Source organism: Natrix helvetica, assembly GCF_964273705.1.
Source record: "Natrix helvetica genome assembly, chromosome: 1".
Classification (NCBI taxonomy): domain Eukaryota; kingdom Metazoa; phylum Chordata; class Lepidosauria; order Squamata; family Natricidae; genus Natrix; species Natrix helvetica.
This window is the reverse complement of record NC_138548.1, coordinates 30169445-30241533: the sequence shown is the minus strand read 5'-3', so window position 1 is coordinate 30241533 and position 72089 is coordinate 30169445. Positions and strand designations below refer to the sequence as shown.

The following is a 72089-nucleotide window of genomic DNA, read 5'->3' as shown; positions in this document are numbered from 1 at the left end:
TTAACCTGAATATGCTATAAGTGATAAAGAGGGACATTGCAAACTCTCTTCCCCAATGCTTCTCAATTTTTTTCTGAAGCATTGTTCATATGATGATGATTTAGAATTATTTAATTATAATTAAAGAGATAAAATTAATGTATCTCTTTCCTCCAGCATTGTAAAGTTCCAAAAAAGGTAGATCGTTGTATAATGTGTTCAAACCATGATAATCTGAATTACTTGTGCCTTAAAAGAGAACTCTGTGTTATTTTGTATAATGATCCATTTGTTTGTTTTCTTGGCTATCCATCATACTGCCAGGAGTCTTCTCCTACAATAAAGTTCAAAAGAATCAATATTCTTTCCATTCTACTTCAGATTAGAAAGTTATTAGATTTTTTTAAAAGTGAACTTAGATTTCATGGCTGGTTTCTGAGATGGATGGATGAGATAGATGGATGGATGGATGAATGGATGGATATATATAGCCATCCAGGGGTTGTAACACAAATACATATATATATGTATATAATGTATATGTATATGTATTTGTGTTACAACCCCTGGTATAAATACAAGATATATATTATATATATATATATAAGATAATCAAAGATGAGTATGGGCCTGGAGGCTAAATATATGAAGAACAGATACAGGAACTGGGCATGGCTACTCTAGTGAGGGACCAGCGGTGACATGATAGCAGTGTTCCAATATTTGAGGTGCTATCATACAGAGGAGGGGGTTAACCTATTTTCCAAAACACCCAAAGGCCACACAAGGAACAATGGATGGAAACTGATCAAGGAGAGATTCAACCTCAAAATAAGGAGAAATTTTCTGACAGTGAGAACAATCAATCAATGGAACTGCTTGCCTTCAGATGTTGTGGGTGCTTCCTCCTAGAAGCTTTAAAGAAGAGGCTGGTCAGCCATGTCTGAAATGGTATAGGGTCTCCTGCTTAAGCAGGGGATTGAGCTAGATGACCTACAAGGTCCCTTTCAACTCTATTATTCTGTACCTCTGTACTTGCGAGATATATGATAGATAGGTGTGGGTGGGTGAGAGAGAGAGGGAGATAGGGAGGTAGGGGGAGAGAGATGGTTGGATGGATGGATGGATGGATGGATGGATGGATGGATGGATGGATGGTAGGTAGATAGATGATAGATAGATGATAGATAGATAGATAGATAGATAGATAGATAGATAGATAGATAGATAGATAGATGATAGACAGACAGACAGACAGAAAGATGGACAGATACCAGCCTGTCCTCAATTTTGCAATTACTTCTTTCGTTCTCCAAATATTCTCCAACAGAATTTAAGTGGATTACACTAAAGCTAGAGTAACAACTGTATTTCATACTCTTACTTTTTGAATAAAAAAACACTAATTTGTAAGCATATAATTGATATCAGTAAGTATGCATGTACATACTCACAGACTAGTAACCATTATCATTTGGGGACGGGCTTGGCATTTTTTTTTACAACCCAAACTTTGAAACCTTAAAACAATCTGTGAAATAAAGACAGCAACCAGTTGGTGATCAGTTTTTTCCAAAGCTTCATTCCCCAGCAGCTCCCTCTCTCCAGCCAGGATTTAGGGCTAGTTCTGCTCAATTCCAAGGAAAACTTTCGAACAAATCTTTGGTTCATGTTGGCAGGCTGAACTTAACTAGCGGAAATATAGCATGAAATAATCCACAGAACAAAGTTTCCTTTTAATATCTATTTCAACAAAAACAGCAAAAAAAAGTTGTCTGGATGTAGGAAAGATTCCATTTGGTTATATAATTATTATATACTTTATTCATTAAACAAGAATCTTAGCCAACTGAACATTCAAAAATGCATTACAAATACCAGTGACTGGCGCTAATGGTTGATACGGTTTGCTGCCAGTGTCCTAGGTATCAACCAAGTACCTTCTTAAAATATAAGATGTTCCGAGTAGCGCAGGTTTTTGAAGTTCCACTGGTGTTATTGCAGGAAGCTGCAATTTGTTGATGTATCTTGTAAAATTCTTGGACATGGTGCCAAGTGCCCCGATGACAATGGGTATCACTATTACATGCTTCATCCATAGCCGTGTAGTTTCAATGGCCAGGTTGCGATATTTCATGATTTTTTCTAGTTCTTTTTCTTCGACCCTGGCATCTCCAGGAACAGCGATATCAATAAACTGTACACTTCGGCCCTCTACAACCATGATATCTGGTGTGTTGTGCTCCAAATGATGATCTGTTTGTATTCTAAAGTCCCACAAGATCATCACCTTCTCATTTTCCACTTTTTCCACTTTATGTTCCCATGACATTCTGGATACAGGTAAATCATATTTTTACATAATGAGCAGTGGATTAATTTAGCAACTCGGTCATGTCTAGCTTTGTAATCAGTTTGTGCGATTTTGCTGCATTCACATATTAAATGTGAAACAGTTTTGACTTTGTTATTGAAAATTTGGCAGTTTGGGTTGTCAGTAGATTTTTGTATCTTCGCTTTCATGGCATTAGTTTGTAGTGCTTGTTCTTGAGAGGCCAGTATTAAACCTTCTGTTTCTTTCTGGATAGTTCCCATCTTAAGCCCTGTCCATGTCAAGTTGTCATCACATTTTCCTTCAATGTTTTTCAAGTGCTGTCCATGCAAAGCTTTGGTTTTCCATCTATGTAATCTGTCATCCAGCTGTTTTTTCCTTATATTCTGCCTTTGTTTCTGTTGTTTTTATGCTGTTCTCCATTTTCACAGCCTGCAGCAATTTTTCTGCACTTTGGTTCACAAAATCATTCAAACTTCATTTTTCTTCTTATACAGTTTAATGGATTTGCCATAGCCCCCTGCCCCCTATTTCTCTTGGCAGGTACAACCTGTCGATGTCACTTTGTGGATGTAAAGCGTGGTACATATTCAAAAGTTTGCATGTTTTCTGGTCCAAGTTTTCCAGTTCAGCCAGAGTCCATTTGATGATTCCAGCTGAGTAGCGTATCACTGGAACTGCCCATGTATTAATGGCTTTAATTATGTTTCTAGCATTCAGCTTTGATTTTAATATTTTGCGGACCCTCCTGATGTATTCCTTTTGCGTTGACTCTTTGACTTTTCCATTCAAGATGTTATCTGCTTCCAATATGCCTAGGTACTTGTAACCATCATCCTTTGCTAATGCTTTCACTCTATTTCCATTTCCCAGTTCTATTCCTTCTGTTTTTTCCATTTTTCCTTGCCACATGGATAATATAGCACATTTTTCAAACCCAAAGTTCATTTTGATGTTGCTACTGAACAGTTGAACTGTGTTGAGTATTGATTTAAGTTTAACGGTTTTTGCATACATTTTAAAGTCATCCATATATATATAGTAGATGGTTTATCTTGCCATGTTGGCTTGAGATTTGGTATCCCAGTTTTGTGTTTTGTAGGATTATTGTCAGTGGAATTAATGCAATGTTGAACAGTAATTGTGAAGGTGAATCCCTTGGAAGATTCCACATCTGATGTTGACTTCACCAATGTTCTCCCCATTTGTTTTTAGAACTGTTTTCCATTTTTGCACATTTGCTTTAAAAAATGTACAGATATTTTTGCTGATTCCAACGTTTTCCAGACAGGTGTTAATCCAGCTATGGGATAATGAGTCAAATGCCTTTTTGTAATCAATCCATGCCATATTTAAATTTGTTTTTCTTCGTTTTGCATTTTTCAGTACCATTTGTGCTGCCCCAGCAGTATATAGCTAGTGTAGGAATTAAGAACTGTCTCCTTTAAGAAACTACCTCATGGGAAATGTAGTTCCATGACATGTGATCACATCTATGTTCCTGATTGGCCACTGGGACATGGTGCCCTCATGCAATGTTTATAGCCGGTTAGTTTGAATACCTTTGTGAACCGGAATAGTAGCGTTGGTATCTCCACTCAGCATGGGAGTGAAATCATCATCGTTTTACACCACATGATGGGACAGATTATGGAAAAGTCAGAAGTATCTTAGCACTGAACTGTAAATTTTGCTATTAAGAATGCCTGATGATAAACTTGATCTGAAAGTGATTCCTAAGCATGGATTTAACTGCATGCCCCGAGCAAGCCTACAACGCCCGAGGCAGAACACCATTTGTCTATGAGCAACTGATCTTTTGTTTTGATCTCCCTCTCTCCAGCCAGCATTTAGGGCTACTGCTGCTCAATTCCAAGGAAAACTTTCTAACAAATCTTTGGTTCATGTTGGCAGGCTGAACTTAACTAGAGGAAATATAGCATGAAATAATCCACAGAAGACAGTTTCCTTTTAATAGCTATTTAAACAAAAACAGCAAACAAAAGTTGTCTGGATGTAGGAAAGATTCCATTTGGTTATATTATTATTATTATTCAATTGTATCACAGCGGCCAGTTGTTTTGCTGGATTTGGCATTGATTACTAGTCAGGCCCCACCCAGGAGCCTAGGACGTCGTAACGTATTTTCGTAATATACATGCGGATCCAAGCAGTGCAGCTTTTTGCATTTGACTGATGGTGATTTTGTCAAGTTTTAACTGTTTTAAATGTAATTCCAATGCTTTTGGAATAGCACCCAGTGTGCCGATTACCACTGGAATTACCACTGCTGGTTTGTGCCATAATCGTTGAATTTCAATTTTTAGGTCCTGGTATTTCGCGATTTTTTCATGTTCCTTCTCGTCGATCCTGCTATCACCTAGTACTGCGATGTCTATGATTGTAACCTTATTTTTCTCAACCAGTGTGATGTCTGGTGTGTTATGCGCCAGTATTCTGTCCGTTTGTATACGAAAATCCTATAGGATCTTGACCATCTGATTTATTATTATTATTATTATTATTATTATTATTATTATTATTATTATTATTATTACTACTACTACTACTACTACTACTACTACTACTACTACTACTGCTACTACTACATTTCCAATGATGTATATCAGTGGTTCCCAAAGTGGGATGACTTAGGGGGGCACTAAGAGGCAAGGGAGGTGGCAGCGGAGTGCTGGAGATGGCCCCCTCGCAGGGCACAATTCTGCCTGGGGCTTTGTTGGCCACCAGTCAGCTGACCACTTTTGGCAGAGGTGAAATTCAGCCGGTTCTGACCGGTTCTCCTGAATGGTAGGACAAATTATGGACAGTTCGGAGAACCAGTAAAATGCACCACTGACTGGCTTCACCCTCACCTCCTGCCCCTCCCACTCATTCCTTTTCATACTTTGCCTGCCTAGAGGCACAGGTTCCAATCTCTGCTTGTTGAGTCTTCTTTTGCTTCTATTCTAGCTACCTCCCCCACACCCCAGCCAAGGTATCTATTCTTTTCCCAAGCTATTTTCCTCTGTCTGGGCTCTCCCTTGCAGAGCTGAACCTAGCATTCAGTTTAAAATCCAGGGCGGGGGAGGGGGCAACAGAGCAGCCAGGAGGAGGGAAAAGGGGTTTTCTCTTTTGCCAAGCTATTTCTTTTTTCACAAGGAGATGAGGAGAGAGGGAGGGAGGGAGGCAGAGAGGGAGAAAGAGAAGGAGAGAGGAAGGGAAGAAGTCAGAGAGAGAGAGGAAGAAAAGGAGGAAGTGAGAGGGAAAGAGGAAAGAAGGGAGAGAGGGGAGGAAGGAGAAAGATGGAGAGAGATACTAAAGGGGAGTCAATATTTCATGCTGTTGAGCAGTTTTTCAAAAACAAGGAAATTCCACTTACCAACATACTAGCTTGTGCAACTGATGGAGCACCATCAATGACTGGACGCTACCGTGGGTGCGTTGCTTACTTGAAAAAAGCAGTGACAAATGTCTTTACCGTTCACTGTGTCATTCATCGCCAACATCTGGTTGTAAAAACTCTCAGTGCTCGCTTGCACAAGTCATTTACACACTGTCATTACTGCAGTTAACAAAATTAAAGTGCATGCTCTCAATGATCGACTATTCAGAGAGCGCTGTGTTGAGAACGATGAAGATTTTGATTGTTTGCTGCTTCATACAGAAGTTCGTTGGCTTTCAAAAGGCAACTGTGTGAGACGCTTTTACTATCTTTTTGACACTGTTGTGCAGTTTTTTGAAGACAAGAATGCTTTGCTCAGTGGTGAACTCAAAGAGATCAGGCATGACATTGCTTATTTATCAGAACTATTTGCAAAGTTCAATGAACTGAATTTGCAGTTGCAAGGAAATGAGGTCAACCTTATTAAGGCCAAATCTGTCATCTCTACGTTTATTTCAAAGTTAACTTTATTCAAGCGCAATATAGGCCGTCGCGAGCTATACCAATTTCCGAGCTTGTCTGAGCTAGAAGAGAAAGGTGGGATACAAGATGATGTTTTTGGTGACCATTTGGACGTGCTCCATAAAGATACGTCTGAGCAATATCAGGATCTTCTTTTGATGGAAATTCCAGATTGGGTGATAAATCCATTTTCAGAAACTGGTATCACTTCATCAAGCCCAACCATCACATTAAGAATTTACTGAACAGTGAAATAGTTACTAAATTTTACTGAGTTTACTAAGTTACTAGTTACTAAAGTTCTTGATAAATGACTATCAGACTTTGAAAACCTGGTATCACTGGATCATGTTCAACAATTTTGTTGAATTAACATTAACTAAAAAGGTTTTTAAATTGGATTTTGAATAAATGTGCAATCAATTGTTACAGTTTTGGATGTTACTATCTTCCTTCCGTCATGCAAACCGCCCAGTCACATGACCCCCCAGCCACGCCTAGCAAGCCACGCCCATAGAACTGGTAGTAAAAAAAATTGAATTCCACCATTGGGTGGGGGGCACTGAGGATCAGTTTGTAGCACCAAGGGGACGGTGGACTGAAAAAGTTTGGGAACCAAACTTTTGTATATGAATATTTTTTGTCATTTATGCTGCAAATGATTTTTGCTTCCTTCTTGCAGAAAGTGGCTCCCAAGGTAACAAGTGGGTGTGCAATAAAATATTGCAGCAGGGGGCTGCCATTCAGAATTTCAGGCATCCAATCATTCCCTTTTCTAAAATGCACCATTCTGTTCCACTTGTCATCAAGTTTCCATTTCTCCCATCAGCCAGTCAGCATGATTGCTCAGTCTTCAAACCTTAGGATAGCCTTCCTTAATTTGCCACTCTCTGGATGCTTTGGATTACAACTTGAAGAAATTGGAGATGCCTAGCCTAAAGAGGAGACGGACAACTTAGATATGCTAGCAGAGTTCCAATATTTGGAGGGCTTCATAAGAGGGAGGGTATGGATTTATTTTCCATAGCTCTCAGTGGTAGAACCAAAACCAGTATCTTTTTGGACACTGGCCCCAGGCACATTGCAATACAGCCTCAACCAGCACCAAATTATGCCTATGTGTGAGAGAATAATGTTTAAATCACTGGACATCATAGAGAAAAGTGAAAGGAATATTTCTATCCAGTTCCACACTTGCCTTTGTAGTTGCACTTCAGGATAAGGAATCTGGCTTTAGGCAAATCTTCTTGAACCTGAAAGAAGCAAAAGCAATGGCATCAGAAGGTGACATTTTTTTTAAAAAGTGTTTTATTTATTTTTGTTACATAATAAAAATTCTTTTGTGAACAGAGTGTTGCCCGAATTCCCCCTTCAACCTTCCCACCAAAAGACATAATTCATTGTACATTATATTTCCATTATTGCCAACATTTGTGGTGACACTTGAGGTATCAGGAGGTGACAATTGAGGGAACAGTATTATGGTATGAAAGATACCAAAATATACATCAATATCTTTTTAATGTCTATGGAGATTCTCACTCACCCGGGTCGTGGTTATCCCATAGGTGCTTTCCAAAAGTCAAAAGTTCTTCAGTCGTACAGTACAGAAGAAGCTTTTTGGATGAGAATCAGAGGTGGTATTCAGCAGGTTCTGACCATTTCTGGAGAACCAGTAGTGGAAATTTTGAGTAGTTCAGAGCACCGGTAAATACTATATTTTGGGGAGTATAAGACGCACCAAGATTTTGAAGAGGCAGGTTTTTTTTTAAAGGTTTTGTACTCTGCAGACCTCCCAAAAACACCCCGTTTTTCATGAAAACTGGGCCATTTTTTTTTCAAAAAAGAGAGGCAGGAATAGCCTTTAGGAGGCTTATAGAGTGCTCTGGGGGGGGGATTCCCCCAAAACGAGCACAAAATGGCCCATTTTGTGTCAAAAAAGGGCATGCATAGCCTTTAGGAGGCTAGCCTCCTGGGGGTGGGGGGGCAGAATTGAGCAAAAAATGACCCGTTTTTCGCTTATTTCTGCCCTCTCCAGCCCCCAGGAGCACTCTGAAAGCCTCCTAAAGGCTATGCACGGCCATTTTGGTGAGGGGGTGGGGTTTCAGGAGGCAAAAAATGCTATATTCAGTGTATAAGACACACCCAGATTTTCACCCTCTTTTTTGAGGGAAAAAGGTGTGTTTTATACTCCGAAAAATACAGTACCACCTGTGACTGGGCCCTCCCCCATCTATTCTCTGCCTCCTGAGTCCCAGCTGATTGGGAGGGAATGGGGATTTTACAGTATCCTTCCCTTGCCACACCCATCAAGCCACGCCCACCAAGCCACATCCACAGAACCGGTAGTAAAAAATGTTTGAATCCCACCACTGATGAGAAGTAAAACGTTTTCAAGGGAAAAAATATATAAGATAGTCCAGTTGCCTTTTGAGAGGCATCTTTGGGAACAGTGTCTTTCAAGTGTGACGGTATTGATTTGAAGGGAGGCAGGCTATAAGAAAAAGTGATTAACATACACTTTATTGAAAGGTTGGTTTTCAATTTCTTTATTCGTTTAATATATATATATATATATATATATCCAGCAAGCCTACAGTCACTCTGAGCTCTTTCCAGGCTAGGATCTATTTTCCTAAGGAATTCTATCAATTGGACAATGCCGCCATTTCCAGAAGCCTTCGCTCTCCAAAGAATCTAGTGGTTTTGAACAAGCAGAGAAAGATTTAAAAAGATCCTTCATCAATTTCCTTGTTTCAAACAGTAAGTGAAAAACCCTGATCTACCCCCTCCCCACAGCAGATTTTCCAAGGAAGGAAAAGTATTAGCTGGACCTCATTCTAGCAAGTATTTATCCCGCTCTGGATCTGCTACAGATCCCCTGACAGAGAAACATTCATATTCTCTGCCAGCAGGGCCTGGGATGGCAACATTCTTCTTAATCCCTATTCCACAGGCAGTGGTCAAGCTTGTGCACACTCTATTAAATGTCAAAATTCATCCTTCATCATGCAACCTGCCAACAACTGCCAATGAGATTACTTAGGAACACCTTGTTAGAGCACTGCACCAACATGGCTGAGCGGCAAGTGTTAACCTCAGCCCCATATCTATCTACAAACAACAGCCTGCAGGGAGGTCAAAATAGGAAACAAAATAGCCAAAGTACAGTAAACAATGGAAACTTAGCTCTCCCTCTTTGGCTTAGTTTAACAGCCATAGACAATGATCTAAGACAGTGGGTCTCAACCTTCCTAATGCCACGACCCTTTAATACAGTTCCTCATGTTGTGGTGACTCCCAACCATAAAATTATTTTGTTTTCCGTATTTTTTTTTTAAATATGTTTTTTCCAATGGTCTTAGGTGACCCCTGTGAAAGGGTCGTTCGACGCCCAAAGGGGTCCCGATCCACAGGTTGAGAACCACTGCTCTAAGAAGTAACATAAGAACTTACGGAATTTACGGAGGTCAGCCTTGCTGAATCACACCAAAAGAACGCAGCATCCTTTTTAAAAGCAGTATTGAGACTGCTAATGCCCAGAAACAGCGGGGGGGGGGGGGGGGGAGAGAACACTGTACATACAACAGTATTCCAATAACTGCTCTTCTGAAAGCAATAAGCATCAACTGGGGTTTTTAATTGAGCTGTCAAGGCTAACTCACCATCAATAAAACTTTCCTCTATTAATGTTCTTTTCTTACTTCATTTTTGCTTCCTCTTGTGGCTGAGAGGTCCCTGTGAAATTCTTCATTATTCTCTATCCCGTGCCTATTTTCTATCATTTGCCCATTTTTGGGTGTTGCAATTATCTTTTATTCTTTTAGTGTATTTGTATGTGCATCTCTGTGTGTGTCCATTCTATGTCTATATGAAATATATTTGTCTATCTGTGTGTACACGCATGCCCGTGTGTACACACACCCAACACACTGCCGTACATAACACTGAAAGTAAATACAGTACATTCCTCTCTAACAACAAATAGTGAAGCAAGGTTTTTGATCTATAGAAGGCAATGTTTATGGTTGTCCTGGATAGGTTTCCCTCTTCTTCCACCTCAACTGAACTGCATTCAAAGCACCATTCTAGATGAGATCCAAGCAGAGCGCAGAGTCTCTCTTTGCAAATTCAAGGATTAGGCAATAAAATCTGGAATTGGGATGAATTTTATTTTCTATTTGATGGGACTAATGCATGATTAGAGTCACAGTAGTGATTATGAACAATCAAACAACCGGGAGAATTGTTGTAGATCTGATGAGAAGAAGCTTCACTCAGGTTAGCCAAAGTAATATCAGAGTGATTTTCTTAGTTGATTCCAGATTTCAGCATGTTACTTTGAGTTTTCCACCTACCAACCCAACTGCTTTCTTCTCAGTGCATCCTATGACAGTACAATAATTTTCTCCATTGTTTTTTCTTCATAGATTACAATGAACCAGTAAAAGGAAATCTACAGGGAAACTTAAAGATTGCAATAAGACTTGAGATTATATTTAACACAGTTTTACTTCCTTGAATGAAATGAATTTTGTATAAAGTCTCCGCCATGTGTATAGCCTAAACATTACCCTCTTTTACTTTCTTTAAAACTATAGGCTGTCTTGATTAAAGCATCTCCCAACTAAGATTTTTTTTTCTCAAAGATTCCCATTATAAGATTTAAAAAACTTCAGCTAGCCACACAACCACAAGTTTTTCAAAACCATATCAATATAATCAATCAATTATATCAATATAATCCCGTATCCCATCTTCTAGTCTAAAAAAATGGCATGAGATGAGAATTTCTGTCCCCAGTATGGTGACATTTCCATCCATGCACTATAAATGTGGAATATTTTTCCTTCATTCTTTATCACTTGTTTTACCATTCACATTAGATTAGTAAATCTTTGGGCACATCATATTCATCAATGTCCCTTGAGCATCTGTTCCATCAGCCAAGCTAATCACCATGCTTGACCATCCATTGATGCCAATGGTGGTTATTAGAAATAGATACATTCTCATTGATAAAGTAAGATAATATGTTTTTAATGTTTTTAATGTTTATTTGCCCCTTTTTTGAGTATCATGTTGTTTTCCCTGTTCGAGTGGTGCCGTGGCCTAGAGGTGGAGCTCTCGTCTCAAAATCAGGAGGCTGTGAGTTTGATCCTAAGTAGCGGCAGATATTTCTCTCCCAGGGCACACTGAGAATACATCTGCTGGGGGAAAAACTCCACATTGGCAACAGGAAGGGCATCCGGCCAGTAAACACTCAAGCTCCATTCAGTTGCCCAGACTTCATCCCACAAGGGATTATGGGGTTGTTAAAAGAGGATTATGATGTTTTCCCTGTTTCATGCTCCCTATATTCTTTTAATAAAACTCTTCTTATAATTGAGATTCAAGGTCAAATATCCATTTTTAATTTAGACCTCATTCTCCCAATTTGCCTAACTTGCTCAGAAACCTACCTGTACTTATGTAGCTATTGTTAGAGGACTGTGACTGAAAAACATGAGGTTAACCAGAGACTTGGAGAAACAAGAGCCATACTAAACTATCCCAAAACCATTTTAAAGAACGACTTTAGAAATCACTTTGAAGTCCTGAACCTAATTGAAAAGGAAGCAGAGGAACTGTGGAATGAAATCAAATAAATGTTAAGGATAAATGTGAAATGAGACCAAGCAGGCAGCAAACTGGATATTAGAACAAATGATGCAAATTGGCAAGAAGAGAAGAGAAATCAAAGCCAAGTTAGACAAAGATCTCTGGAAAAAAAGCAAAGAATTTCAGAGATGTCTCAGAAAAGACATGAAGCAGTATTATAATGACATCTATAAAGACATCAAAGATGGACAAAAGAAGAAGCAAAATCTTCCTCCCAAAAAATAGCTGAACTCGGTAGGATCCAGCTTCCAACTAGATGCTACTGGACCGATAATAACTGATATAAAGAAAATCAAGCAAAGATGGAAGAGTTATACAGTAAAATTTTGTACAGTAGAGATGTCAGCATCCAAATCATTTAAAGTAGACCAAGTTAGGAAACAGAGCAATAATTTCAGATGCTACATTCTGGTGTAGAATATAATAAAGGAATCTTGAAAGCCTTCCAGAGTATCTTTGTGTGTCTTCTTATACCAAATTATATCAAATCAGAGTTATTTTGAGCTTTTTTTTCTCATGCTTTCATTTTTCCCAGGACTGTCATTTACTTTTTCTTAACTGTTCTTGCATTCCTTTATCAAACAATGCTTTCGTGCCTTTAGCATTCCAGTCAGTATCAAGTTGGAAGGCTACAGTAATTCATGGAATGTCTACTGAAATATGGCAACATAAGAACACAAGCGATGGCCTACTAGATCAGATGCTCAATCCATCTAATCCACTGTAGCTAAACAACTGCACAAGGGAACCCACTACTCCAGGGGTGTCCAAACTTGGGAACTTTAAGACTTGTGGACTTCAACTCCCAGAATTCCCCAGCCAGCCATGCTGGCTGGGGAATTCTGGGAGTTGAAGTCCACAAGTCTTAAAGTTCCCAAGTTTGGACACCCCTGAACTACTCTCTTAACAGATGTTCTTCAGAAACCTTCAACCTACCATCGAGTCATTGTAGCCATTGATCCCCATGAAGCAACACATTCTAAGGAGTCATGATAAGCTCCACGGTCAGCACTTGGCCGTGTATTTTGAAGTTATAATTGAGCTCTTCCACCTTCTTTGAGCAATTATGTATGGAATTTGATTTCTATGAATTCCATCTGATGATGTCCATGTATGCAGCCATCCTTTTGGTTGATCAAAGACAATGTTAGCAATGAAGAAATAATTAGATTGGCAGAAACATAAACCCACTCTCTTGCTTCATTTCAGCTTCGTAAGCCATACGATTCAGCTACATTTTAATTCTTAATATTTTCAACTTTAATACTCTAATCACTAGCAGCACATCCTATTTTGCATCATCTATCACTTTCAAATTGATCATAGAAATTGTCCATCCCCCTCATCATATGAGGTCCTCATTCAACAATGGCAATTCTCTTAACACTAGGAACACCACCAACTAGATATCCCAAAGATTTAAGTCATCCTTACCATTGGAACTTCAAAAGGTCTTCAGCTCTTCCTCAGCAGTATGCTGAGTGCCATCTGACCTGAGGTGCCCATCATCCAGCACTATCTCATCAATCATTTTATAGTTTCTATCCATATGATTTTCTTGGGTAAAATACAGTAGTTTGCCATTGTCTTCTCCTGCACAGTATGAATTCCTCCCTTTGCCATTATCACTAAAACGATCATCTACCTCTGCATCCTCCTATGTCATTGTTGCACAATATAATTTCCTGCTTGCTTTAGCTGGGCAGCTGAGATGACATTCACACCTTGGGTGACATTGCTGGAATTATTCTTGGTTTATTCTCCTAGTGTTCTTTTTTCCTCCCTACCAGGAACACCCACCACCACAAGGATGAAGCAGCCCAGCAGGACCTGGGGTGGCCTCGGTACCAAACAGATCTTTAAAAGCTTCTGAACATGTTGGATAAGCAGGTTTATTTTAACCTGTAATATATGTGTGTGCAGGTTCGTATCTCCATCATTCAACCTCTCCCTCTTTTCCCAATTCAGTATTTTTTTTTTCTATTTCAGCTTCAGTATAGTTAGAAGATACTGCTCTATTTTTATAAACCCAGCAATCTGAAACCATATAGACAGATGGCAAAGGTGTGTGGAGTTTTTGTTGTTGATGATGTCCTCATAGCGAGATTAATTTAATCATTCTGCATCTTTCTCTTCTCGTGATTTAAATTTGCAAAAAGTGAGTTTTTCCTCCGTGGCCCAACTGGATTTCTTCCTAAGTGATCAAGGAATATTTTAATCCTCAATACATTTTTGGGTAGCCTTTAAATTACATTCCATCCGTTTGTTATGTTTTTTTTTTTCCTTAATGGCCCTGACAATGAATACTTTGTATATGTACTAATCTGTAAATAGACTCCCAGTCCGGAAAGCATCTCAGCAACATAACATCAATTGTACCGGCTTCCATTTAGCTGGAACTGAATAAAGCCGCACTAGAGATGCATATGACATCCAACTTGCAGGATTAGAGAGGGGGACCTCGTGCTATAAATCTTGATTGTCAATCATTGCCCAGGATTAAGGGATATAGGTTTTTTTTTAAAGAAAAAACCAAAAAGGGAGCACTTCCTTCTGCCTACTGAGCATCTGGATTATAGCCCAGAAATAGCCTTGTTTGAGTCAAGGCTGCCTCCCTTCTACCAAGGCAAGTAAATGCAAGACATTTCTCTCCACATACATCCTTCTCAGCCTAACTGAAGCCCAACAAGAGATGCAGGAGGTGATTTCCTTCTTTCGAAGTCTGAGTGAATGTTCTCTTTAAATCGCCTAATTTCCCACTGAGGCTGTGTCAGTTTTCTAGTCATAGCAAAACATATGCCCATTTCCAAAGCAACGTGACTGTTTTTCAGTAGCCTCATCAGAGTCGGGTGGGGGGCAGTGGTGGGTTGCAAATATTTTTACTGCCGGTTCAGGCATACTCCTGCGCACGTGCAACCCTTCTGCGCATGCGCAGAAGCATCCGGGGGAGTGGCTGTGGTCTCCCGCCACCACTACTACCGGTTCGGGCAAACCAGGCTGAACCAGGAGCAACCCACCACTGGGGGGGGGGGCAGGCCTCGAAGGAACTGACACACATGTCAAAGGTTTTGGGGGGCAGATTTTCATGCCTTGAATATTTCTTGGTTTTTTCAGAAGGGAGTCCCAGTTGAGAAGAGCTGACAATTGCAAAGGAAGCATCCGTGCACCGTATAAAAAGATTAGTATAAGTATTATGAACCGTTAATAAGCACGGCCTAGAAACTTACCAATAAATCAGAAAGGCTCCTGTTGGAGTCTCTCGCAACCATGAAATTCCTAAACATTTAAGGGCAAGCCACTCGTTGACTTCTGTATTCTCAAACACCTCCCATATGTTCCCTAAAGGAAAGTCACATTGACCTGTCTTATCGGATGATTATTTTGAGAACAAAATGGGGGAATTGCCATTAGCACACATTAAGAGTTTAGGGCCTTTACAGGATATTTCCCCATGATGAAATTCTATTAATTTTCTATTAGAATGATTGAAATTAACATATGTAAATTGCATTTGCCCCTGTGTCTTTTTTGGTCCTGCTTGATTGCGATTGACATCTTTTTTTGATCAGGCATAGGTGATCACCTATAAGGGCCCTGAGATGCCTTAATGAATATTAATGACTCGTATTGTCTGAGGAAAAGACAGGTAAGACTTCTAAGATAAAATCCATGGAAATATTACCTTACTTCTTTACCCTTTTCCCTCCATCAAAATGCTTCTCCAGCAGAATCTAAGGCAAGGATAACTTTCCGGTGAGAGCCTAGCTTTGAAGTAGTGGCATCATTCCCATCCTGTTTTTAATACAGCATCATATGGGTGGGGGGAGGAATCTTATTAGACCGCTGGAGTGGAAGAACAAGTCTTGTGCTCTTTGTACTAATTGGTTTCCACCTCTCATCTTGTCCAGCTTTAAACAAAAGCCCCCCAAAACCCAGAATAAGCCAATGATTAGAATGCAGTATTGCAGACTACTTCTGCCAACTGCCAACAGTTCAATTCTCACCAGCTCAAGTTTGACTCAGCCTTCTATCCTTTCGAGGTGAGTAAAATGAGGACCCAGATTGTTGGGGCCAATATGTTGACTCTGTAAATTGCTCAGAGAGTGCTTTAAAGCACTATGGAGCAGTATATAAGTCTAAGTGCCATTGCTATTAGCTGAAGTGGAGGTGGTGGGGACAGCGGCCCTTGGAAAAGGAGGCCATATTTTTAAAGAAGCAAAGTGATAGGATGGGGAAAGGGCATAAAATGTACCTTATCTACACCTAAACTTTTAATCTGATTATTGCAACAAGATGTTAATTTATTGGGAGCGGAGGTGGGGGGAATAGTTTGGCACTTCATTAAATTGCTAACGCCCTCATGAATGGCAGGCTCAACAGGTTGCTTCATTGAATTCATACAGCCACTCCTGGCAAAGAAATTCCAAATTTGGACTTAATTAATATTCCTACTTGTGGTTTCCATAGTTTCTTTTTAAACACGAGTACTAGCAGAACCTTGGCAGCAGCTTTGCCCATATTCTCAATAATAACCCCCCTCTGGCTGTCAATATATATGGGAGAGAAAAAAAACATTTTTTGCATACCTAGAACAGCCTGTGTTTTCTCATTCTTTTGTATACCCCCACCGTCCAGAAATATGTCTGCAAAGGTGTTTGGTCTTATTTTTTTTTAATGAAATTTTAATTAGTTTTTCTTTATTGCCACATTTCTCAGCTTAACAGTTTTAATTCTCTCTTTGCTTGAGTTCTACAATGTGTAGAGAGGGCAAAAATACTTTTTCTTCTTTCCTGGAAATAGTTGCTGGATGGTGATGATGGCTGTGACAATTTTTCAGGGTAAGAGCGTACGTTCAGCACATATCTCACTACATCACCCTGTTGAAGAATATTTACTTTGATTGATTACTATTAAGTATTATGATCAACCCCACTTTGAAGGTATCATAATTATATAAGTGTCAGGGTTCCAAATAGCATACAAAATTAAATCAGAGTCCAAGGCAAGGTATTGCTCAAAGTTCCAATTTATTAAGAGAGCCACGTTGGCACATCTGGGAAAACCCGAATCTGAAAGCTTCCCGGTTTTCCCTACCCAATTGAAAGTTCACAAACTTGCCCCATACCCACCAGCCCATCATATGGTCCAATCTTCCACTGCCATGCTGGCAGTTCCACCTATCCAGTTCTGGTCAGGTGCAGAGGTGCAGAGACAAAGGATGACCTTGGCTTTCTAGAAAGGAATTTTGTTTTCGCTACATAGCATCTGACTCCGTACAATTCCCCTTCCCATTTTCCCACAATAGAAAAGACATAGTAGAATAAAAGAAAGTGTGGCAGGCCAAAGATCCAATAGGAATATGGCTGCAGGCCTGACAATAAGTGGATTGACTATTCAGTTGCAAAAGCTTAAGGAAATGGATGTTGAAGCTCAGAAGTACCCTGTTAATATCTGATGTCCTCCCTTATCTATGGTCAATTATTTGTTGCAATAATAATTATTGTTACTATGACCCTCTTCAAATAACTGTCATCTTGACTTAAATAACTAACATTTATTGTGAAAAAGAAAGGTAAGAGGTAAATACAATATTTAATGCCAGAATTCCAGGATAGCATCTTTTTATTTTGGGTGCTTGCTGTGCCTTCTCATGCCTTAAAGCAACAGAGAAGCGCTAGTTGCAACACAACTTTTCAAGTTCATAAGACATTGAAACAGTAGCTTTCAGTCACATGACACAACTTTAAACTTCAAAGTTTAAACGTTCAATATTCTTCTTCCAAAAAGGATTTGTAATGGTTTCTGCACACAGAGCCTTGAATGATTAACAACAAACCTGCTCGTAGTTCACCTGGGATGTTCCTGTTGTCTTTCAAATGTATGTTGATGCCATGATGAAGTTTTGGTCTGTGCATTCAAGAATGGGACGAGCCTCTTTGGTGCATTGGGCCCTTGGGCTGTTTCCATTAGGGGAGAGAGGTAGGGGAGCTGCAACTCTCCATCCCAACTTTTGTCATCAGCCGTGCCAATCTTCACTCCTTGGAGAAAGACCTGAAGAGAAACAAAAAGGAAATTGTACCCCTTCCCCATTCCCCCTTGGTTTTTGGGGATATGACCAAGTTCAAACCCAGTTCCTCCCTTTGTTTAATCCCACCAGGCTCAGATTGAACTCCCTGCACAGACAAATTCCCCTGCAATTCTATTCTAGACCAAAGAAGAGAGGCCTCCCCACCAGCTCCCAGCCAGCCCAAGGGCAGCTGTAACAAGGGAAATGCAGCCTAGAGAAAACTCAACTTTCCATCTTACCAGCTGGCGACCTCAATGTTCCATCTCTTTTAACAATGGGCCTCCTTGGGACCCTCTTGCCCTCCTAATAGGACCATTTTGCCTAACAATAGAAATGCAGCATTCTATCTGGAAATAAGTCATTTATGTCAACAAGTGGTTGCAGAGAGGCAGAGATACAAAATACAGAGCAGGAGGGCTTAGTTCCCGGCCATAATAATAGAAAGTCTCCATACAAAACATTCACGATGGTTTTGACTATAATGGGATTCAAATTTCCTGAGTAGGGAAAAACGTAGAATAAAATTGCACATTATCCTGATTCTCTGACTTTTCCTGATGCCATTGCTATGGCTAAGTGTTTGTTCACAGTGGGCATTTGCTCTTCAAAATGTTTTTCAACCACCTGCTTTTTACGGAGGCTCTTCGGGCTTTCTAAGTGTATGGTATTTGTGAGAAACAGGCCTCTGAGCTGCCCACTTAGCTGTTGTTGTCCGCCACATGTAACAAGTCTGAACGTCCAAAGGGAACAATGGCTCCCAGTATTTGTCTCTAGAAAAGATAGCTGCTTTGTTTTTGGAGCAGCAGCTTAAATTTGGACTTTTAAACATATTTTTACACTCAGGTGATCCCCAAGGACTTTGGCGTTATGTCTGCCTCTATGTTGAAAGGGCTTTCTATATGGCCTACATTGCTACACAAAGCTTTAGTTTTCAGCTGCTGTTTTGATTTCCCAGAATCCTTCTGCTATAGAGTTGTTTTGAACATTGTAGAAAATCAAAATGGTTTCTTGGCCCCACCATCGACAGCCATGTTCAGTTCTGCTCTAGAGAGTCTACCTGTTGTAGTTTATCTCTGAAAGACCATCCAATGCAGCCTTGACAATGAATTATCACAAGGAAGAGCAGATGTCTAGAAGTTGCTTATCTCTATCTACCCCTTGAAAAGTAGACTAAAAAGGGGGCAAACAATGTCAATAGAACAGCCACAAATAAAAGATGCACGTGCTCCACTTCTGTGGTAGACTCCAAAATTAATGATTGTACCAAAGCCCATTTTTAGCTGGCCAAGGGTAACACACAGGCAATCCTGATCTTCGCAGGCTTCATCAATGTGTTTTCCATTTCTGGTGTGATGTTTTACTCTAATTATGATCAAGCTGACAGGAATAAAATGGATTTTGATTCTTCTCTTACATTCATTTCCATTAGAATAAAGCTTGGTTTTCTTACTGTGAAGGAAATATTATTTTGAAGATTATTGTGCATTAGCAACCCTATTTAACGTTCTGCCTGAAGAAAACTCACCAGTGAGAAATTAAATGATAGAACAGAAGAGTTAAGTGACCTTAAAGATCATCTGTTCCAGATGATACTGACTGGGGGTTTCTCCAAGTTGCAGACTACACATCTTAAAAATGCCAAGTTTGAAGAACAGTGGTTTAACTCATTGTGATGTACCTACTCAGCCAGATCTTTACACAGGTGTTGCTGCCAAATTGTCTCCACATCTTATATAGGTAATCCTTAAGTTACAATCAAACAGCAAAACCACACCCACGGTGAACTATTGGTTCATTTAATAACAGCTGCATCCACTTAACAACGGTCACAGTTGCTCTATGCAAACAAAGGTCATAAATTCAGTTCGGTCACATGACCATTCCATGTTACCACAGTTACAATATGCAACTGTAATGAGCAGATTCCATTATAGTTGTATGTAAAGGACTACTATATGTGTGTCTTTTGAACTTCCCCTATTCAAAGTGTGGGATTTTATATTTGTTGAAATTAATCACAGTGATTTCTGCCCATTTTCCAAATTTCTAAGATCCTCTTGAATCTAGATGCTGTTCTCTAAAATGTGCTTGGCTCCCACCCCCACCCACCCCCATCTCTGTGCCATCCACAAATCTGATAACTTTGTTTTTAATCCTTCATCCAGGTCATTTATTTTGATGTGAAGCTATTGACATACACCAGGGGTATCCAAACTTGGCAACTTTAAGACTTGTGGACTTCAACTCCCAGAATTCCCCAGCCAGCAGAGCTCTGCTGGCTGGGGAATTCTGGGAGTTGAAGTACACAAGTCTTAAAGTTGCCAAGTTTGGACACCCCTGACATACACTCACTGGGTACAGTTGTTCAACCTACTCTATCCGTCTAAGGGAATTATGACCAAGTTACATTTGCCATCTTCTGTACTTGGATTTCATGGGAGATTTTCTCCAAAGCTCTGATGAAGTCAAGATACACTGTGTCTACTGCATTTCTGGGTCAACTAAACTATTATAGTTACTGGTATGTATATCGAAAAAGGATCCTAGTTTTGATTTAGCATGAATTATTTTTGATACACCTATGCAGGCTCCTGCCAAACAATGTAGTCTTTCTCTAAATGTTGGGAATCCAGTTGCTTAATCATATGTCCCAGAATTTTGCTCAGTATCAGTGTCAAACAAACTTAGTTTAATTATATATGTCTTCTTCCCCTTCCCATTCATTCCCTAATTTGAACACTATCCTCTTGACCTTTATGCCCAAGCTCTGTGATATCTAAAACATCACAGGAAGGGACTTCAAGATGACAACCACTATCTCCTTCATAATTTTTAGAAATAAGTGGTATAACTTCAGCTCATTCATAGTGGTCAGGAACTTCCTAACAATGAGGACAATTAAGCAGTGGAACAGCTTTTGCCTTCAGAAGTTGTGTTTCACCATTGGAGGTTCTTAAGAAGAGATTGGACAGCCATTTGTCTGAAATGGTATAGGATCATGGGGAGGGGGTTGGACTAGAAGACCTCCAAGGTCTCTTCGAGATCTATTCTGGTGGAAGATATTGAAGATTGAACACCCTCACCATTTCTTTATTTACATTGGATTGCTATTCTTCCTTGAGGGCCAAAAGCCGAAAAGGACTTTGAAATTAGGCCAAAAACAGTGCACAATGCTAGAAAAGTTGAGATGCAAGTTTCATACAGCTCTTGGTGCTCAATACCCCAACAAATAGCATTTTACAAGGTACATCCCATTTTTAAATAACAGTTTTCTCCTACTTCCAATATTAAAAAAAGAGTTGCACATTTTGTTTCAAGCAAAACAGAAACATACTGTTCGCACATTTTCTCCCCAATTCTACCTCTACAGAAAAACTTCAAATATTTTTAAAAGTTAATATTAGTTCCATTTCTCTCTCTCTCTCTCTCTCTCCACATCCCATCATTGCATTTCCAGCTACAACAGAACAGTGCAATACAAATACAGCTAACTCCGTGGAAATGAATTATTGACAATTTTAATACATGTTGCATAGTACATATTAATACAGAAAAATACATGTTATCAGCACAGTACTGTTGACAGTGGACTAATCCATTCCACCTGCTCAAATATTAGTGCAAATAATTATATATTTGTAATGCATCATTGCTGTCTAGTTGGAATCCATGCCAGCAGAATAAATGTCTCTTTGGAGAAGCTGTTTGCCATTATGGTCACAATGCATCATATTCATACTCAAATTGACTTTGGATGGATAAGGAGGTAGATTGAGCAACTTTCAAAAATCCACTAGTGGGAGATTTAGCAAGTTATTTTAATGAATTGTTTACAGTCAAATGAATGTTAACTCCCCTTCTGCCAAAAAAGCCTTTCATCTGTATGGCCAAGTGTGCTGGTTGGTCTTAAAATGTTATTGGGCACATTGAATAGTGTTTCGGGTTCAAAGGCAAAGACAGGATTTAGCCCATCTATGAAATAGTCATTATTATTGCTGCTATCTGCTTCATTCGAAGCTTATGCATTGATCAAAACGTATTTCATACATTTCATGGTAAGTATATACATTTATACAAAACAGGGATAATTTTAAAGGGATACAGTGGAAGGAGAAAGTTTAACCCTTTTCTTCTCAGTCATGGCACCAGTAGAAATCCTACACCCCCATATTATTAACCTTAAAGTAGGGAATGTGCAGGGACACGGTGGCTCATTGGCTAAGATGCTGAGCTTGTCGATCAGAATGGTCGGCAGTTCAGCGGTTTGAATCCCTAGCTCCACGTAACGGAGTGAGCTCCTGTTACTTGTCCCAGTTTCTGCCAACCTAGCAGTTCAAAAGCATGTAAAAATGCAAGTAGAAAAGTAGGAACCATCATTGGTGGGAAGGTAACAGCGTTCCGTGCACTTTTGGTGTTTAGTCATGCTGGCCACATGAGCATTTAGCTCTCATCAGCTAGCCATACTCTTACTGGGATTCAATACAACACAAATATAAAAAGGCAACATTAAAAATATGGTTTTCTGCCTGGATAGTCTCCTGCAGTGAGCCGATAGACAGAAAGGGGGAGTAGTGAGTTCTCTCCCATATTTGGGCATACCAGGGGTTGTAACACAAATACATACCTATTTCCCTGGCTCAGCTGATAAGGAGGAGAGCCTGTGGCTTAGTGGCTAATACATCTGCCTAATATGTAATACAGCCCCGGTTCGAATCCCAGTAAGCATGTGGCTAGCTGATGAGAGCTAAATAACTTGAAATAGATCTATACTAGTCTCCCTTTATTTATTTATCAGCACAAATACAACATATATATGTGTGTGTGTGTGTGTTGTATATATATATGATAAAATTATATTTCGGTGTCACCTCTGCAATCTACCCCAATCAGTCCCACATATGCAGATCTCAACCAAAACCTTTTGTTTAAGTACTGTGCTGTGTTAAATGGTATTTTCCGGTTCTGGCTGCACATAAGGTAAGTTGCTTTGATATGGGGATCCCAATGGGTCATTCATTTGGTATATTGACCAAGGTACCTGTACCTGATTGAGCATGATTACAGGAAAAGATATGGCTGCTTTATAGAGATACAGATAGATGCTATCTTTGTGTCTCTGCATGTTTCTCAAAGCCTAGCAGTCTTATTAATTTGATCCCATTTTAAATATAAATTTAATTCAAATTTAATAGAGCTTCTCCCTTTTTTGTTTTTAATATTTTTGCCTGACACATTAACAATTATAGCTTTCTTTATAACTTTCTTTTCTCCATTTCTGAAGATGACTGGGGTCTCAGACTCTATACCTCTATCCTTAATGTCTGTGGAGTTCTCAGTTATCCAGGCCATAGTTATTTTAAAAGTGTTTTTTCCAAAGGCAACTGGATATTTTTCCTGGAGGAGGAGGAGAAACGTTTAGCTTCTTATCCAAGAAGCTTCATCAGTTCTTCAGAAGTGATCCACTTCGGAACTGATGAAGCTTCTGGGATGAGAAGGGAAACATCTTCTTTCTCAAAAATAATCCAATTGCCTTTTGAAAAAACACCTTGGAGACTGTACCCTTAATGAATATCAGCACAAGAGGTCATGTTGCATTTAGTTCAAGGGCAGAGACTGTGTGGAGATTGGAAGAGAGAAAATTGCATAGGAGGGCAGCTTGGAGCTATTCCTAGAAGTAGCAAGGCAGAGGGGTTGCTAGAGACCATCATAAAGCTTCATTTGGGACAACAGTGTTCTAAGTGCAGGTGCTCCAAATTGGAAATAGTTTTCTGCTGAAATCTATCTATCTATAGTCTTCTGGTCTTCTCCCTAACTCTTACTGTCCACCATGAAGCAAGCCATTACAAGTAGTCCTCAACTTACAACCACAATTGGGACCGGACTTTCCATTGCTGAGCAAGGCAGGTGTTTAATGAGTTGCACATGATTTTACAATCTTTTTTGCCCCGGTTGTTAGGCAAAATCACATAGTCATTGAGCAAATCATGCTTTTGTTGTTAAGTATGTCTGCCTTTCCCCCATTGACTATGCTTGTTGGAAGCTGGCTGGAAAGGTCACAAATGGCTATCACATGACCTGGGACACTGCAACTGTCATGTATACAAGCCTGTTGCCAGGCACCTGAAGTTGGACCACATGACTGTGGAGATGCTGCCGCTGTCATAAATGCAAGAACCTGTTGCATTTCCTTGTTGTAACTTTGAAAGGTTTCTCAAATACATGGCTGTAAGCTGAGGACTACTTGTAATTGTATTATATATTACCATCTTCCCGCTTCTCTTTTCTTAAAAAAAAAGAGAGAAAATATAAAAGAAATCAAGAAAGAATGGTCATGGTAGCCATTGGTGGTGCTGGTGCCTGATTAAGACTCCATCAGAAGCAATGCACTGTGGCCAAACATTGCTGATTTGATTTTTTTTTTTCAAGAAATTTTATTGGTTTTTTAAAACATTTATAAGGAAAAGGGTAAGTGGAATGGTATACAAATTTTGGCAGTTGCAAGTATGGCAGACGCCCCCTTCCTCCAAACTCATAAGATACATCTATGTATAAAACATTAATATAAAATCGTATAAAATCAGCAATTAATTCTATAAAAAAATTTCAGTCAGCTTATATGTTATGATAATATGATCTAGATATAATTTCATTATTACTTTCGGTCTGTTTATAACAATGTGATTTTCTTATTCATTTTTGTGATCTGAGCTTTCTTGGTGTTGCCCCTTCTCCCCCCGCTGGCAGAGCTCCGGCCCCTCCCGTGTCCTGTGTGACCGTTGAAGAGTCTTCTGTTTTTTCTAGGTTTGCTTTATTTTTTTCCATAAAGGCCTGAGCCTCTATGGGTGTATTGATTCTGATTCTTGTCTCCTCCCAGAATATCAGCATCCCTTCAGGCATCAACCATCTAAACCACACCCCTTTCTGCTATAATTTATTCGCCAATTGCGAATAATTTTTCCTTTTCTCCCTAATTTTTTTTGGGATCTGCTTCAAGATGGTTATCTCCCTGTCGTGATATGTCAATGCTTGCCCCCTTTGTACACCCAGAATTATGTCTCTTGTGGATTTCCTAAGAAATTTGATATGGACCTCCCTGGGTACATTGTGTGTTCTGGCATATGCTGAGTTCACTCTATAGACCAGGTCTATCTCCCATTCCATCTGTTGTTTATCTTTGTGTATATATTCAGCTAGGATATTAGTCATGATGTCCCTTATGTTTTCCCCATCTGCTTCTATAACATTTTGAAATCTAAGATAAAAGGACATTCTCTCAAATTCTGTTTTCATTTGTTGGATATCAAGTTCTTTGTTACCCTTCTGCAAAGCTTCTACCCCCCCCTCGCTTCCGCCACCCCACCCTCCACAAGGTCCAGTCTCTGTGAGTTCTTATAAATTTGGACTTGATTCTCTTTAATTTCTTCCTTCATTTCCTTTAATTGTTTCTTAATTTCTTCCTGGCCCTGTATGAGTTGCTGAAGCATTTGTTGCAAGTCCATCTCTGTACTCTTAGGTTGCATCAGTTCTGTAATCTTTGACTGTGTGGCAGGACTGGATGTTGCAGATGTCGGTGCAGAGGTAGCAAAGCCAGATTTTCCAGGTGGTGGTCTTTTTGGAGACATAGTTTATAAAGCAGAGAGATCAGTCAGAGTAGAGACTGGACAGCTGAAGAAGTAGAGCAGGCAGATGAGTTCAGGAGGCAGAAGATCCAAGCAGCTGGGAGTTTCTTTAGTCAGTCTAGCAATAGAGAAAAATTTTCTCACCAGAGAGTTCAGGAAATAGCAATCCACAAGAGATTCTTCTAGGTGACACGGAGACAAAGACCGGAAGCCTGAATTTTAAAGGTGGAGTCAGGTTTCAGAGTTCATGAAGACAACGGAAGTGTGCCATCTTGCCCTGCCAGCTTTGGGCACAGAGGCATATCAAAATTTTAAAAGTTCAGAAAATTCTCAGTTCACCCATAAGTTCTGGGACTAAATCCAATGAAAGTCACTTTTACAGGGGTGAGGCATCATTAGTTGGCTCTCCCCCCTCCTCCTTCCCCTGGGGGCGAAAGCAAAATCTTCTCAAGCCGCTTATCCAAGGGGGGGGGAACTCCCCCTCCCTCTAGCCGCACCTCCAGCAAGAATCCGAAAGTTAAACTTTTAAAAAACGCTGAAAGTTCCATCAATTCAATAGAGAGGGAATGAAGAAAGGAAGCCTCTCACCATACCGCCGCTGCTTCCTTCAGAAGTACGTTGCTGATTTGATATTTTAATGCAAGCTGGCTGGGGAATTCTGGAAGTTGAAATCCACCAGGCTTAAAGTTTCCAAGGTTGGAGACCTCTGACCAGAGGTGGGTTCCTGCCAGTTCTAACCTCTTCTATAGAAGAGGTTCCACAAATCTACAGTGCTGTTCAGAACCGGTTCCAGCTCCCTCCCCCCACTCATCTGCACATCATCAAGATGAAGAGCGAGAGGAGGAATTCTGGGAGTTGAAGTCCACAAGTCTTAAAGCTGTCAAGTTTGAACACCCCTGGGGGGTTTTTCTAAAGGGTTAGGGGTGCAAGGGTCTTGAACTTGACAGCTTTAAGACTTGCACACTTCAATGCCAGAGTTTCTGAGCCAACATTTTGATTGCTAAGCAAGAGCGTTGTTAAGTGAGTTTCACCACATTTTACAAGTTGTCCATGCCCACCCAGTCACATGGCTGGCAAGCCACTCCCACCTGGTCATATGGCTGGCAAGCCACTCCCACCCAGTCTCATGGCTGGCAAGGCACTCCCACAAAGCAGGCCACACATACAGAAGAGGTTCTAAAAAAATTTGAAACCCACCACTGCCCCAGACCTAAATGCAGAGGTGGCATTCAGCAGGTTCTGACCACTTCTGGAAAACCGGTAGCAGAGATTTTGAGTAGTTCAGAGAATACCATCTCTGACTGGCCTGCCCCCATCTATTTTCTGCCTCCCGAGTCCCAGCTGATTGGAAGGGAATGAGGATTTTGCAGTAACCTTCCCTGGAGTGGGGTGGGAATGGAGATTTTACAGTATCCTTCCCCTGCCACGCCCACCAAGCCATGCCCACCAAGCCACGCCAACAGAGCTGGTAGTAAAAAAAAAATGAATCCCACCACTGCCTAAATGGTTATCAAACAAGATCCAGTTCCAAAGTGAAGTGATGCCAAAAGTTGAAGAATTTTCCTCCTTTTTAATGTCACCTTTGAGCCAAAAAAACTGTGTTGCGACAGAAAACAAGAGAGCTATCAAAGTATTTCAACTGTGCCCTTAAAATGTTACGGCTGCTTTCATCCTTTATGACTCCCCATCAGCTTGCTTCTAAGCATTTAAATATATCTTATTTTTTTCGGTTCTCCTCCAATCCCCTTCACAATATTTTCTTTTTCAAGTTGAATGGTAGAGTAATAAAGTACTCTGCCTCCTTTCATTATTGCTATGCCTTTTGCTGTAAGGCAAATAGAATACAAATACCAAGTTCTGTTTTACAAAAAAAAAAAAAAATTACAGGACTTGGAGAGGGGAGAGAGAAATCACATATGTTATTTTCTACCCTTTGGGCAATTTCCCATTTTAACCAATTGGAAGGCGTATAATTACACCCGCCCCCCTCTCAGGCATTTACTTGATTGCTGCTCATTAAATGCCAGTGTTAGAAGAAGGAGCCTTAGAAAAGCAGCACTTTTAATTCATTATCCTCAAATAAAAGGTCATTCTTTAAAATTTACTTGTCATAGTACTTAAATTATATCAAAGTGCTACTAGAAATATTTTCCTAAATTGCATGCCATAATAGCTATAATACCTTGAAATGCACAGCAGTTGACATCCTCCCTTCCCCTCCCCAGACTCAAATTTTTATTTTTCAAGTAAGTTGTGTTGGTTTGAAGTGAGGAAGGGGGCGCACAGCCTATCAATCGGTTTGTTGATCCCAACGATGGGAGAATAAAGACCGCAAGAGAAAAAGCAAATGGGAAGATGAAAAAAAAGGGAGGAACAGTATGGAGTATTTCTTATAAGGACATGCCTGCTGGCACCTTGAGCAAGAATAATCCACACTGTGACATATTGATCTGCCAAGCCCTAGGAAAGGGTTGCCTTGTTGAAAATAGTTTTAAAATATTTTCACTGTCTTGGCTGATGGGGAGGACAAAAGATGGAATTAGTTCCTGGTCTCCGGCCATAAAGGGTGATAGCCCTCTCCCGTATGTTCCCCTGCAATACTAAAAGTCCTGTGAGAGGTTTGGTTCATGGACTGTGCTAAGCCATAGGTTTAGCAATAGCCCTTAGGACTTATATACCACTTCATAGTGTTTTTACAGCCCTCTCTAAGCGGTTTAGAGTCAGCATATTGCCCTCAACAATCTGGCTCCTCATTTTGCCCACTTCAGAAATAATACAATACAATAGCAGAGTTGGAAGGGACCTTGGAGGTCTTCTAGTCCAACCCCCTGCCTAGGCAGGAAACCCTATACCGTTTCAGACAAATAGCTATCCAACATCTTCTTAAAGACTTCCAGTGTTGGGGCATTCACAACTTCTGGAGGCAAGCTGTTGCACTGATTAATTGTTCTCACTGTCAGGAAATTTATCCTCAGTTCTAAGTTGCTTCTCTCCTTGATTAGTTTCCACCCATTGCTTCTTGTTCTACCCTCAGGTAGATGGAAGGCTGAGTCAACCTTGAACCTGGTGGGATTCAAACTGCCAAACTGCTGGTGATCAGCAGAAGTAGCCTGCAGTACTGCACTCTAACCACTGCACCACCGCGGCTCATTAGCTATGTTTGCTGAATACAAGGCGAGACTATAAACTAGGATTTGGAAACTGCAAAGGCTGCCTTCACATAACGTGACTAAACAAGCCACTATGTGAGCTCAAAACAATGTGTGAACATGACCAGAATACTTAACAGCAACAGGAAGTACTATCCTATATGTGTTGTTGGCCCTACCATTTAACTCATTGGCTACTTGTTGTTTGTGCGATGAATAACACAATATTCCACATAGTAGAACACCAGCTAGCTTCAATTGCTGACAATATAAACAACCCCTTTGGGCAGGTCACTGTTTCTCCATCTATTAACTACAAGGGAAGGTTGTATGGAAAGGAAACTGGTCACTACTTAGATTTTCAGTTTTGTGAGAATTTCCATTTTACTTTGCCTGCATCCAGTCACCTCCTAATCAAAGTTGGAAGAGATGGCTTGTTAAGAGATCATCATCATCAAGAACTCCATATCTGAGCTTTCTAAATGGCCACCTCCTGTATTTCAGAACAGGTTGCCCCCTAATATCTGGACTACTTCCAGCCACAGAGAAATTTGCTCAGGAAATAATTTGGAGACACTGTAGATTAATTGATCTATTAGATGGCACAGCTAGGAATACTATTGCTGCTTTAGCGTCATTGTTGTTTGGTGTAAAAAGTTCAGAATCATTTGAAATATAGCAGCATGCTGGCCATAGCAAATAATAAAACTGAAGTGTAACTAAAAAATACTTTTAAAAAGCTCTTATGTTTACTGGCTTGCGGACAAATACATCAGCCATTTTGAATGAGCTACTGCAACTTCAACCTAAGTAGCTGAATTAAAATAGTCTTCACTGAACTTGGTGCTTTACAGATATACAGTATTTGATTTCCACTCCCATAATCCCCAGCCAACTTAGCCCGCTGGCTGGAGATTGTTAACAAAAGGCAATCTTTATCTAAAACTGTTTTGAGTGAACTGAATCAATCATCTCCTGCCCAATAAACAGGTTCTTCCTCACTGACCTACAGTATCTTTAATCAAACTTCATCGACTAAAATGTAGTAAATCAGCCATCGTTTTTATAGGGCATATGACGCATCTCCAGAGACAGCAAAATGGACTTAAGCAATAACTGGCATTATAAAAACTACAATGAGTAATGTGTTGGCAAATGTGGACTACTCTAATTATTTTCTGTGGGCAGGATTTATCAAAAGTAAAATAATGTTTAAACTGTATCAATGAAGCAATAGAACAGAATCTCCAAATAAAGCACATTGCAGAGTCAGTGCCTGCCTGGCTTCTAGAACTATCCATATCCTATTTTAGTGGGCTTAAAAGAGAACTAGAACTAATGTAGTTGGAGAATAAATCTAGCAAAAACAAAAATTAAGGAAAAAATATACACGTACATATAAAAAGATAATCCAAACTTTTTTAAAAATGGAAATAGTCTTCCAGTGCAATTTGCCAACTTGTGTTTATGCCAAGTGTTTGTTTGATATTCTGAAATCTTTACAATTTGGTTAACTTCCCATTTCCCATTGCTGGACAAATGTTTATAGTGATGTGCAAAATCATTGCTTTTAAAAGCTAACTCTAAAACTTGGCCATATCAAAGCACTATGCTTGGAATCTACATCACAGCTTCAGAAAATGGCAAGCACTTCTCCATTTCTTTCAGTGTCCAAGAAACTATTTGTGCCAATGGCCAATGAAGAGAGCAACTGAAGGAAGCAGGCATTTTTCCAGAATGCTTGAGAAAGCTTGGCATAATTCCCCCTCCCTGATTTATCGATATAAATACCACGCTCAGTTAAAGGAAGATCTACAGCGCTATAAATCAGACAGTACTCAAATGAGCTTGCTATAATTTAAAAGTTGCAGGATGACATCTATAATGTAAAATGCCAAGACTAGTCTTCTGTTTAAGGTGAACGGGTTAGTCCTTTGGAAGTCAAAAGATCTCCTTGGGAACCAATCCAAGTGGGATTAAACAGTGCACCCCAACTGGAATACAATTTTAAACTTTGCTTTGAAAATCCCATTCTTGTCCTTGTGCATAAAACCTGTGATTTTATTTGATTCACTCTTGCCTCTGTCTCTACAACTGTTTGGTTTATTGTACTTCGTACAAAGGAAATCCAGATGTTTTTTTCCTGTTCCACAACTGCCCAGGCATGAACCCACCACACAATGGCAAAGGAAGCTAATTTAGAATGAGCAAAAACTTCTAAAATGATTTTCCTTGGGACGCCCCCGTACCATTTCGCTTGATTGTTTTGCCTATTTGTTAAAAAAACAAAGGAACATTTACACGGCTAAACTTTCAAATTCGGGGATGCTGGATATATTTTAAAGCAATTGTTTTATCTCCAAACTTTGTAGACAGTAGCAAAAGTTTATTCACACATAGAAAAAATATGCATACTGCATATACTTGCATATAAGCCCACCTGCAGGTAAGCCAGCTCTCAAAAATTTTAATCAAAAATACCATGAAAAATGCACCACCCGCAGATAAGCCAACCTACATTTTTCATGGTATTTTGGTTATAAATTTGAGACTCTGCTTAGCAGATGGAGTTATATGCAAGCATATATGGGATGCAGGGATATTAGACTACAGGGAAAATCTACATCTACATGTAAGCCACATCCCATATTTGGGGTGTATTTTGGCACCTAGCATTCATTCTCAGGTTTTATGAGTATATGCAGTAATTAATTTTCTGGAAGAAATAGTGTTCTCCCAGGTATATGTAGTCAATTGTACACATTGCATACTATTCTGAAAATTAAATTAGATGCTACATTGATGTAAAATGAATTCTGGGTGAAAGATCCTACTTCTCTTTTCTCACAAAACCAGCTATGTCAACTTCCAAACGTCTTATAACTGAAGCAATGGAAGACAGCTGTTGTCTTGTCTTGTGTTGTATTCTATTGCATTTCATTGCATTGCATTGTATTATTGCATTGTATTCATTCTAATTATATTCTTTCCCATTCATCATCCATTTTCAAAGAGGCAAGACACAAAAAAAATGATATAATTTCTGCAGCGTTTGCCTCTTTTTGTTTTGTATTACATTATGATGTCATTTTCTTTTTAACATCTTCATAGCACATCTTGAGACTGTGACAATTTCCTACAACACCTAAAAGTTGTGATGTGATATGACTGTTGCGGTTGTGCCCATCGGGCACAGAAATCCTATCAGCAAAAGAGCAACCTTGGCTGCTGTCACCCACACTACACTCCAGATGCTTCTTGAAGACATGTTCAATATTCTGTGGGGGGGTTTTTAGAAGCATGCAGATATGCACTAAGCTCTGAGGAAAAGGAACAGCCAGACCTGGACAATTGGATAAAACCTGCCAATTGACAAATGCTGAAAAATAAAATCAAAGTATTTCTTTCCATCCAGAACACAAATTAGAAGGCTCTAGTGCACTTTCTGACAACCATGTGTTTTTTTTTCATGAATGGAAAACAGAAAATGGTCTAGGAGGAACCTGATAAGATTATTTATTCCAGAAGCAAGATGAAAACAGGACAGTGGTAAAGACCAATTTAGTTATGACAGTTTGTTCATCCAAGCAACCTCCATGCTTAATTTTCACTCAAAAGCCACTCTCTTATGTTGCTGATAAAACCAAGTCCTTGTGAAGCCTTGGTTTCCTTCTTCTGCACGCTCAGCTGAAGTGGCGATTAAGACGAGCAGACCTGTAGTCAAAGCGGAGCTGTACAAAGGAATGGAGAATATTCTTCTCTAGAATAGCCAGCTGCTCTCCTGAGCAGACCTGCTTCAAGTTATCTGGGGCTACAACCAGGAGGTTGCAAAGGGAATGTAGCGTGTCAAAAAGCTGCAATACCAACGCAACCTGTGACAATCAGGAAAAGCAAAGCAAAATTCAGTATAAACATCGAGGGGTACTTTTCAGAAAGTCAGCTTAGACATTATTAACAATAAATTACGTATTTCTTAATGCAATGCTTTTTGTCATCTTCTTCAGGCATACCACAAATCCGAGAAATAGGTCGTTAAACTGTGCTCATTTTATCAACGTAGGACCACAGCATACTCATGTCAGCCAGTTCAATACACATGAGCCACATCTCAGTTTGCATCTGCAACTGTAGCCAATACTCACCTTGAACTCTTTGGCACACTTTCTGTATTCAGCCACATCGCAGATTGCCAACATGCCACCCATGCAGCTGTAGGAATATTGCTGTAGATGCTCATAAATAAGGCGATGGAAACGAACACCAAACTCCATCAGAACACTGTCCACATTCTTGCCATCCATAGAATTCCTGATCTTTTCCAGTTGCTTTCTAACATAGGCACAGACTTTGACACAGGCCTGTCACGTAAACAAGGATGTCGAGAAAAGATTCATCTTGATATGGGCGAGAGGAGATACTCTGGGCTACTCCTAGAGTACCAAATTTTGTTCAATGAAAGTAACTAGTATATCACTTTCAGATGATTATTTTTCCAGAATATGAAATTCCCTCCACCTCTTTTGTGTTAACAAAGACTTTAAGCCTTTGCAATGGATAGCAGCTTGTTTATGCAGAAAGCCTTGGTAACCTGAAGTAACTACATTGCATTTTATTTTGGACATCCATAATTAAAATTGTATTAATTTCCCAGTCACATTGTTGAACAGATCTATGTTGCCTTAAATATCTTACCCATTATATAGGTTATTATTTACAAATCACTCTGCTCCTCTCTAACCTACAGATTTTTACTTTAAAAAATGAATCTATTAGTAAAATTAATATTAGAAAATAATCACCCATATCCACCAACCTATAACCTTCAAACAATTATAGTATAATTGGCTAATGTCAGTATCATTCTACATTTACTCTGTGGAATAGACAAAGGAGATTTGAATTCCAATAAAAAATAATTTGTTATTAAAATACCCTCTTTTTGTTCCTTCAATTCAGTATTTGCCTCCTGATAAACAAAATCATTTGTTGGCTGATTTGCTGCAAGAATTAGAAAAGCCTGGTGGAAAATTAAGCAGGCCTTGCAACTAAGCAGGAAAAATACTAAGAAAAACAACTGTATAACTAATATACAATAAAAGATTGTACATGATCTGAATTTAATAGATTTTGGATCGGATGACAGCAACATAGAGTTCTAACTGTCATTTATGTTCTCAGAAAAGGGATGTGAACATTTTTACTCTTGCTTTCTGTATATGCCCTATTATAACTGAAATGTAGAATATATTATTCCTACAGAATGGGTAGATTGCTGGTGGTAGATAAGTGCTAAATCATGATGGCAAATAATGAGGCTCAATATATAGAGGATATAGACTTCTTGCAGAAAATCTAAATTATTCTAAAAAATACAAATAGTCTAAGAAATATTTCCAGATTAACACTGAACGTACTGTATAAGGAAATGCTACTATTCTCCCCAGCTTAAATCACTCAAAAAAACCTGCATCCAAATTCCTAGATAAATGGAAGAAAATTTTACTATTAAGCACAATGTAACCCGAGCAGAGTTTACTGTAGGAAAGAGTACCAGCAGCAACCCAATTACTTGCTGTGCCACTTGTCACTTACTAAGCTATATATAGTTACTCACTTTGGTGTACTGAATCAGAACATTGTTCTCATCTTCTGGTTTGAAATCAGTCTTCTTTTGTTCAGCTGCTAAGATGTGCTTCATTTGTCCAATCATGCAATTTAGTGTCCTTCAAAATCAAAATACTAGGTTGTAGAAAGAGTATTTTAAATTGTACAAAGTTCCAGTGTGATCTTCATAAGTTGCAATGAAATGAACATGCACTTTCTATTTTCATGAAATTGCAGAAATGAAGGAGTAAATAGACCGTCAAATTATTATTTTCATTATTTAAAATTTAATATACTCCTTGTATGACCAATTTCGTTGTATGCATGATGTACAGTGGCAATAAAGGCTTTGAATTTGTAGTGAATTCTTAAAAATATGATATTTAATCCTGTGTTTAATACATTATATGGACAAAATGGAAGATAAACTAAAATATGAAATCTTCACTTGCCTATCTATACCCATATCCAATTTCACTTCCATTTGTTCTGTGATATCCTTTTTCTTCTGAAGACATTCAGAAAGCTTAGGAGAAGAGCTGTGATAAATTAAAGAATGGACAGTTAATATCAACCATCTATTATAATGCTTGCATCAACTACAAACAACCTGGACATTCCAAGCACTTAACTTATGCAAGGATTTTCTAGCTCATCTCCCTTTTATTTTCCCTTCTCAGAAAATAAGCTTTCATGACAAAATTATATGCAGAACAATCCAACTGATGTGAAAGGAATACAAGGGAATACAAACAAATACAAGATGCAGACAAATACAGAAAAGTATTGCACATTTTCAGAATCTAAGAGGAATCCTGCTAGACCAGGGGTGTCAAACTCACGGCGTCACATTGTCATCATGTTGACGTATCACAACTTTTCCCTCCTTCACTAAAATGGGGATGGGCGTAACCAGCACGTGACACATCCAGCCTGCAGGCCGCGAGTTTGACACCCCTGTGCTAGATCATATCAGAGGCCTGTTTAAGTTCAACATTCCATTTCTCAAACTAGCCAACTTTAGCAAAGTCCACAAGCATGTCTATGGTTAAACCAGTACTAGCTTTATTACTTATTTAAAAAATCTAAACACTGGTATGAAGGAAAGAAAGACAGGCTTCAAAAGGAAGGCTAATCTATTGCAAGGGAAGCCATTAATACAGAATGACTATACAGAGACTATTTAAACGAAGTCTCTGCACTTTTAATATGGCTTTATTCAGGAAGATTTTGAGAGAAGGCATATTTATGAGTCAGAACCCAAATTCCACATGGTTTTTGGCATGAGGATAAAATAAATGACCTACTTCACCAACGGCATCAGATGGTCATTGAACTGCTTATCAAAAAGATGAAAAATGGTATTAGCCTGATTTACAATATCCAGGAAATAAAGATTTGCATTCTTGGCATCTGGAGATGGAATACCCAAAACGAAATGAAATGTCAACATGTTAATATTTCACTGGGACTAAGGAAAAAAATCCAATTAACAGTATCAGGAATCATGAGTAATAATTATACAACAAGTCTTAGGACAAATTTATCAAGCATGTTAAAAAGGATGATTTGTTTTGCAAAGGTTATCTGTAAGGGCTGCACATGCTTTGAAAATGATTTCATTTGTGTTTTCATGTAAGCCGAAAGAACATTGCAATTGTTTTCAACAACTGATTCTCTCAAGTTAATGCAACTCCTAAAGCAGCCACATCTTTTTTTCAGAATCATATGGAAACCTAAAGGTAGGTAGGTTCAATGAGGTACAGAGGTTCTGTCTTTTTACTAGCTCTGAAGTACATCTTCTGAATAATTTTAAAGTTTTCTAACTATGCTTTAAATGAATATTTTAAAGCATGCACAGACCTAATATTTAAACAGGTTGTCTATTTAGAATCAATAAAAGGTGGAAATAAAATTATGGAATTAATTGATCCTTTAAAACCTTTTAAAATATATAGTTTTATATTTCACTGTTGCTATTGATTATAAATTTGCTTCAACCAATCATTATATTTATCAGCTAATTTATCCCGTGATGTAAAACAGAAATAGACTTACCAGCCAGCCCAGTTTCCACAGCATAATCAATATGCTCAATGCACAAGAAATCCACAAGCAAAGAGAAAATCCTGAAAGCATTCTTTGGCAAATCAGAAGGATCCGAAAGCTTTAAAAATGAAAAACATCAACCTCATCCTCTTTCTAGCAAAAAATCATTTGCAAACATATTTATATGACTACTTTCAAACAAGCATAATTGTGGAAAAATAGGACAACATTCACATATCAGATTCTTGCTAGTGATGATCTGAAATCATTTCCAGCTCTTGTGTTAGCTATATTCCAACTTGTATATAAGTTGAGATATATCTGGTGAACCTCAAATACTTATGCTTCTTTTCTTGCTCTGGGCAATCTGTTGTACTGTAAAAAGAGAAGTCACCTTCTGGTTGGTGATTCAATCGTAAGGGATGTAAATTTAGGAAAGGATATGGAGGTTTTAAAAGAGGTCAGGTGTCTGCCAAGTGCTACTGCCAGCAGAGACAAGAGGTGTATTCTTAAGATAGTCAAGAATGCAAGTAAGGACTGTGACATTGATGCTATTATACATCTTGGCACAAATGATCTGTCCCAAAAATATGTACTTTCTGTGAAGAATGATTTCCAGAGCTTGGGGTATGAACTTAGTAGTGTAGGTTGTAGGCTTATCTTTTCAAATGTTTTACCAGTATATAAGGAACAAAAAGGGAAGGGCCAGCGTGTAGCAGAGTTTAATGTGTGGCTAAAGGAGTGGTGTAAAAGGGAAGGCTTTGGTTTTATTAGTCATGATGTTTACAGCTAGTCCAATGAAAAACTGTACAAAAGAAATGGTTTGCACCCATCCAAGAACGGGACTGAGTTACTTGGCATTAAATTCACAGATTTTCTGGATAAACATTTAAACTGAACAGCAGGGACAGAGAATTAATTGATACCATGTGAATGAATCACACAAGTGGCAAGAAAATAGGGGCAGTCAGGCATAACACAGGTTATGTAGACAGTAAACACAGGGTCAATCAAAACGGACTCAAGTGTCTATACACCAATGCACAGAGTATGAGGAATAAACAGGGTGAATTAGAAATTCAAGTAAATGAGGGCAGATATGATATTGTTGCCATTACAGAAACTTGGTGGGATGAAACACAAATGGAACATACAGCTAGAAGGATTTAAATTACCATGTTTCCCTGAAAATAAAACAGGGTCTTATTTTCTTTTGCCCCACGAAATATGGCCTTGGGATTATTATATTCTGGGGCAGGTGAGAAGCGAGGCACGCCTTTTACCTTTCCAGCTCCGTCGCGCTCCTTGCCATTGTGCTCAGGGAAACAGCTGGTAAAAAAACCACCCTTCTTGCGAGTTCAATCAAACTTGGACTCGGAAGAAGCGAGGCGCGCCTCTTATCTTTCCAGGTCTGTTGCGTTCCTCGCCCTTTCGCCCATTGAATCCCCTTGTAAAAAAAGCCTCATGAGTTCAACTTGCGAGGTTATTTTACAAGGGGATTCAATGGGCGAAAGGGCGAGGAACGCAGCGGAGCTGTCAGTCTCTGGTAGCGCTAGGACGCGCATCTCACTTCTCTCCCTCCCCCCCCATCTGCCACCCCTCGCTAAAGGGACGGCAGGGAAGGGAACCAGGCAGGCTGCCTGTACCACTAGGGCGGGGGGTGTTTTTTTGCATGAGAAGGAACGGGGGGAGGGAGTGATCGCATTGCTGGCCTGCTGCTGTTTTTGCAGCAGGCTCTTTTTGCACAGAAGGGAAGGGCAGGGGGTGGAAGCACTTTGCTTCGCCTACCGCTGTTTTTGCGATGGGCTCTTTTTGCGATGGGCTCTTTTTGCGTGGGAGGGAAGGGCGGGAGGTGGAAGCACTTTGCTTCGCCTGCTGCTGTTTTTACGGCGAGCCCTATTTTTGCCCCGCAAGCTGTATCGGTAGGTGGTACAGTGGTAATGGCGGGGACCGGTTGCGCATGCGCTTAAATAGTTGGGGCGGGCTTATTTTCGGGGAGGGCTTATTATGGCGCATGCTCTGAAAAGCCCGATTGGGCTTATTAGCAGGGCATGTCTTATTTTCGGGAAAACACAGTATTTAAAAGAAATAGACCAAATAAAAGAGGAGGTGGAGTTGCACTATATATAAGAAATAACTACATCGCTATAGAAATAGAGCACAACAATGATGAGAGCTATCTTGAATGCATTTGGGTCAATATTAAAGAGGGGGGGGGGAAACAACATTGCCATAGGTCTATACTACAGGCCACCCAACCAAGCAGAGGAAGTAGATGAACTTTTTGCTAGTCAGCTAACTAAGGTAGGTAGGAAGCACACCACAATAGTAATGGGAGATTTTAACTACCCTGACATCAACTGGGAAACAAACTCTGCACCAAGTGGAAGATCCAACAGGTTCCTAACGAACCTAGCAGACAACTTTGTTTCCCAAAAAGTAGAGAAAGGAACAAGGTGATCAGCCATATTAGACTTAATTCTCACTAACAGAGAGGAAATGATAGAAGCCATAGGAACCCAGGGGGCAAGTGACTATGCAATATTGGAATTCATTATGCAAACACAAAAAGTAGAACAAAGTCAAACTAGAATCTTGGATTTTAAGAGAGCTAATTTCAATAAAGTTAGAGAGAGCTTAGGAAGAATTCCATGGATGAGAATCCTCAATGGGAAAACAACTCAAGAAGCTTGGGAAATTTTAAAAAATGAGATTACAAAAGCTCAGTCTAGCACAATACCAATGAAGAAGAAAAACAACAGCTCCCAAAAGAAACCAGCATGGCTGCATAAAGAACTCTCTGACAAATTGAAAGACAAAAAAGTTAAGTATAAAAAGTGGAAAGAGGGGGACATAACTAAGGCAGAATATCACCAAATAGCCCGAATCTGTAAAGATGAAGTAAGGGAAGCTAAGACTCACAATTAAGAAAGGCTTGCCACAAAAGTAAAAAAATAACAAAAAAAAGCTTCTTCCATGTTAAAAAACAAGAAAAGGGTTAAGGAAACAATTGGTCCATTGCTGGGAGAAAGTGGCAAGAAGGTGACAAGCAACAGGTGACAAGCAGAACTATTTAACTCATTTTTTGCATCTGTCTTTACACAAAGGGATAAAACAGTCCAACCTATAGCAGCACCACAAAAATCTGATTAGGAACACAAATTGAAATAGGGAAGAATGGTAAGTGAGCACCTGTCTACCCTAGACGAGTTCAAATCACCAGGACCAGATGGATTACACCCGAGGGTTCTGAAGGAACTGGCAGATGAGATCTCAGAACCACTGAACTATATCTTTCAGAGATCCTGGAGCACCGGGGAACTTCCAGAGGACTGGAAAAGAGCTGATGTGGTTCCCATCTTCAAAAAAGGAAAAAAAAATACATCCAGGAAACTATAGACCTATCAGCCTGACCTCAATACCAGGAAAGATTCTGGAAAACATAATCAAGCAAAAAATTAGCGAACACCTAGAAGTAAACAAAGTAATAGCCAAAAGCCAACATGGGTTTGTCAAAAACAGATCATGCCAGACTAACCTTATTGCATTCTTTGATAAAGTGACAAAATTAGTGGACCAGAGGAATGCCATCGATATAGTTTACTTGGACTTCAGTAAGGCATTTGATAAGGTAGACCATAACCTACTACTAGATAAAGTAGAAGAATGTGGGTTAGACAGCATCACCACCAGATGGATTCGTAATTGGCTGACCAACTGCACTCAACGTGTAGTCCTCAATGGAACTGCATCTACATGGAGGGAAGTATGTAGCAGAGTACCCCAAGGCTCTGTTTTAGGCCCAGTACTCTTCAACATCTTCATCAATGATTTGGATGAGGGAATAAATGGGGAACTCATCAAATTTGCAGATGACACCAAGCTGGCAGAAATAGCCAACACTCCAGAAGATAGGCTAAAGATACAGAAGGATCTTGACAAACCTGAACATTGGGCACTATCTAATAAAATGGAATTCAATGATGAAAAGAGTAAGGTTCTACATTTAGGCAAGAAAAACAAAATGCACAGGTACAGTATTGCTCAATAGTAGTAACTGTGAGAGGGATCTTGGAGTCCTAGTGGACAACCATTTAAATATGAGCCAGCCGTGTGCAGCAGCTGCCAAAAAAGCCAACACAGTCCTAGGCTGCATCAACAGAGGGATAGAATCAAGATCACGTGAAGTGTTAATACCACTTTATAATGCCTTGGTAAGGCCACACTTGGAATACTGCATTCAGTTTTGGTCGCCACGATGTAGAAAAGATGTGGAGACTCTAGAAAGAGTGCAGAGAAGAGCAACAAAGATGATTAAGGGACTGGAAGCTAAAACATATGAAGAACGGTTGCAGGAACTGGGTATGTCCAGTTTAATGGAAAGAAGAACTAGGGGAGACATGATAGCTGTGTTCCAATATCTCAGGGGTTGCCACAAAGAAGAGGGAGTCAAACTATTCTCCAAGGCACCTGAGGGTAGAACAAGAAGCAATGGGTGGAAACTAATCAAGGAGAGAAGCAACTTAGAACTGAGGAGAAATTTCCTGACAGTTAGAACAATTAATCAGTGGAACAGCTTGCCTCCAGAAGTTGTGAAGGCCCCAACACTGGAAGTCTTTAAGAAGATGTTGGGTAGCCATTTGTCTGGAACGGTATAGGGTTTCCTGCCTAGGCAGGGGGTTGGACTAGAAGACCTCCAAGGTCCCTTCCAACTCTGCTATTGTATTGTATTATTGTACTTTTATAAAGCAATATTTCTTGTTCCTTTCTTGTTCACCCGTTTTTCACAAACAGGTATAATTTTATCTTTGAAATATGTTAAAAGAATTTAAAACATGCCTAAATTCCACGATGGCCTTTGGGATCCAGACTCAACCTACACAAAATGGAGAGCACACAGATATTGTGTGGACCTTAATAATAAGCAGCAATTTCCTGCAATGTTATTCGGGCCCCTCAATTTTCCTAAAGGCCGTGATATATCATTAATTCATGAAATTGCCTATTACTTTTTTTTACTTTAAATAACTGATAAAGACAGCATAAAAACAAGATAATAACATTATTTTAGCAGCTGAATTACGGTTAACCAATAAGTGTATATTGTTTACATGAGTATCCTAATATGCAATAGCTAGAAAGCTCTATATTATGCATTAATATATTATATTATTATACACACCCTATGACACCTTTCAAAAGCTTGCTTGGTTTCTTGCAATAAATTAACCACAACATCCTGGGATAAGAAAGTTTCGCCATGGGTATCAATGCTTGGGCCTAAAGGCAGGTTGGTTCGCTGTCGTATTCTCTCTTTGAGGTCTTGAATACTAAAAAAAAGAAATGCCCCAGATGGGATTATTAACTGAAGTTAGATTTTTCTTTGATTAATTTTTCAAGTATTATCAACTACAAATTTACGTATTAAATGTAACAAAAAATACCCTTCTACTGGAGGGGGAGGCTTCTTTGTTATAAAATGACATTATTCGACATATACCTCCTTTAAAAAATACAGCCACTTTTTTCTGTGATGCATAAAATCCACAACACTGAGCAAGAGCACCCTCTATGGCTGGACACATACAGTCGTTCAGAAGAAATTTCAGAATGTTACGGAGGAATCAAAAATATTCATGAATACATAAATGCTAAAACCAGGCAACTTCTTTTAAAAAATTTATGGAAGCACATACATGGTAGCAAAAAAATTTTTATGGGAGTACATAGTGCATTTTCAATCACTAAAGCAAGCTGTAACTTTTTTCAGGCTCACATAGCTATTTCAGAAACTGATCCTGATTGTGCCGGTTCAGTAAAAGACACAATTGTAATAGAGATGCATTCTGTTAAATCACCACCTTCTCTATGACAAAAAAGCTTCATGAGAATATGGAAATTCATTTGCTCTGACATATGAATTGCTGGACAAAATCCGTATTTGCAATGTGCATTAAACAGTTTGTATTTTAAAAGGCTGTATAAACTGTAGTAGCTAATTTGCCAATGTAGTAAAGTTTTTATTTATTTCCTGTTGCCTCTTCTAAGGATTTTTAGAACAGGCAAAACAGAAACCTCCAAAGACATTACACTGTTTTTCCCTGTTGGGACATTTATGGTCATATCACAGATCATTGCAGATTTTCAGGCTGGTTTTGTAGCTCACTTCTTCAAAGAAGATTTTTTAAAAAGATGGAAAGAGTTCACTGAATTTTTGTACCAGAGATGTCGATTTCTAAGGTACCTTAGAAGATATACACTTGTTACAACAATCTTTTAGTTAGTTAGTTAGTTAGTTAGTTAGTTAGTTAGTTAGTTAGTCAGTTTACTTTATTGTCATTGCACATGGTACAATGAAGTTAAATGGCATCTTCAGTGTACATTATAACTATAAAAATAAAAACGCAAACATACGTCTTTTACATTCTATATCATTGAAATTGAAAACCCGATATTGCACATAGAATTCAATATGGTTACTGCCCTGGGATAGAAGCTGTTTTTCAGCCTATTTGTCCTTGTTTTCATTATCTTGTACTGTCTGCCAGATGTTAATAGTTCAAAAAAAGGGTGCCCAGGATGAGATGGATCTTTAAGAATGTTTTGAACTTTCTTAAGGCAGCGGGGGCTATAAAGCTCTTCCAAAGAAGGGAGAGGGCAACCAATGATCCTCTGGGCAATGACGTTGACACTCTGGAGTGCTGTCCTATCTGCCACTGTGCAATTAGATTAGAATTCAATGTGGAATAGGAAATGCCTGATGATACCAGCTTGATGGTACATAATCAATCCGTAACTGTCATGTTACAATCAAACTATTGTCAACATAAGCATTATGCACATATTTTAAACAAGGTATACATACTGAAAGAAGCTTACACATACTGCACATTTTATAAGTATGTAAGACAACAATAATAAGATTGAAAAGTAGTACTTACCCTCCACCTCCAATAACTCTCTTCTGGTGATTTTTGGAATCATAATAGCGCTGCAGAATCATGGAGCTCCTGCTTCTCAAATAACCAATTTCCACCTCAATGTAATTCTCCAAGTAAGAAACAAAGATGGATTTGATAAGCTTAGACAGGAAAGTCTGCTTATCAGTGCCCAAGTTAAACTCCATCAATTTGCTTGAAAGATTAGTAGTCCTTTATGTTAAGGCCAGGAGCAAGAGAAGAAAACAATGTAGTTGCAGGAGGTAAAATACAGGTATAACATCTATAAACATTCACCTCTTAGGGGGCACAGTAAGGAGTCAGAATGCACCTAGCCCTATTATGGAAGTAGGCAGATCTCAAGCCTATTTTATCTAGAACCCCAAGATCCAGCAGCTGGAGCTTAGAGCAAAAGACAAACACTTGAAATTAAAGAATTCTCAGCCCAGGAATTTGTTTTGATTATGAGAAATGAACACAGCTCATAGTCCTTTCACACAAAAACACTTCTATACTATGAAGTAATTGAGGGTGGGAGCGGGGGTGTCATTTTGTTATAGGTACTGTTAAAACAACTGGAAGTCAGAAATCCTTGCTGACCTACTGGAAATCACCCAGAGATCTACCAGTAAGCAAACATGGACTTTAACAGTTAACTGAATTAGAGATTACTAGAAAATCTCCCAGTAAGAACAAGGATCTTTATAATCAATCTTTTTTACATTCCCTTACAGAATGCCAAAACTAATTCTTCCCAACTGACTTGTATTCGTCTCACATAAGAATAGTCCATGCTATTCAAGCAGTTTCCCCACACTCTGGGTGATTTAACACAAAGGTTAGCACTTTTATCAGCAGGCAGGCACTAAATTTTATGTCAGAAATGGGAGTAAAAACAGGTTTTACACATCTTGTTAAGCCACAATGTACCTTGTTTCTAGCTTCATATAACTACAAGCCCATACAAATCATTGTTTACTTTTTGGAAACAAATCATAATTTGAACACATAGCTTACTGTGGATTTATGAATCCGGGCTTGCTTTCATGTCTTTTTCTGATGTCTGAACCCAGAATCTATTCCAGTTTTTTTTAATGCTCATCTAAATTATTTTGGATTCCCCCCTCCCCCCCAAAATATTAAGAAATGAAGCCAGAAATTGGCTGAAAAACCCATGATTAATTTGCTTAGGTGTAAAAATAATTCCATCATGATACTTTTTTTAAAAAAACAACATGATTAAAGCAAATTCTGTCTTAGTATTACACACAGAGCCAGTGCAATCATTTTCACTCCAGCTTCCCCACATTACTATATAAATTAATGCAAAATAAAATATTTAGTATAAAGAAAAAGTTACAGTTCCCCCCCCCCCCAAAAAAAAAGACAACATCTACACAGAACTATAGAAGGACAAATCGAATGAGAAGACCCACTCTGGGCCTCTTAGAGCTTTATTTCTTAAGTTATTTAAAATAGAACCAACCTTGTGTACAGGTCATAAAGACTCTGAAGATATTGCTCTGCATCAGATTTCTTATGTTCTTCTAACTGGTCTTTTATATAACCCTGTGAAAATAAAAGCTAGCGTTCTATTATTTCTTTCCTTTTCATTAAGAATACAAGTGCCTGATATATATTCCATGCAGTTTAATTCAGTTATGAAATTTTCATCACAATCAGCGGCGGCATTACATTGCACCCATTTGCAGCGCATTTCTGCATTGTTTGAATTTTGTCTTTTCATTGTAACCTAACCATTGTTATCCAATTTGTTCCAAAGTCTGGGTAGGAGAAGGGGAGGATAAAAAAGAAAACAAATATAGGCATGCTGATACCCTTTGCGTTATTTTCCCCATATGGACTTCATATTAAACAAATCGTTTTCATTCATTACAAAAGAAATACCAACGCTTTGACATGCTGTTCTCTCATTTCAAGTACAAGAATGCAGAGCATTATCAGAAGCATTAGGCTTCAGTCTTCTTATGCATTTTTTTTCTTTCCCTATGCTTATGGCTATAGCTAGACAGAAAATCCAAGAATCCAAGCATAAAGCAAAACATCTCCTAAGCAGAGGAATAACAGGAAATAAAACTAAGCATAAGCAACAATCAAAAGAAGCATCTCGAGATCCCTAGGTAGTTGTCTGAAGTAGCATTCCGTTTTAAATACAAAACATTCCAGAGTCTTTTCCCAATCTTGCCCTTAAAGATCCTCTGCCGTAAGAGACTGTCTATGTACAACTGGGAACCACAGATTGGGTGAACTATCCAAGACTGGAAAATTTAACAAAAGCTTGAATCAAGACAAAGCATACATGTGCAAAGGACCAGACATGTACAGCATTCTTCGATGGGATGTTTTCCAGGTATCTGATTCTTCAACACCCATAATTCCAAGTCATCATGTCCATTATCAGACAGTGTTCATGTCAAATGGAGAGAGAGGTTTGGGAAAGACTGGCACAGGCCACCAATCATACATAATGCATCCTTGCCATTTGATACAGGTAAAGTTATGGTTACAAAAAAAAGTGAATGTTATATTGGCAAGTAGTTTTTTAAAAAAATAGACACACATGTAAATTACCTGAAGTCTAATTTCAAAGATATTCTGAATAAGTTTGGCCATCACTGTCTCAGGACTACTAAATATATCTCCAACTTGTTTATTCACATTCTGGCACAGAATGGCTGTATCTTCAAAAATATCATTTCTCAAATAGGCACCCTGAATCACAGAAAAATTAGAGTTTCTACATTACACAGAAAAAAGAGAGTTTCTACATTAAGATATTTATATCTATTGCATAGGTCAGTGGTTCTCTTTTCTTCACCACACACACCCTTTTAAATATTTTTTGTGGCCACAGATGACGGCCAAGGTCACCCAAGACTTAACTCAAGATTTAAACTGTAACATTTCTTCAAGCACCCACAGACCCCCGTGGACCACAGGTTGAAAACCACTGGTATAGGTATTTCTTTTAAATATGGTATTTAAATATGGTATTTCTTTCAACATGGTATTTAACCCAAACTCTTACCTCTTGGCACTGTTTTATATACACATCAACACAGTGGGAATAGCCCTATGGGAGGAAAAAGATGCTGCAATATAGTTAAATATTCAAGGTAGTTGTGGTTTGACATTAATAAAAAAACAATAAAGAGAGAATATCTACTTTCTTTTTTTAATCTCTTGGATGACAACAGAGTCAACTAAAATAACAGTTATCAGTCATCAAATGAAGCCATTTATCGCTTATCCATTTTACTGTATTTAATTTCCCCAATTCAACAGCCTCTCAGAGCCATTGTCTCCGGAGTTGAATCAATAGCAATAGACCTGTTCATTCAGGATGAGAATTTCAATACGATGTTCAGGAATACCAAACTTTTTCATCTTGTAATATATAAGATCTGAATGGGAAAAAGTTAAAGGAGTCCCTGTGGGTTTTACTCCATTGTGGACTATAGGAGGCAATGCTCATCTCCATTACAAGGCCACTGAGCCAGCGGCATCCAAAGATATTGCCATGGTCATGTGGCCAGCATGATGTCATGGAGTGCTTCTGTTACCTTCCCACCAGAGTAGTTTCTATTTATCTACTTGCACTTGTATGCTTTCGAACTGCTAGATTGGCAGGAGCTGGGGTGAGGACTGCATTGCATGGCGCTCAAATCTCAAACCCGGGCTGTCGGTTTACCAGCTAAATCCAGCATCTTAATTATTGAGCTGCCAGGGCGCCCAGAATCAAAATATACTACTAAATATTCTTATTGCTCCTAATCCCACTTAGCCATAGTCACTGAGCTGTTACACAACCACTTATAAGCACATGCAAAACAGGCTCAGTTTCTGTAGCATAGAAGGAAAGTTCTACCTTTGTCTATAACAGCTATCAGTCTGAACTTGTACACAAATGTCTGACTCAAACAGTTTCTATCAAGTGCATTGATCAAAATGAGACACAGAGAAGAGATTGATTATTAGAGGAAGATTTTTTTTAGAAAGACAGTCCATTGATTCATACCAATGGAAAGGAATTAATAAAGGAATAATCCAACAGTCATACTTGTGATAACAAAAGAAAGTACTATTCCTGGAATAAAAAGGTTCACTAGAATACAAATAATCAATAGGGACGAAATATTTTGGTGCATTACTGGCTGCACCGTTCTACTGGGGGGTGGGGGGTGGAATCAAGAAATATTTATTCCGAGTCCAAACTACTCATGTATTTCGATATAAACATAGTTTATCACAAGGAAACAGTACAGAAGAGATTCTGCAAATGGGTACAACACTACAGCCTTAGAGATAAGACTGCTTACCTTAAAATGTAGCAAAACTGCAGTTACTTCTCTCATCTTGTAGATTTGCCCCCTTCTTTGTGCATTGGTAAACTCTTGGATTAGTTGGCACTCTAAGTCATGGTACTTACCTGAGTTCAAGGAAGAGGATAAAAGAAATAAAATAACATGTCAGAGTTGATTAAGTGGCAGCCGCAGAGTTATTTTCAAAAAAATTAAAAGATGCAATCTTACTTGCTATTTTAGATTTTACGTCAGAAAACCTGTGAAAGAAAGAAAAGGATGAATAAAACTCATCCCTTAGGATTTCAGTCTTCCAACCATGAGGCATTTCCATATGCATGTACCTTTTAGATGCAATGCTTCTATTTTAGCTATCTAACACCAAGAACAAAGCAAAATGCTTTTTGAAAAATTAATGCATGACTGCATTTAAAAAATGATCATTTATACCATATAATTACATAGTTATAGAAAATAAGATTAAGGGCCACTGCCTGTCAAATTGTACTTGATGGCAACCATAGGCACTTTGAGCAAGCATATGAAATACAAAGAGGAGTAGGTAAACCTGCTGTGTGTGAGTTGGGTATGAGATAGATAGATAGATAGATAGATAGATAGATAGATAGATAGATAGATAGATAGATAGATAGATAGATAGATAGACAGACAGACAGACATGGATGGATGGATGGATGGATGGATGGATGGATGGATGGATGGATGGATGGATGGATGGATGGATGGATGAATATAAACCAGTGCTCAGCACTGCTCCCAAGAAAACACCTTTCTATTACTATCAAACCAGAGATTCACAAGAAAAGCCAAGTGTTAGCTGATAATGCTAAGATTCGGGTCTCCAAGTGTCCAAATCCTAAGAGCAGCAAAACTTGTTCTACTTTTGCAAATGAAATACAGGGCATGGCGATACTGCTGATAGATGCATACAGATTGTACATATTTTTAAAAGATCTCACTGATTTAAACTAAATTTAGCTACATTGCCTTTTCTTTTTCTATGATGGTAATATATTTTCCTTATTATTTCTTACTTCCTTTTTGAGGTTTGCATATTACCTATCCCAAAAGAACATAGTATGATGGTTATGTATTTAAATGCAATTTCTAGCAGTGCCACTGATTGCAACTTTCCTGTGTTCCTATCCAATGCAGCTCTCTTTTATGTCTATATTGTTTAAAACAGTCTGAGGGTTTTTCTTCTACTGCCAGTTACACACTATGGTTTGAGGAGGGCCATGGTGGCACAGTGGTTAGAATGGGGTACTGCAGGGCGAACACACTACTTACTCCAGGAGTTCGATTCTGAGTGGCTCAAGGTTGACTCAGCCTTCCATCCTTCCGAGTTTGGTAAAATGAAGACTCAGACTATTGTGGGCAATATGCTGACTCTCTAAAACGCTTAGGGAAGGCTGTAAAGTACTATGAAGCAGTGTGTAAGTAAGCTATTTTAAGGCTAAGATCCAAACAGAATGATGGAAAAGTTCTCTTAATAAGCAGAAATTAAAGAAATTTGCAAGTAAGAAATAAATGAATACACCCAAATATGTGGAAAACAAACACTAACTTCAGGAAGAATGCTTTTCATCAGATGTTCTAACTAACATAGGGAAGAACATCGGATACTTTTGCTTCAGTTATCCTTTGACAATTTATGTATGAAATTTATATGAAGCCCATCTCACTATCCAAAGAGATTCTGGGTGGCTTGCTATACAGTTTGATAACCTGCAAAATGCATTACTGTAAAGCGCTATACATTAAGCTATCTTTGAAAAAAAGGTAACACAGCTATTGGTATTCCAAAATAGATGAGAATATACTAAGCCAGGGCTTTCTCATCTCTGCTCATGTGTTTGGGCCTTTCAAAGTGCTGGCACTAAAACTTTAAGTGGCTTGGCCACAGGTCATCTGAAGCAGTGGCGTCTGCCAAACAAATCTAACAGTTACGAAGACCAACTTCTGAAGCCCTGTGACTAAAATGAAGAGGTTGGCTATTAGACAGAAGATTTTGCAGTGGTGATGTTGGATGTGGAAGCCCTACCCGGAGATTTATTTTGCCAAAGACCAAAGTATGGCACTTTCAAGTGAAGTCGTCCCCCCCCCCCCCCTTATTCCTTAATCCATCAGTTCTCAAGAAAAAGTCTGGAGATCCCTGGAGATTCCAATGCCCCTTCAGAGGGTCCACGGTCAAATCAATAAATATTTTTAAATGTCTCTGTTTTCATTTTTTATAGTTTTTAATTTTTAATACCCATGGATAGAACCCTCACCAACCAAAGCTCTTTGGATTCCTCAGTCATTTGTAAGAACACAAAAGGGTTTTGAAGCCAAAATATTTGAGAACTGCTGTCCTAAGCTGTTTATTCTAATGACACGCAGAATGTGTTTTTAGATCCTTGCACGGCTGTTGGTTTACTTTCATTTTATTTCTTAGTAATTTTACTTACATTTTCTTTCCTTTTTTAAACTATTCCGAAAACTTCAACTGCTGAGTCATGTAAAATACATAAATATATCAACATATAAATTTAAAAGATTTTTAAATATCATGGACCTTTGTAAAAAGTGTTTCACATGTTTTAAGTCAGGCTGCAAACCTACAGACATCTACCTAGGAATAAATCCCGCTGCATATACGGTAGCTTGCTTTTCAAGGAATGGGCAGAGAATTGCACTATAAACCACTTGATATGTTTCCACTTGTGATAGAATCAATATTAAACATTAGTGGGCTATCAATCTATTCTTTTAAAATTAAGTTTCTCATTTTGATTCATCACACAATTGAGTTTCAATTTGACTCTCTTTCCCCAAAAATATTAGTAGAAAGAATCAATTAAAATCTAGTTTGGTACAAACACAAAATCAAAGATAACTTAGAGCTATCAGCCACACTTCACCTTTCAAAAGGTAATTCCTGTGCTATCAGATGCAGCTTCTGGATAATATCAGCTGCCTCTTCAATCTATAAGGAAAAGACATAAAGTTTATTCAATGTCTTCTTTAATTTGTCTTCAATGGCTTACTTGTAAAAATCAGAAATATTTGGAGAAGTATCCCACAATGCATTTCTTTACTGAGTGAGGAGTATATAGTTCCTCAAAATCAGCCCCGTAACAAATTTATTTTGTAAAAATTGTCTTCCTTATTTATTTATATATAAATATAATCATCTTTTTTTTCCTGTACATACAAGAATTAAAATCTTTGTGGGACATTTCCATTAGCTTCAGTTGCTGCATAGCCTATCCCAGCGATGGCGAACCTTTTTTGGCTCGCCTGCCATAAGTGGAGGGAGCGCAGGGGGTTGTGTGCAGGCGTGCCACACCCATAATGCAATGTGCAACATCCCCCCAGTGCGCATGAACGCACTACAGGCGCGACCCCCCCCCCACATTTTGCATGCTTTTTTCACCCTCCCCAGGCTCCAGAGGCTTTATAGGAGCATGGGGAGGGCGAAAACAGCCTCCCCCCACCCCGGAAGCTCTCCAGAGGCTTCAGGAACCTTCAGGAGGCTTCCCTGAAGCCTCCGAAGCAGTCAAAACGACCCTCCGAGCAAACAGGAAGTCCCCCGCCCCCCGGAAGCCGCTCCAAAGGCTTCATGGACCTTCAAGAGGCTTCCCTGAAGCCTTTGGAGCGCTCAAAACGACCCTCCAAGCAAACAGGAAGTCCATTCCCGAACTTCCAGTTTGCCCGTAGGGTTGTTTTTTTGCGCTCCGGAGGCTTCATGGAAGCTCATGAAGCCTCTGGAGGGCCTCGGGGGGGCGGGGACGGAGGAAGCTCTTTTCGCCCTCCCCAGGCTCCTATAAAGCCTCTGGAACCTGGGGAGGGCAAAAAATGGCTTTAAAAAAGGGTGAACTCAGCTGACCAGCGTGCGTACGCGCGCTGGCCAGCTGACAGGGCAGCGCCTCGCGTGCCCTGACAAATGGCTCCGCGTGCCACCTGGGGCACATGTGCCATAGGTTCGCCATCACTGGCCTATCCTTTTGGCATAGCTGTTATATCCTTTGTTTCACTGGACAAGATAGTTTGAGCAAAATATAATGTTTCTTTGATTCCACACACAGTTCAGGACCAACATTTTTTCAAGATAGTATTTCTAGATCTACTACCAGAGCCAACACTATTATAGGACCCTATTCCAACACACTTCATTCATTCAACTGTTGATTCCGTCAAATTTCCTTACCTAATGATTTCGACAACACAAAATCACACTATTGGGACTAAAGTTACCATTTGGGGAACAGGAAGTTAATGAATAATGTCTGCTTTAATTAGATCTGATACTGATGTAGATTCAAGAAATATGCCACAGACTAGCCTTGATAGAGAGCAATGGAAGCCTTGGAAAAGACATTCAAATGCTTTGTGTATACCTACAAAGATCTGAATTATACAATCAACAGTATTCCTGCCACACTCTATGGGGAAGTGAAAATTGGATTTTGAAGGAGCAAGATAGGGAGAGTTTTGAGAGAATATTATTCGAGAAGACTCCTAAAAATACCATAGACAGCCAAGAAAACAAACAAATGGATTATTGAACAAATCAACCCAGAATTTTCAACTGAGGTATAATCAGATTTGTCCAGCTTTGGATATGTTATGCAAAGACCTAGATCTTTGGAATCTAATACTGGGAAAAGTGCAAAGAAAGTGATGAAGAGGATAACCAGAAGCAAGGGTGGTTTCAGTCATTGTGGCAATGAACGTACCATTGGAACATCTGACTAACCAGGTTAGGGATAAATCTCTCTATGTAGTCCTTAGGAATGAAAAAAATGACTTGATGGTACAGAATGAATTAACTGATTAAGACAAGGTGCTGGAGAGGTGAAAACCACTATCTGTTTCTTCAACCCTTTTTCTTTCTGGCTGACTTAATCAAACAGAGAGAACTGGCCCCATGATTAAGGCAAATTGCTTCCTTGTAGAAGAAGTGCATTCTTCCCTGCCCATTTTTAAAGAAAACCTCTCTTGTCTTGTAACAGCTGGAAACTGACACAGATACTACTGACGGCTAAGCTGACTGAGAAAGTGGTGTCCTCATAACTCCAAGACATCTGTAGAATGCTGATTATTTGAAGTTTTTTAGTCAGGCTTTCATTTGGCATGAAGAACTAAGGCTATTTTGATTACTGTGATAATAACATACACAAGGAACTTAATTTGGGAGTGTGACTCTATTAGTTCAGCAGCTTTCAGTATAAATGATAAAAAGCTCTGTAAGAACTAGCAAGGAAAGCAAGACTTGCAAAATAACTAGGGCAGAGAGATCATTGGGGGATACTGTCCCAGCTCAGCCGCCTTTGGTAGGTCCAAGAAACTTGTCCTGAGCATAAGTGTCCTGAGGCAGAAAGACAGGGATGAGGTATAAGCAACTCACATAGAAAATACATTCTCATTAAATTTCGTTTATGCTGCCTGTTCCTGTGCTATTATTTAAAAGGCTGGGAATAATGGCTTTTTATAAAATCACAGTATCTGAAATATTGCCTCCTCCCATAGCCTAGAATCATCTTCAAGGGCCCTGTTCCAAATGCCATTCCTGGTTGAGATGCAGTAGATGGCAAATAGTGGTGCCCAGATTTAAAATGGCCCCATATTAAAATAATACCCTGATCTGAAATTGTGCAGTTATATTCACAAGAAAAAAAAATCTGACATCTGCTAGGTTTTATCAATGCACCTCAGTATTCATTGTATGCCTTAAGAAGAAATCTAAATACACACCCTGAAAATACTTATCTATACAAAGAGATTTTGTTTGAGAGATTTCTCAAGGATCACGTGTGGAAAAATGTTCATTCACAAGTACGAAGAATTAGGGCATGAAGTTCGGAAGAAGAATATAAGGGATTTCTAAGGCATTCTAAAGGATTACTCTCTTAGCATTCTTGCAAGTTGCTTATGATTTTGCAAAATGAAAAAGTGACAGCACTACCACATTGAGGATAGCTGAATCAGCAGACAAATGAAGTTAATCTGCACTCAAGAACAATGGAGCCTGGACAAGTTGCTCACCGGGGAGCTAAGTTGTGGAAAAGTTGTAGCAAGAATTATAATTAGGGCAACTCAGTTTATCATGAGTAACCTCATTCAATCTGGCTGATGGGTCTTACCTTTTCAGGATTGGTGAAAACGTCAGACTTCAGCTCTCCATCTAGAAACTCATTAAAGTATTTCATCAGTTTGTGAGCCTCTACTAGCCGTTGCCTTGGTGTATTTACCCCCTCCAACAGATCACCTAGGTGACAGACTTTCGTTGCCACATAGCTGACATGCTCATCTAGTTCTTGGAAATGCTGGAAAGCAACCTGGGAGAAATAGACAAAAAAAATGTTTGTGTTTTCTATAACGAATGGAAATCAAGTTCTTTAATAACATTCAGTTCAAGTAAAAGCTCAAAAGCCAGTATAAGGGATGATTTAGGACCCAGCCAAGCCTCTCTAAAATGTGCAAACACCTACCAAAATTTAAAATCAATTGATGAAAAATACCATTTGAACTAATTTGAACCAAATTAATTCCACTGAAATAAAATACTTGGAATAGGCCATCACAAAGATCAGTATGTAGTTTAGTAGTATGAAATTTAGAATTATATCAAGCCTTCCCCCAAACAAGTTTGAATTTGAATTGCATATATTTGTGCGCATTCCAGCAGGGCTAGTTAATAGTTGCAGATATTTCATATGATGTAATTAAAGCAACTGAAAACAAATCTCTCCCTATAAGGAAAGGTATAGAGATAATCAAGGTAAGTTGAGTTGTCATGATCAATAAAGGACAAATATTTACCAAATTTTGTTTACAGTTATGTAAACAAATAGGAATTACTGATTACTATGGTGTGCCTAAACTGTTACTGCATTAAATGTTCATGGAATAAAAATAACATCTTTTCATGCAACATTTAGAACAGAATCCAGCAGAAAGTTAATACCTAGCTCTACACCATGATTTTATAAGCAGCTGGGTTCAAAACACACTTAAATCAAAACCAACACAACCACATTATGGAGAAGCACAATGTGCAACCTCAGCCATTCTAGGTATAATTTACTGAAGTGAGTCAGAATAATGGACGTGTCTGTGGTCTTCATGTTTACCTGATTGCTTTTCTGCAGTTCTTGAACTTTCTTGGCAAACTCCTTAGCTTCCCTTTGGACTTGTTGCTCCAATTTTTCCACCCTCCTTTGGATTCGTTCATCCAACAACTTCAGTTCATTGATATGATTCACAAATTCTTCTTGCAATCTGATGAGAATAAGCAGTTTATAAAGACAGGTTTTAATATGCAAATGTTTATCTTTGGTACTAAAATGAGACACTATAGAACATGGCAACATAAACATCACAAAGACTTTACAAAATAGCACTGACAAATAATGCCTTGGTAAGACCACAATTGAAATACTGCATCCAGTTTTGATTGCCATGATGTAGAAAATATCTTGAAACTCTATGAAAATAGTATAGAGAAGAGCAACAAAGATGATTAGGGAACTGGAAGCTTACACATATAAAAGAACAGTTGCTAGAATTGGGTAATCTAATCTAATGAAAAGAAGGACTAGGGGTAACATAATAGCTATGTTCCAATATTTAAGGGGTTGCCATAAAGAAGAGGGAGTCAACCTATTCATTACTTGAAGGCAGAACAAGAAGCAATGAATAGAAACTAATCAAAAAAAAGAACCAACCTAGACTAAGAAGAAATTTCCTGACAGTGAGAAAAATTAATCAGTGAAACAACTTGCCTGCAGAAGTTGTGGGTGCTCCAACTGGACGTTTTTAAGATTGGACAACCATTTGTCTGAAATGGTGTAGGGTTCCCTGCCTGAGCAGAAAGTTGGACTAGAAAACCTCCAAGGTCCCTTCCAACTCTGTTATACTTTTGTTTTCTTCTCCTTAATCCAAGAAGCTATACATATTATATGCCCTTTATTTATTCCATGTCTGCCCATATATATAATTATATACCAAAGAAATTAATTCACTAAACGTTTGATATCATTTACAGAAACTAAAATGATCTGTTGATTTGGCTGCATAAGATCCATTTGCTCCCCAATCTATGCTTTGAAAAGAAAAACTGTTCCCTTCTAACCAGAGTCTTGATACTTTCTAAGCTATACTGAAAATGTGTTAAGAATCTTACTTGGGTGGAGGGGAGTGGGTTCACAGTTACAGCTAGTATGCTTACTGGAAACTTCTTTGAATCATGGAAAGACTGTCCTGTGCTGAAGATGGTTAAAGTACAAAATGTATGGCTGGATTATGCAGCTAAGTGTTACCTTTTGGGATCAAAAGCTTCCATTCCACCTCGAGAACCTCCACCGGGAGTCCTCCATGCCAAGCGTTCAATGTACTCATCTGCTACAAAGGGCTCCTAGCCATAACAAGAAAAGAGAGTCTTTTACAAGGTGCCACAGTTGGAAATGTAGTCTACATCTTGTTCACATCTCACTAAAAAACTACTCAAAAAACATTTTCTGCAATTATGTAATAAGACCAATGGCACTTGTGCACAATGCACAAATGCACAATGATAGGTGCATTTAATCTAAAAACTAAACATTTTGAAAATGATAAAATGTTTCATTTAAAGTTTGTGTAATTAGCAAACGAAAGTAGCAATTGCCAATTACCCTTCAGGAACTGTCAATAACAAAGTTCAGTCTACTCTACTACTAATTCATTCAGCAGTGTCATTCCCTAAGGCTAACATGTCCTATAGAGGGCTTTTCCCACAGAACAGCTCAAAAGGATTTTGGATTGGGCAATGGAAGGTGTCTTTTTTAAAATCCTGAATTTATCCTATTACAAGGATCTCAGCAGCAGTCAGAAAAACACTCCACCTCATATTTCAGGGACCTACTCATACAAGGATAGTCTGCCTGAATATAAGGCAATTTCACATTCCATAATGTCCTTTTTCGCATTTAAAACGGTTGCCTTATAATTTCACAAGAATACATTTGACTATAGTATAGCATAAGTACACATGTTCCAGCATCCACATTTTCCAAAAATTACCAGAGGTAAGCTTTCAAGAAGCCAATTCATCAAGGCTATATTCGTGACTCATTTTTTTCAACATTTTTCTAAAATACACTACCAGTTCTTCCACCGTTGTGGTTTTCATCTCACCACTCCCATTTTGCACATTTACTAATCCCAAACCCTCTCATGTCACTCTCATGTTCTAATTGACATTTCTGAACTGTAGGTCTTTGGGAAAAGCTATCTTGTATTTTTGATTTTTTTAATTTAATTCCAAATTTAAAATTTAAGTATACAGAATGCAATAGTTATACAGACCTATTGATAGAACACTTTAATGATAGCTATTAATTAACATGTTTAAATAAAAAATATTACAACACGGGTACTAATTTCATTTCAGAAAAAAGGACAAGCAGAGTTTTTGTTTATTTTTTAAATCTAACATTAAAATCTAATTTATAGGGAGGTTCAGGCCTTTAAAAAAACACTAAGAAAAACAAGCTTTTCCAAATCAAAAGTACTTTGAGATTGATCACATTTAGGTATTCTAAAACACCACTGAACATTTGATCTCTTGTTCAGAGAGCAAAGGCTGTCTTTTACTTAACTCATGTAAATTGACTTGTAAAGTGAAAACCAGTAAAGTTACATTCTTTTCCTCTAATCTGGGAAGTTGTTGAACTTGAACTTCCAAAGTATTCTACCAGAAGTGATATGGGAATCTATTACATTGAAATGTTTGAAGCTAGAGAACAAGCTAATTAATTCAACACTAGATACAATACCTTTCTCCAACTGTCTCATTTCTGGACAAAGATAGTATGGCAGAAGTTATTGATGTTTTGGTGGCCTCTTAATTGGAATTTTGTAATATGTAAACTTTTTTTTTGAAGGTTTACTTACACAAAATGAAACAGTACTGTACTAACTGGTATTTCTAGATTTCCACAAAGATCTCTCACCAGTATAGATCTGACAAATTGAAACGTCTGCCATCTGCATTCTGAATTTACAAATAAACATTGGAAATCTTAGTGAGAAAGAAGACTAGGAAAAGGACTTTCCCACTTGAAATCTTTAAAAAGTAGTACATGTGTTCCATAAAACAATGTTATGACGACCAATCTTAATTCACTTTTAATGCAGTGTGGTGGTGGTGGTGGGTTTAAAAAAAAAGGGCTGGCCATTTCAACAGGTTTTAAAACACGGCTATATGGCTTGCTAGATTTTATGAATTCTCTATTATCAATTCTTGGCTACTTCTTCTGGAATATTGATTCTTTAGATTTTACTGTGTCATCCTGAAATACTTCCAGCAGTCCTGTATATAATAATTAGGTTTTATTATTAAGAGAGGGTTATTTTAACTATGCCTTTTTGAATAATGTGGCTGGTTCACACATAATACTACTAAAACAAAGAAGTCCTGTGTCATGCTAAAAAAAAATAAGGTATTACATGAATTCATCCAATGAATTCAATGTAACTTAATTTCCAGTAAATTAGATGCAGCAGGAGGGTAGATTGTGACTTTTCAATGAAGGAACAATTATATTTTATTAAAAAATATTCTGGAGATGCATTTTGACTTGTTTCAGCATGAGCAAAGATTGTAGATTCATTTTCAATTGAGGCTTCATTTTCCAGGGCATTCCTCCTTCCTTATATATATATATACCATTTATATACCATACTAACATCATTCTGACCCTCACTCCATTTCTTTTATAGGAGCCGATAACACCTTTAATTTAAATATTGATCTGTTACTCCCTTAGTAGCTATGATTTTAATGAATGATTCTCAGTTCAAAATGCCATAGCTGTGGATTGCTAGAATGCTGTCACAGAATCAGAATAGCTGATGGAGGGTGAATATTTAATTATCAATATTACTGTGCAAGCTTTTCCTCTCTTAAGAATACCAATTGTAAACAAAATTGAGTTTTGCAGGGAGAAACATTATAGGCAGTTTATTAAAAACAGGATTACTGTTAAAGTATCTTTTCATCCATCCCCCATTCTACTGTACAACTTATAAATCTTTTTCCAAATTCATTCCCATTCCGAATTTTATTGCAAATCATTGTTTACAAAATAATCTTGCCTTGAACAGTTGTATGACAAGTTGAGAAACAATTTATTTATTCCAAATGCTTTTATGCTACAATAATCAAACTCTAAGTGGTTTACAATCAACATATAATACAGTGAACAAAAATACCCAAAGTATCAAAATATCTAAAATAATTTAGGGGAGGAGAACTCCTGCATAGAATGTTTACATCTCCAGGTACCTTTTGTTACACCCCTAAAGGAGTGAGGACTCTACTGAAACCCAAGAAGTCTCAGGCAAGGACACTTCATCCTCACTCATCCAGGGTCAAGTAATACATGCCGTATATTCTGTCATGTCACAATTGTCTTATTAAAGGCACACCTAGCATTTGATAGCATGAACTAGGACTAGTTCCCCAGCAATCCAGCTAATTCTTAAGTGTGATCAGGAGACTGGAAGAGGGGACTGGTCTCAAATTTCCCAATCCCTCACCCTTGGAACAGTTTGCCCCATTGCCTGCAATTACCTCTCTCTGATTATCACTATCCTGATGGTCTTCTTCAGACATCTCTTCACTCCAATCACACTGGGGAACTTTTAAGCATTAAGAACCTCCAGTAGCTCCTATTACCTCCCACTCTTCCACAATTCCATCCTTCTCATTACTTTCCTACCCTGCCATTTGCTCCTTTTCTGGGCAGCAGTTTAAGTGACTGCCCACATTTTTTTCATTTGCTCCATTTTCACCTGGGCAATGGTTAGTGACTGCCTATCATCCTGTCCTCTCTCTCCCTCAGAGGTCTTCTACTACCTCCACCCCCTTCAATCTCTATCCTCTCCAACTTTTTTTCCTTCCTCCTACTCCCTTTCCTTTCCTCTTTCTGCAGATGACTACTTCTCTCCTCCACCTCTCATGGTCTGGGGGAGGGGGGTCCACCTTCACCTCTTCCTACTCAATACACTCCTTTTTCCTCCCACACTCCCCTCTCCAATCTTCATTTTTCTTGTGCCCCCCCCAAAAAAACTGTTTTCTAGGGGGTTTTCTCTCCTCCTCTTTTCCCCCACCGATCTTCCACAGCCAACACTTCCTAAACATCTGGCTCTCGATTCTCTCGCCTCCCAACGACCCTCAACCGCTGGCTCAATCTCAAGCAATGCACCCCTGCGGATGCCCCCTTCTTCGAGGGAACCAAGCTCCGTTTCTCCAAAGACTCCTCCGGTTGCAACTTTCCACGTTCTTTATCCCTCATCTTCTCCTTCCGCCACGCTTGCTTCTTTCTTTCTTTCCTCCGGGCCTCTTCGGCTCCGAGAGGCTCCCGTCGACGTCGCCCTCTCTTTCTGCCCATTGTACCGGTCATCTCAGTTCTGCCTCTTCGCTCAACCATCCTCGGGAATCTGATGGCGGCCTGGCTGGGCTTCCGCCTTCTCTTCCGGTCTCCAGTCAAGCATCCATTGATCTCCGGTGGCTGCTGGAATGAGCTCTGCGGCCTTCGCCGATTCGCCGTCCGGGGTAAATTTGTGGGTCGGTGGAAATCGATCGCCGGTTTTCCCACGCCGCAGCCGCTCGGGGTTTTCCAGCCTGACTTCGGCGACCTCCGTGGCTCCGTCCCTCCAGCCTGGACCGGGTGGTTCTCTTAGGTCTCGTCCTGCCTCTTCTGTTTCCACCGATTCTCTTTCATCAGCTTCAATTCACACAACATCATTCTCTCTCTCTCTCTCTCTCTCTCTCTCGCCCTGCAGCCTTCCAACCCCCGAGATGGTCCATTCTTACCCTTGCCAAAGGCACTTTCCCCTCCTTTTCCAGCAAAGGCACATCTCTCCCCTTTTCCTTTCCCCTCCCGAACCCCTCGCCCCACCAACTCCCCCCACGCCCACCCCCGAGGCTTCCATGCCCGGGCATCGCCAGCAGCCCGCAGAAAGAGCCATTACATAGGCGGGGAGGTGTGAGCCAGAGGCACCCTCACTATTGAAGGGGGGGGGGAGGTCCGTATACACACACCCACGCCGGTACAGGATTTAGCTCTCCCGTGTCAACTTTTCTCCCACACGCGACTTACCGGCTGCCGCCCTCCTCCGGAGGCAATCCCTCACACCCGCCATCTGCGAGGGCCGCCGGCTTATCTCTTGGGCGGCCTCGGGCATCTCTCCTGTTCCCGCATCAGGAAAAGAAAAGGAGGGCGGGCGCCTCATCCCCCGCCAATATTTACCTCGAAGAGCTCGGGTGTGACCGCAGCCAGGGCGCTCCCGTCGCTGTCTCTCTCGCGAACCCGTCCCCTCAGGCCGGCCACCCGGCGCCCAGCCCAGGCCTCCTCCATTGTCTCTCCCCGCAGCGAGGTTGCTCGAGCTCCCGCGTTCGCCGCTCCAGCGGCAGCGGCAACTTCCAACTCCTCCTCCTTCGGAAACCAACCATAGGCCCCCCCAAGAGGCCACCGGTGCTGCTCGGCTCGCAGTCGCGGTGAGGCCTGCAAGGTGGCTCCGCCCAGGCGCCTCAGTCAGCTGCTGCTGCTGTCGCTGCCACCACCGCTATCGTCTCCTCGGCTCTCCGGTACGGCCACTCTCCGCTTATTTCGGGGAGTGGGGGTAGACCCGGCGAAGAGGTCGGCGCTGGGACCGAAGGCCTCCTCAAACCGTCACCCAGAGGAAGGACGGGTGGCGGAAGCCCTCCTGGTTGAGGGGAGACCGAGTTACAGCGGGAGGAGGCCGCGCACTCTGTAAAAGGGGGCTCTGCTCAGCGCCGTTGAGGCCTGTTGTCTCAGGGGGTTTAAAGGAGCGATTTCCTGTTATATGAGGGAAAGGCGTTTTCGGAGCAAGGACTCTAATTTAGCACGAATGCCTTAAAAATGTAGGGACACAGTGCAGCTCCTTGGCTTAGGAGACTTTCTCCTATAAGAAGGAGGGGAGACACTGACTAGGGAAGAGGCTTTGTGTGCTGCAAGAAAATCTGCCTTTCCCGCTTGGAGAGAAGCCTCTCAGTGGAATAATACACTACTGTACATGGAAGCTGGGCTTCTTCCTAATTTGGAGGCTCTGCCCCGTTATAAGGGCCAGGTTAGGTGGGGATCCTCTTTCTAGAACTGGGCTTTTCAAATTGGGAAGCCCTGTAGAAGGAACTGCTGACCTACAAAACTGGGGTGTTTGTTGGGGTGTAATGCCACGCATAGAATGACCTGGGTCTGATTTGGGCGGAGGGGGCCTTGTTTCCTTTTGAAAGACTCCAATACATTTAAGATTCCCTAATCTCTCTCCCCTAGATTTTTGTGTGGAGTGTAATTAACGAAAGAAGTGGGTCCTAATTAAGTGCCCTGATGGTGTGTTTCTGGAAAGGGAGTCTGGTGGAGAATGAGAGAATCCAATCCTCCCATGCAGAAGCAAGTTGCACCATTGGAAATGAGAAGGAAGAATTTATGAGCCGCATCAAGCAATGCCCAGAATTGGACGTTTCTTGGCAGTAAAGGTATCATGGACAAATTGATCTTCCAGTCTGCTAATTATCAGTGATGGCTCTGAGAGGACTATGGCTCATCAGTCATGAGCAAGAGGCACAAAGCATTGTGTTGTTTTCCAGGTAATATGGTATATTTGTCTGGTCCAAGTCTGTATAACATACATTTCTTTTACTGCAAATATTGGCACCTTATGTTGATTTTTCTATCATTTTCTGTCTATACTTTAAAGCAAAACTCGCGTGAATTGAGCTAAGGGATAGTGAGCATCCTGCAGTCTTTGGGAGAGAATCTATAATTTAGCAGAGCATATGTTTGCATGCAGACAGTCTCAGTTTTTGATATCCCTAGCTTTGGCATCAAGCAAGTAATGAGAATGAAGTGGCTGCTACCACATATAGAGATGCTCTCAGAATATACAAGTGTAGGTTAAAGTGGACAAACAGCCATTTTACAACTTCTTTCCTTCGTAACCTTGTACAATCCAAATTTACTATGAGTTTCCAATATAAAATAAAAACTCTGAAGAGGTCTCAATAGAATGCAGTATTCTCTGTTATAGAACCACCCCAGGCAATTATATGCTGACATTTTTATCATATACGTTGGGACATGGATGTCAAACTCACAGCTTCATGTTGTCACATGACATATCGCAATGTTTTTTCCCTTTGTGGAGCTGAGGTGGGCGTGGCCTGTGCATGACGCATCCAGCCTGTGGGCCGCCAGTTTGACACTCCTGAGCTAGGAGGACATTGGAGGAAATGCCATTTCTGATATATAAGTTTAAGCTTGTTTTAGAGCTTTTTTCATTCTTTCCAAGGCTCACTGATAGCTGTAATTCCAAAAGACTGGAATCTCTCACAGAAGTGTCTGTACATTATTAATCTACAGCGCCTATGATTTTTTGAAAGCATAGAAATTAACATTGGGAACAGAGGAAACCTTAGATCTTTGGTCTGTCTAGCCCATTGTTATTTATAAAGAGCAATGGCTCTTAAACTTTATTGGAGAAGTGAAGTGGAGGATTGTGAATTGTAACCAGAATTAAATTTATGGTTAATTCTGGTTACATAAGCATAAAATCTTAAATCCTTTCTGTATGAGTCATTATCTCTGTAGAAATATTATGATATTGCAGGCCTACTTGCAGCTTGTACTAGAGATGAGTGGAGACTATGGATTTCCATAACAAATGAGTTGTTCAGCCTTAACCCAATAATTGCTCTCCTCTCCTATAACAAAGACTAGAGAGAAGGCCAGAATAAGTTTCATATCCAAGCTGCAAATAACTGGTTATTAATTAACTGGCAGTTAATTAACTGGCAGTTAATTAACTGCCACTAGATGGCAGTAAAGAGAATCAGAAACATAAGCTTTGAAAAAAAAAAGTTTAAATAAAAAGGAAACATTCATACCACTACAGAATGGAAAAACTTGTTTATATCTAAACAAGAATATACTCTGCCACCCATAAGCCTTTAGTTCTTTCATGTGAATGCTGCAAGAGTTGAAATGAAAACATAAAGACCATATACTGTTTCTGAAAAATCTGTACACAAACTGTGATGGTGATTGTTTAGGTATAGCAGTAATTGTACTCTGCAGTGTGGACTCAGGAACACTTCAGGCATCCTTCAGTCAAACTGGGAATTAGAAATAACAAATAGACATCTTCCACCATGCCAAGTTCAAATACCAACTCAACATATTACCAATTATTCCCTTTTGTTCATTCCTTCTATATACTTTAAAGTTACACTGTCAACTTGACATTTTGGAATTAGATTAATTTGGGGGGGGGGGATTCTTGATTCTGACAAAGAAGTCTTTTAGAAATAATTATTGTACAACATAGTAGTTAAATCCATTTATTAAAAAATACATTTTTCTGCTCCCCTGGTGATATTACAAGTGTTTGATATTTCCTTCACACTGAATAATGAAATAATTAACTATAGGGCTAATCATTAAGGAGAGATATCAATGGAGCCAATGATAGTCAACTATTCTGAACAGAGAAATACAAAACATTGTTTCTCAGATAGTTAGGCTGGCAAATAATGCAAGCATTGTGTCTTTATGATTAGCATATCTTGTTGGTAACAGAACTATGAAGAGTCAAGTCTCTGGGTTCCTCAGTTAAGATAAGGCATCTCTGCAATCACTAATGGAGATACATTTGGGGTATGAGTGCTTGTTCAAGTGAAATGAGAGCTGAATACATGAATATAAAAACATAAAAGATGCAAAAAAAGTTTATTGTGTCACTGCATAAAATGCTTACTTTTTAACCTGAAAATATGCTGGAGCCCGTTTATGATTTGGATAGGATTTTAGCAAATTAGCTCCAGCATCAACCTGATGTATTTCAAGTTTTATATATGTGGAATAATAACAGATTGATGTGATCTTTTGTATCTGATTCCAGATTTGTGCAAGCAAGATGACAGTAGAGAATGCTAATATTTCTGCTGTACTTCTATTTCCATATTGCAGACGTTACCCCACAGTTGAAAAGCGAGCACAGTTTTTCAATGGGCCAAATTATGTGCCAATACCAGAAGACGGTCCTTTCCTTAAAGCATTACTTTTGGAATTGAGGCTGATAGATGAAGGTCAACACTTTGTGGAGTGTAGAGATGGCTGTTCCAGAATCAACAAGACCTCAGTCTATACACTGCAGGTGGAAAGGAAGGATCTCTGGCCTGTGGTAGCTTTCCGGAAGAGTGGATTGATTTATGTTGGCCTCCCTTTAGTTGAACAGTCCCTTATGCCACGGCCACCTCTCTTCAGTATCAGTGGAATCTCTCAGGCTTTTGACTTCTTGTCAGGTCTCCTGGCTTTTATGAACTCTAATCAGAAGAGTGAAGCAGAGAGGAGTGCCAAAGTTGCCCAACTTCCAAGTTTGGTTATGCAGGCCTGTCCTCTGGGCACTCCACTAGATGCAAATTTAAATGGTTCATTGGAAAACAGTCACGTTGCTGTAAGTAGTCACACTCAGAAACCACCAGCTTGGAGAACCAACACATACAAGGGAAAGCCTCAAGTTAATATCTGTATCATTGAAAAAGTCAAATCTGTCCAGTATGACCAAAGGGATGTCGCAGACATGTGGCAAGTTTATGGAACTATAACATGCAAGGTGAGATGATTCCTATTGCAAATCTCTATAACCTATTTGACACATGGATGCATCTGGAAAAGCAACAGTTCAGCTCATCTTGGTGTGTAGAGAAGCTGAACTTAATATTTTTAATGCTTCAGCATGCCAAAGGAAAGATACTGGGGGATGGGGGTGGTGGTAGACTCGGTTCATTCTGGTAAATTAAAACAGAATGAAAATCTCACTTTACAATTATGATCTTGCTGGTAACAGCACAAGCTGCTAAAATTTTTAACAATTTTACATTGATTTTTATTGATTTACCAAATGTATATATTTCAGTATACAATTTTTCAAATGCAGTACACACACACATACACACACACACACACACTCAAAATAGCCTTATGAATTGGTCAAATTGAGTATCAGTAACCCATTTCTGACATATTATATACTCCTATAATCGACATGGAAGAGTTGGAAGAAATAAAAAGCAAAAAGGGTAAACTGCTCTAAATCTGATTTGCCTGTGTACATTTGGAAGTCCAATTATGGTTAATTTTAAAAATGCATTGATATAGTGTTTGATTGGAGTAGAAGCACTGACAATGTAATCCAATCTCTGCATACTGCAAAATAAGTGCTACTTTTTTCATTGTGTGTTATACTTAAAAAATTAGATTGTAATTTGAGAGTATTTGACAACTCAATAGAGATTTGAACCTTTAACTTCTGGATAAGAAATTTAGTAATTTACAGTGTAAATGATGAAGTCCAGGTTGGAAGATATATTTAGATGTTATCTATTTACATATGCAGTAGATAATAATAATTTACTAAATCAATACTTTTACAAAAAGGCTAAAATGTTATAATAAAGAAGAACTATAATCCTATGCCATAATATGCATGTTGGAGTCTATAAATCATTTACCATCAATTTCTATTAAAAGAATCTATAGACGTTGGCAAAAACAGAACTCTTGCTTGATATTTTGAAGGCTGTTGCTAATCAGAGTACATTATTGTTGTTGAATAAATCACCATAGTTTGTATAAGGCAACATTTATAAAATTGAGGGTTGTAATGAATTTACTTTAAACCTCAGTTCTTTGCTGTGCTTATATTTTGTAAGAAAATAATTTAAAAATTCAGTTCTGATTTGAAAACTAAAAAGATTCATTTAGCTACAGAAAAGATGTTTCTCCACTCCTTACTCTAAGCAAGAAAAAAGTTGCATTTTTCTCTTTCCACAAGGTAGTACACGATTTATTGTAGGAAGTGTATTAAATTAGGCTGTTCACCAATAATTTCCTATTCTCCTACGTTTTTGTGTTTGAAGTGTGATATAGAAGGCACTGCTCCCAATGTGACTGTTGGTTTGAACCTCCCTGCCAATGGTTCTCCTCTCCAAGATATTTTGGTCCACCCCTGTGTAACATCCCTTGATTCTGCTATTCTGACCTCCAGTAGTGTTGATGCAATGGATGACTCAGCTTTCAGTGGACCTTACAAATTCCCTCTGATACCGCCTTCAGATCTTTTTAATCTCTGCTTTTACACTTCCCAGGTAAGTTTTCAAGATTTGTAATAAACCAAGCAGGAACAACAATATCAAATGTTTATCAAAGGCTTCTAATATCAAACTAGGGGAAAAAAAAACAGTTGATAGGACACTTTAGCTACACTCATTAAGCATATTGAAGTAACATTGCCCATCTAAATTTATTATGAAAAAAAGAACTTTTAATGAGTAATGTTTTAACATGTGAGTTGATTTTTACCTAATTTTCCTCTCTGAAAAACAAGGCAGCCCCAGTATCTTCCTTGGCAATAGCTTGGCTTCTCAACATGACATGATCCCTTCTCAACTATGTGATTCTGAAAGGAATTTTCAAGTTAGCAATGGCCCTCCAGCTCATTACATGCTTTGTATGGTGTTAGGAGAGCTTTTGGCCTTCATCCTAGAAATATTTCCAGCACCCTGCTGATCAGTGGTTTAGAGAATCTAGCTTGCAAATGAGTTGTTAATTCCTATTTTCCATTAGAATTAAGCACTCTCGGCCTAATTATCTTACTGTTTAGCAATCACAGAGTTTATATCTGACATCTGGAAGCTGTCATCCTATTTTAATTTATTTTATTTTATTTTAGAATGTGCACCCTTATCACATACTTCCAAAAGAAGCCTACGGGTAGCTTTACAACATACTAAAAATGGAAACCATCAATTTATAGAATACATTAAATGATTTTAATTTAGAAATATAACAAATTCAGCTATTTATCTCTACATCCCCAACCAGGTACCTGTTCCACCTATTTTGGGATTTTATCAATTGAAAGAAGAAGAATCACAGTGGAAGTTCACAATTCACTTGAAACTTCATGAAAGTATGAAAAATACTTTTGAATACTGCAAAGCTTATATTCCCTTTTTTAATAGGTAAGAATAATCCGTCCCTCCCTCAAAACAAATACTTCTTTTGTTGTTTGGAGAATATTTGAAAAATCTCCATTTATAGAAAAATAATTTGGCCAACGTAGTTGAGTGTACTACTTCAAGAAGGTAGGAACCGACCAGTAGTCGCCTGGACTACTGTAACGCTCTCTACATGGGGCTTCCCTTGAAATGCACTCGGAGACTGCAGTTGGTCCAGAATGCGGCCGCGCGGGTAATTATGGGGAGTACAAGGTACTCCCATGTGACACCTCTCCTGCGTGAGCTGCACTGGCTTCCTGTGGTCTATCGGGTGCGTTTCAAGGTCTTGATAACGATCTTTAAAGCGCTCCATGGCTCAGGACCTAGATACCTGCGGGATTGTATTCTGCCCCATACATCCCTGCGACCAATTCGCTCACACAGAGAGGGACTTCTCCAGGTGCCGTCCACCAGACAGTGCCGGGGGGCGGCGCCTAGGAGCAGAGCCTTCTCTGTGGCGGGCCCAGCCCTGTGGAATGACCTCCCCCCGGATATTAGGATTACCTCTGACCTCCGCGCCTTCCGTGTAAAGCTCAAGACCCACCTATTCCAAGTAGCTGGCCTGGCTCAACCATAGTTTGATGATATCGCTCCTGACGGGTTTTTTAATTTTGTGATTTTATTTAGGGGATTTTAAACTGTGATTTTAATTGTTTCCATCCATCTGTCTACCTCCTCCACGTATATGTCTATTTTGTGTACGTATTGTCCATATTTGTATTTTATATGTTTTTTATTGTACGCCGCCCCGAGTCCTTCGGGAGAGGGTGCGGCTAACAAATAAATAATAATAATAATAATTATTATTATTATTATTATTATTATTATTATTATTATTATCATCATTATTATCATCATTATTATCATCATTATTATCATCATTATTATCATCATTATTATCATCATTATTATTATTATATTGGTCTGCCAGACACCTGGTATAGTCTATTGGGTTTTTAGAGGATGCTTGGGGAGGTTTCTGACTATTTATCTACTCAGGCCTTAGTTTCCTTTTGGAGTCACAGGGTGACTGGAGTCTGGGATCAGATTACACCTTGTGGTATTTTCCTGCCTGTGAAGCCTTCTGGTTTTCAGTGGATCTCTGAGAGATGAAGCATCAGAGCACCACTAGAGGAAGATGAAGGACACATGACTGAACACAGATAACGGCCTTTATTAGGATGGAATGCACGGTAGCCCGGTGGGCACATTTCCACGAGGGGTAAGCCCCCCTCGTGGCCCAACCAGGTCTCCGTTATCCCTGCGAGGTCCGGCTCCCCCTCCGAAATCAGATCATTAATGAGGGGGGCCTTATTAACAACGGACCTCGCGTTGCATAACATCAGCCTCAGGCCCTGGCTCTGTAGTTCCTGGCCACCTAGAGTGTGGGGGTTGGTGCAAGTGACCGGGCGTGTCCAACGGCCACGGTCTCCCAACCGACTACAGGATTTTCGTCTATCCTCGCACCCACCCCTCCCCACGACCGTTGGAATAAGTAAGCCCTCTACTGGAATATCAAGGTTTTTACGTCCCACAGTTACCCAAAAAAACATGTCCATTGCTGAGAATTCTGGAAGTTGAAATCCATATATCTGCAGGGCACCAAGAGTGGGAATAACTGGTATAAGTTGTTGATTCGTGTCAGATATAATTCTTAGAAAAGGGATGTGGTGTTTTCTTTGTTGTTCAGAAATTACTCAAAATTGCTTTATTAAATAATAAAGTCATGTAGAGTCCCTTTCTGCAACAAGTAATGATGCTTTGCTCTCGATTCTTAGAGGTCCTATTACTCACTTGGAATACAAACTCAGCTACGGCCAACTTGAGGTATCAAAAGAGAAAAGCTTGCTGATTTGGCTCATAGGTAAGTTAAATATATTTGGCCTTATCTGATCCAAGGAAAGGCTCAACTTTGTTTGGAAACATCTGCAGGCTGCTTTGTTTACTAATGGACGAAGAAATTTATTTTGTGTTGTGCTTTATCATTTAATTCCTGACAGTCCCAAGTAAAGTGGGGAAAATTCCTACCCAAAGGCTGCTGGAAGCTCTGTATTGAAAATATACAGCAGCTTCCCATGTTTCTAAAAGTATCCTACAGATTCTCTGATAAACCAGAGAATTCCAAAGATAGATTCTTTCACTTAGGCCTTTACTTGTCTTCTCCCCCTGGAAGGAAATTAAGTTGCTTTTTATAGAGCCTTACCATCTTTCCAGAATTTTTTTTCCAAAGTAGCAGATGAGATTAAAAGGCATTGAGCAACCTTTTATTTGCAGCTAAAGGTGTACTTTGGCGAGGCTTCATAATCACGGAATACATGGCAGTGTTGTCGTATCTTCAGTTGACAGGCCAAATATTTTGGCCCATGGAGATCGGATCAATACCAAAAAGAAAAACCCTATAAGGTTTAGCAGGCTTATTTTTGTCCAAAATTTCAACTGTGCAAACTTAGAAGGCTTTGAAAGCTACCAAAAATTGGGAATTCTATTATACATTTCTGAAAATTTGCTATTTAGAATTCTTCAAAAACCTTAATGGCACCTGGATTTTTTTTTCTTGGCTATTTTGGCAGCTGTCTACCTTTTCCATTAACATCCTTGAAAGCCAGAATTGTTTTGGCTTTTTTATTCTGCTATATCTTGCACACTTTCCTGCTTTTTCTGAGTTAGACTTCCAATACCAAAAGTGAATCCGACCAAAAATTACACTGAAGTACATTGTGAGAAGATGTATTCTGAATGGTAAAATGATCCTTCTCCACACACTGCTTTTGTTGTCGACTTTCCCCCACCTCTGTTTTATAAAGGAGCAACATATTTGTTATCCTACATAGTTTATCCTGTAGAAGAAATGCCATATAAATATTAAATAGTCCCTGTGAAATATTTCAACCTCTCTCTTTTTTTTTTTACTCTAAAGGGCAAAAATTTCCCAAATCAATGGAAATTTCTCTTACTGGGAGTGTTGCTTTTGGTCCAACAAATCGGGATCAGCCAGTAGATGCTGTTTGTACTGGAAATACTGCATATGTCAAAGTAAGTTGCGATATTTAAGAGAAAAATGGGGACAACAAGATCTCAGCTAACTGGCTTTGCAGTCAGTGGAAAATGGTATCTGTGTGCTCAGAGGATGGAAGTTCCTAAGAATCTTTTCAAGAGATCTCATTTTCAGAATCAGAAATTAGAGTCACTGCATCTCTTACTCAGTGTTTTTTTTGCTTGATTGTCTTTAGCTTTATTTTAAAATCTTGGATTTCACACTTACTGGATGTTACACAGACCAACATTCCATCCAAGTCTTTTCATCAGGCAAAGCAAAGATCAGTACAGGTGAGCATATTACATCTTTGGCAATTTAACTTGAAGCAAAGGCATTTAACTTCCAAAGATTTATGTCTGTTTGTTGGTCTGAAAATTTGAGTTTTTAATGAAACATGTTAGAATATTCTGTCCCTTTGTCTTATGTCTTATGAAAGCATTGCTTTTTAAATTAAAAAAAATACATGTATTTTGTACATTAGGATATAATCAATCTAAGAACTTACTTTCTCAATTTCTTTGAATTTTAGCTCGTGAGGTACTTTCATCAGATTATTACATCTGGAATTCCAAAGCTCCAGCACCTGTTATATATAGAACTTTACTTTTCTAATTTTTCTATTCAGTTTTGTACTAGGAAAAAATATATTGCCCAAGTATTTTACATCAGTTCAAAGCTTCTCTTTGAGGTAAAACAAACTATTAAATGATCATTTATCTATTATTTAAAATGTCTAAAGTTTTTCTGTGAGTGTACTATTAGAGACGTTGCATAATATATAACTCTTAGGCAATCAAACATACCCTGTGCCAAATAGATTACTTGTAAATTAAAATCTTTCTTGTGGGTATTGTTGATTTTACTGTCACATTTCTCAACCTTAAGTAAGTTGCTGAACATCATTTCTTTACATTGCTGGCCTTCAGAAAATGTTTTGAAGAAACAAAAATTTAGAAGTACCTCTGACGATATACATACTGAAAAGTATTTTGCTTTTTACATTGAGCAACCACAGTCTTTTTCTATCAAATTAGATGTCCTCCAGATGCATTGGATATATGAGTTTAAACTGTACAAAATATTCTTGAATTTGTAAGTTTAATCTTGTTATACATAAGTTGCCAGCTTTCTTTGCTGCTTTTATTTCTGAGAGGGGCAGCAATTTATGCTGACAGCTACTTCACTCCTTATGTCCTTATACTGACATAAAAATCATTGGTATACTAGTTTCACAGACAATTTTTAAAACTATAGTTTTTAATCAGAAGTAGCTGAATTTATTCATGTGATTTGTATT

The 72089-nt window shown here is 39.1% G+C and overlaps 2 protein-coding genes across 9 annotated transcripts; one reads left to right on the top strand and one right to left on the bottom strand.

Annotated features, from left to right (window-relative positions):
- Positions 1-32202: 32202 nt before the first annotated feature.
- Positions 32203-61069, bottom strand: EXOC5 (exocyst complex component 5). 4 transcript variants are annotated; one of them, XM_081938469.1, is made up of 18 exons: positions 60929-61069; positions 55952-56046; positions 54764-54911; positions 53774-53968; positions 50549-50613; positions 47856-47884; positions 47643-47752; positions 46352-46396; positions 45895-46035; positions 44789-44871; positions 43306-43515; positions 41547-41694; positions 36374-36482; positions 35623-35728; positions 34768-34854; positions 34326-34434; positions 32854-33069; positions 32203-32583 (listed from the first exon to the last, which is right to left on the bottom strand). In XM_081938469.1, exons 1-18 carry the CDS (start codon positions 61034-61036, stop codon positions 32395-32397), a joined length of 2193 nt encoding a protein of 730 aa, XP_081794595.1. In that variant the 5' UTR covers positions 61037-61069; the 3' UTR covers positions 32203-32394. The 4 variants fall into 4 exon arrangements, with proteins under 4 accessions (XP_081794595.1, XP_081794597.1, XP_081794594.1 ...); XM_081938471.1 differs by lacking the exon at positions 60929-61069 and adding an exon at positions 60779-60920; XM_081938468.1 differs by lacking the exon at positions 60929-61069 and adding an exon at positions 60493-60636.
- Positions 60106-71640, top strand: AP5M1 (adaptor related protein complex 5 subunit mu 1). Of its 5 annotated transcripts, none has more exons than XM_081938505.1 (9): positions 60106-60231; positions 61973-62286; positions 64664-65309; positions 66616-66843; positions 67580-67719; positions 69534-69619; positions 70673-70788; positions 70986-71082; positions 71322-71640. In XM_081938505.1, exons 2-9 carry the CDS (start codon positions 62219-62221, stop codon positions 71402-71404), a joined length of 1464 nt encoding a protein of 487 aa, XP_081794631.1. In that variant the 5' UTR covers positions 60106-60231; positions 61973-62218; the 3' UTR covers positions 71405-71640. The 5 variants fall into 5 exon arrangements, with proteins under 5 accessions (XP_081794631.1, XP_081794628.1, XP_081794629.1 ...); XM_081938502.1 differs by lacking the exon at positions 60106-60231 and adding an exon at positions 61146-61266; XM_081938503.1 differs by lacking the exon at positions 60106-60231 and adding an exon at positions 61311-61563.
- The last annotated feature ends 449 nt before the right edge of the window (positions 71641-72089 follow it).

Bases quoted from the DNA above. Each gene is read 5' to 3' on its own strand.
- EXOC5 (XM_081938468.1), bottom strand. From the start codon at position 60,621: ATGCCCGGGCATGGAAGCCTCGGGGGTGGGCGTGGGGGGAGTTGGTGG. The intron at 56,047-60,492 runs GTAAGAATGGAC...TGTTATGGCTAG, and splicing joins GGAAAGTGCCTTTGGCAAGG to GAGCCCTTTGTAGCAGATGA. The intron at 46,036-46,351 runs GTAAGAGTTTGG...TCTGTGATTCAG, and splicing joins ATATAAAACAGTGCCAAGAG to GGTGCCTATTTGAGAAATGA.
- AP5M1 (XM_081938505.1), top strand. From the start codon at position 62,219: ATGGCTCTGAGAGGACTATGGCTCATCAGTCATGAGCAAGAGGCACAA. The intron at 65,310-66,615 runs GTGAGATGATTC...TTGTGTTTGAAG, and splicing joins ATGGAACTATAACATGCAAG to TGTGATATAGAAGGCACTGC. The intron at 66,844-67,579 runs GTAAGTTTTCAA...ATCCCCAACCAG, and splicing joins TCTGCTTTTACACTTCCCAG to GTACCTGTTCCACCTATTTT.